General features: G+C 42.6%; 1 long non-coding RNA gene across 1 annotated transcript; it reads left to right on the top strand.

Annotated features, from left to right (window-relative positions):
- Window positions 1-40,950: 40,950 nt before the first annotated feature.
- Window positions 40,951-66,207, top strand: LOC310657443. Its single transcript, XR_014501784.1, has 3 exons — window positions 40,951-41,055; window positions 65,473-65,566; window positions 66,071-66,207. It is a non-coding gene; the product is annotated as an uncharacterized lncRNA (long non-coding RNA).
- Window positions 66,208-72,089: the final 5,882 nt, after the last annotated feature.

Genomic DNA, 72,089 nt, shown 5'->3' with positions numbered 1-72,089 from the left:
ATATGGGGGTTAAAATCTACTTTTCTAATTCGGCCATGGCATATCAAATGCAGCCAAATTTGTCTCAACGAATCCAATGACACCAATGATTAAATGCATTGTCCCGCCCATTAGAGCTTCCCTTCCCTCAAAGTAGTGTATTAAGGCATTTTATTAATGGCTTTTCGCTGCGATTCCATTCATTAACAATAATGGGGATGCCAAAAGTTGTACAACACTTCCTCCAAAGAATTTGCGGGAGTGGAGGTTATTCAAGAACTCATTTATCAGTAATAAGTGCTCTGAAGTGAAGGCAAGCAATGCAGCCAGGGGGGAGCCCGTGAGGGGCTTATGGCACAGCTGTGTGGAGATGATTCTCTTGACTTGTGTGGCATGAGGCTTAAACAGTAGGTAGGAAGTGAGGTGGAACTGGAATTCAGAAGGAGCAGGGTCTCTGCGCACCGAGAGCTCGGTGGAGAAACAGCTGAGTACATAAAACCTCATAAAGAAAACCAAAACAGAGATATTCCCCATTGTGACTGTTTAGTCTTTCTGCAGAGACTCATGAGGTCCGGGCCATTATCTATTTTTAATATCATTTGACCTGAAACAATTTATGCTACCATCTGGAATATGTGAGGGACTCTATGCTGCCGACTTAATAGCCACAGTGAAATAAAAGGAGGCAGACAGAAAATGTTTGAACATTATTCAGCAAATGGCCCTGGGGTGGGGGGTGGGGTTCTTCCAAGAGTCTAAGCAGTGGAACGAAGTATTCAGCAACAGATGCAATGTGTGAAAATAGGGTTGTATCTGGGATAATATTGGTATTTCCTCCTCTTTCTTGTCATTTCAAGCTTCCCATCGGGAACACTTTGAGACCCGTTGCTTGTTTGCCTTTCTTTCCTTTTATAAAAATTGGAATTTAAAGGAGACTACTTCAAAACAAAGAGGGGAAAAGTGAGGGCTGAAAACAGAAACTTAAAAGGCTAGTTTATTGACTATATTACTGAATATATTAGGATGTTGAAGCCACATCTCTGTGACATTCTCCATAACACTCATAAATTTAAATATATATCTATCTCTATCTATCTATCTATCTATCTATCTATCTAATTTATTTATTTATTTAAAAGTTGTCCCACCTCTCTCCAAAGTGATACACGGTGGTTAGCAAACAACAACACACACAAAAATAAAAACAATCCTAATCCCTAACCACCTAACATAGACTCAAATTAATAACTTAATAATATCTTTAACTAATAATTTTGTCTTTGATTATCTAGAATTAGAGTATGGTAAAGTTGAGAGGGACATCAAGGGTCATCTAGTCCAGCCCCCTGCAATGAAGGAAACTCAACTAATGCATCCATGGCAGATGGCCAACACTGCCAGAAAGTTCCTCCTGATGTTTAGTGGGAATCTCCTTTCTTCTTTGACAGACTTCTAGCACAAAGCAGACCTACACACTTTCAAATGTCACCAACAAAAGAACAAAACCCGGTTGAGCTGAATGAAATTCCCCAATTTATTTCATCATGTCCTCAAGCAGAGCTTGAAGTACCCATTCAAAGTTTTACTCCACCACCATCACAACTTATTAACAGGTTCAAGTAGGTTACTAAAAAACCAAAATACACTTACCCTGCAAGTCCGAACCCACTCTGTGGTCACCAAAGGCCTGCCAAAACATATATTATATGTACTCCTTCCAGAAGATACAGAGACTTGGCCTCAAGCAAAACTCCAGGAAGGAAAAGTAGCTCATCTACCGAAGATCTTGCCGCAAGGATCAAGACGAATATTAGCAGCTATGTCAGCTACACAATCATGCCTCTCTTGTATCAGCTGTACTGATAAGCCGACCATCCCTTTGGCCCTAGTATTAAAATTGGTTGCACAATCAAGCTATTGCAGAGAGTAGTGGTGGTAGGAGAGCTGGGAAAAATTCAGGAGAGCTGGTTTCAGATAGTACATGGGTAGACGAGTACAAATAGCCCAGGGCACAAATTTTCACAGCCCTCTAGTGGCTCTGGTGGCTCATTTACCAGAAGTAATGGATTTAGCGTTAACTCTGGAAGTGTAAACTCGATTGGGACCAAACTTAGCCTCTTGGTGTATATTGTGCTCCGGGAATCTTAGTTTGGTCAGAATCGAACAAAGCCTTTTTTTCAAGACAGATGCAGATCCATAAGCTCTCCAGCGCTTCAAAACTGAGGGTGAGGGTGGCAACACGGCATTTATGATTGGTGTCCCATCTCGCTCCCTCGGGTCCTCATACCTTAAATCTTATGTCTGGTTAGTTTCATTTTGCTTGCTGGAAGCCAGTTGGCACAGAAGACACTGGGAAACACTGAAACAACAGGGGCAGGGTTCATTATTGGTTGGATGAGAAAGAGAGACACAGTTGCTGGTCAGCCAATGATGGTGCCGTTACCTATGGGGGCCATAGTGGCATTATATGCATGTTGACCAGGAAAGATGAAAGAATGAACCAAGGCAGGAGACTCAGGATAAAAGATGGCAAGTGATCACTTTTGTCAGAGAAGAGGAATTGCTAAAGGGTGGCCCTGGGATCCTGCACCACCAGCCCATGATCCCAATGATATCAATGGCTGCAGAAAGATCCAACGGGATGAGTGGGATACAGCTGGATATTACCAGACAATGGCGCAAGACGACGAGTGACTCCCTCCCACAGCTGCACCAGTCAAGCACTGCTCACGACAATGGCATTTGAGGTAGCATCCTAATATGAATGTATGTACCAACATTTCATTTCGCCCCAGCTCTTTGCTCCATGCATAAATACGTGTTTTATTTTTAAAAACACAGGGCTTTGTTTCTTTCGTTTGCACATTGAGAAAGATTTCCACAAACGGAGTGTTTATGTGTTGAGTGCAGCACTCCATGGACTTTACGGTCTAATGGAGTGTGAGAGGGGGCCTGTGGTTTTTCATCTTGTTTTCAGCTGTACAAACAAGATGTACTTCTCCTTCCCTTTCAGAGGCCTGACTAAAGCCCACTAAAATGCCAGGGTTATGGCAATAGGGTTGCTGAGGCTTTAAAAATCAAACTGGGCAAGCCTGATGCTGTTCATCTTAACACCAAACATATTGACAGTGTTTATTTTTTCTGCCCCGGCCTCAGCTCTCAGATAAACAGATCAGTGGCTGATTTTCAGGGCTTTTTAAAAAACAGGAACTTAAAAGGGTATCTAAGCCTGTTATCGAAAACAAGTGGAACCTGCCCTGAGAAGCAAGAACCAAAAGAAACTGAGAAATGGCAAAATGATGGATCTCTTTGTTGGTTTCATTCTTTTAAAGACACACGGCATAGCCTGGCTAGTTCTGCCTAAATAGCAGCCTAGATTTTCTCTTACACATTACACCTAGCTTAACAAACTCACACAATTCTTTCCTGGTTTAGGTAGCAACTGTATACCTGCCTATGTGCATTGCCTCCAAGGAAGATCTATTGGGCCCAAATGCTACCCTGGGGTGATGACATTTTTATTTCTTTTAAACATTTTTAATGCTTTCATAATCTAGGGTTGCCATACGTCCGTGATTTCCCAGACCTATCCAGAATACCTCAGTCGGCAGCAGTCTCCAGGCTGAAATCAGTTTTTTTTTTTTAAATCGGGACGTATAGCAGCCCATGGCAGCAGTGCCGTTTTTGCCAGTTTCCCATAAAAATAGCTCAAAAACGGCTCAACAACATTTCTGTCCGGATTTTCACTGTTTGAAATATGGAAACCCTATTTTAATCACAATATGCTCCTAGGATGGGTTATAGCAAACACTGAAAACCAAAAACTAGACTAACCAAAAGCTAGACTAATTGAAAGCAAGAAGAGAAGGTGGAATCCACAAATAATTGAAAAGTGGCAATTGGAGAAGGAACCTCATACAAGCTGGTTGGAATAGGAGAACTTTCAACCGATGCTGAAAACTGATCAGAACGGGCACCAGTCATATATCAAAGGGAAGGGTGCTCCAAAGATGGGCACCATTGCAGAGTAAGCCCTCTCCCTCGTTGTCACAAACAATATCCCTCAGCTGTGGGCCAGCTGGGTGGGCCTCACCTGGGCAGACGGTCTGGGGAAAAACATTCCTTCACTTATCTACATCCCAAGTTGTTTATGGCTTTGCAATAATTATTAGCACCTTGAATTTGGTTCAGTAGCCAATTGATCGCCAGTGCAATTCTCTTTGGATTGACTTCTCCAATCCCAAGGAACTGAACCGGTCAGTAGTCAAACTGCTGCATTTTGCAGAAACGGAAGTTTCCAAACCATCCTCAAGGGCAGCCACACTTAGAGCATGCAGATTTGTTATTCTGTGCATCAAAATGTTTAGTAAATGTGCCCACTATTTCATATGAATTCTCAGGCTACCCCCCAAGTTTGTTGAATGGTGTCAAAGCAGCATAGCGGGAAAGAGTTTGGAAGATACAATAAGTGCTCAAGTGGACCATTGGATAAAATCTTGAGTTTAGAGACTCCAAGTCCCCATTTTGATATTATAAATATTGTGTGGCTTTGGGGAAAACTGGGCTACTTAAGCCTTAGTTATCCACCTGTAAATGGGATTCATACTGACCTGCCTTTCATGGAAGGTAGGCAGACAAGAATGCAAATAATTTCACATAGATGAAAAACACATTATTTGTTTAGCTTGATTCATGGATCTTATTCTAGGGTAGTTTGTCTGTCTTTGGTCCCCACCCTGCACTCAGTTCTCACCTGTGGCTCCTAGAAGCTGTCAGCATGCAACAGCGGCCACATCTCAGGAAATGCCTTTGACTGGCCAGCTAAACCAGGTGAGGTAACTGATGGGTCTCAAACCCTCGGTGAGTTAGGGGCTTCCCCTGCATGTGAAAACAGGTTCTGGTGGATTGAGCAGACGCGACCAATAGCAGGTCCAAAGGTCAAGAAGGTGGTTTGTGCATGTGCCGTTGAGGGACGTTAGGGGCAGATGAGGCTCATCAACCTGGGAAAGAAGCCCATCTAGGAGAAGGAAAACTCTGGTCCTAAACCTCTGCTGCTTTGAGGGATATATTTGAGAGAAGAAAAAGAAGTCAGCCAAGAAGTGAACCCGACACAAATCTGAGCACTATGGAGCATTTTTTCAATACATGATCACAGCGGTGAAACTTTAATATGCACAAAGATGGAAAGATTCATCATTACCTACCATGGAGGAATGGTTGCTAAAATTATGGGACTTAGCTGAGATGGCAAAGTTGACATGATTAATCAGAGAAAAATCATTGTCAATATTTTCTAAGATTGGAAACCTCTTATAGAGGTGTGAAAGAGATATTGAATTCATGATTTGGGTTTGAGAATTGAAGAAAATATTGGTTTACAGAACATGGAATGTTGAGTGTTATATTGGAGTGGCTGTTTTGAATAATTTTTTATATATAGCTGGCAGATGCAGAATCAGAAGTTCTCCTTTTTTCCTCATTCCTTTTTCCTTTTCCTATTTATGGTTTGTGTTTTTTTATTTAGGTTATTTTCTTTTTTGATATATAATATTAACCTTTGTATATTTTCCTTCAAACTTTAATAAAAGCTATTAAAAACAAACACGCCCAAATGCAAAAGTATTGCAGACTTTTTTTTAATGCCAACAGGCCTATGCAGTTTTTTAATTTTTCCTTAAATGATTGTTCTGAATTCAGGGCCAGCCCAATACATTTTGCCACCTGAGGTGAACCACAAAAAGGCACTCACCTCCCCCCCCCCCAGGGAAGAAGCGGTGAGTGAAGATCTACATCAGGAACAAGGGGGCGGGGGGAGAGAAAGCTCTACACTGGAATCTGCTGCCCTGTCTATCCTGCCACCCAAGGCAGTCACATCACCTTGCCCCATGGGTGAGTCGGCCCTCTCCAAATTGCTTTTAACAGGGTTCTTTATGTTGCTATGCACCCCTGAGATTTTGTGATAGGGTGGCATTTAAATATTTTTAATCAATCAATCAATCAATCAATCAATGGTCTCTATTATGTCCTTGTCACTTCTTTATATCTTCATCTTTTTGCAGCCAATCACGTTGCACTCTAGGTCTCTCTCATTCTGCCTTCAGGGGGCTCTCTTCCAACTTGTCAGATCACTCTTTCAGTGTTTCCATGGGGAGAAGCTCTCAGGGATCTGTTCTCAGGTGGGGGACCTCATCAAAGCCCATGATTCTCAGAACATTTGGTTCTACCGCTTTACTCCTGAACTTTACTCAGACCCTCCAAGTGTTCCTATTTTCCAAGGACAGTCCCAGTTTTATGGAAACTGTCCTGGTTTCTGATTTGATCCCAGAATGTCCCTATTTTCCTTAGGCTGTCTCTATTTTCATAAGTTGGAAGCTATGGTAGGACACCCCCATTTTCATTGGAGAAATGTAGGGCATGGAGTTACCCTGAGCCAAGGAGTTAAGTAACTACACAACGCTTAGAAGACATTTGAAGGCAGCCCTGTATTGGGAAGTTTTTTTAAAAAATGTTTAATGTTTGTATATATGTTGGAAGCCGCCCAGAGTGGTTGTGGCAAATTATCCTTATTATTATTATGGAATAGGACATCCCTATTTTCATCAGAGAAATGTTAGGGAATATGCTTTACTTCTCTCTTGAGTCTCAAGCTTATTTCCAGGAACTATCCCATGAGGTTTGGAAATACACAGATGGTTTGGAACCAGGACACTAAAGTCATTTCACTGGTGTCCTCTCGTGTGTACAGGGCAAGGTCTCTGTGATTATTCTCCTTGCAGTGCAGGCAGTTTTGGGCACAGTCTTATATGAAGTTTAGCAGGCTGCAAAGGTGGGACATGACTGGTGGATTGCATTAGCATTAAGAAAGTGGCACGCCATCTTGGTGTTTGGAGACGCAACTAGCAAAATCTCATTCCAAAACCACGCTTTTTATTGCCTCTGGAGCAAACTCCATCCATTAGGCTGCACTACTCTGATTATATAATAAAACTTCTTAGCACTGCCACATTGCCGGAGGCCTGCCAATATTTCCATTACACCCACCTAGTTCCAGCAGTTGAAAATCATGTAACTAAACACAATCATTTAGTGAGAAACTTGGCACTGAAGCCTCCCTCATAAGCCATCTATTTTAATTTGTGTAATAGCTTTTAGTCATTTCTATGAGGAAGAACAATGTAGGCATAGTGAAGCACAATAGATATTGAATTTATTGACTTTTGTGCTCTTGAAATGTAGAAATGCTTTTGATTTATTTGAGATGACTTTACCAAAGAGAGGAAAAGGACTCTCATTGCCATAAAGTGAAAAAGAAAATAGCTGGTACTATATTGTGTTTGTTTGCTTTTAAGTCCCCAACTCTATACATGCCATGGTCTCCCTTTTCAAAGGGGGAAGAATGCATTTGGCTGTAATGGCGAAACCACACGCCTTGGAACTCGCAGGAGCTTCAGGGAGGCTACTCCACAGAAAGTGGTTTGAGGATCTCGGCCTGGTTACAGAGGATCAGTGATCGGCATTCCTAATGGAAATGCTGACAGAAGCTTAATTACACAGTCCCTAGCCAAGCACTTTTATATCTTGGCTTAAAACATAATGGCTTTGTTATTCTTAGCACATTGAACATTTAACGTTAATTTTTAAAGTGTGGGTTTTTCTTGGCTAGATCTTAGCTCCTAAGGGAACTGCAAAGTTGTGCGGCGGAGATTATTGCTTTGTCAGGATAAAGGGTCCTTGAGTCTCCAACCCATGACAAAAATGTGTGTCAAGAGCAATTCTAGGGAGCTGAAGAGAATCATAACAGATTGTGCCCCAGATTACTATCACATTTGCTAAAATTTCTCATTCATTTTTAAACATTGTAAGAAAAAATTAAAATGTTTTCATTCATGGAACTTACACTGTATCATACTATGTCTAATACTATATCATCTGAATGTGTTGGGGGGGCACTCTGGATCTGAATGCGTTGGGGGGGTCAGTCTGGATGATACTGTAGATGCTTTCCAGACTTAAGATCCTGGGTCTGTGAGAGTAAAGTCTATAAGAGGAAACTTGTCAGCCCAATCTCTTAAAGGTAATGGTCTTAGCTACTCAGCCAAGTATTCATCATCTACATTTTAAAGGGTGAGCTCTGTCGCCATAGATACAAATGGGTGGGTATTTTCCCTCCTCACCTAGCTGGGTACCCTATGGAGAATAATAGACTCAAGTGGGGAGTGTATAAGTTGTGTGTTAAGAGTTGGGTGGATGCTGGAAGCTGGAGAGACAGAGACACGTCTTGCTCCATGTTGGACTTTGCAGCTCTAATAATAATAATAATAATAATATTTTTATTATTATTTATACCCCACCCATCTGGCTGGAGAAACCAGCTTCCAACAAAATATTGGGCAGCTTCCAACCAAATATTAAAAATACATTAAAACACCAGTCATTAAAAACTTCCCCAAACAGGGCTGCCTTCAGATGTCTTCTAAACGTCAGATAGTTGTTTATTTCTTTGACATCTGATAAGAGGGTATTCCACAGGGTGGGCACCACTACTGAGAAGGCCCTCTGCCTGGTTCCTGTAACTTCACTTCTTGCAGTGAGGGAACCGCCAGAAGGCCCTCGGATCTGGACCTCAGTGTCCGGGTTGAACGATGGGAGTGGAGACGCTCCTTCAGGTATACTGGGCCAATGCCATTTAGGGCTTTAAAGGTCAGCACCAATACTTTGAATTGTGCTCAGAAACGTACTGGGAGCCAATGTAGATCTTTCAAGACTGGTGTTATGTGGTCTCAGTGGCCACTCCCAGTCACCAGTCTAGCTGCCGCATTCTGGATTAGTTGTAGTGTCCGGGTCGCCTTCAAAGGTAGCCCCACGTAGAGCACCATAGTCCAAGCGGGAGATAACCAGAATATGCACCACTCTGGTGAGACAGTCTGCGGGCAGGGAGGGTCTCAGCCTGCGCACCAGATGGAGCTGGTAGACAGCTGCCCTGGATACAGAATTGACCTGTGGCTCCATGGACAGTTGTGAGTCCAGAATGACTCCCAAGCTGTGCACCTGCTCCTTCAGGTAAGCAAGATTCACTGGAGTGGTGATGCTGTGAGCTCAGGTTGTATATATGTGTAGATAGAACCCAAAATCCTAAAAACACCCCAGTCTCTCCCACAACAGGCTCCCTCAGGACCTGGCCTTCAGGACCAGTGCAGCAGCGGTGCCGCCTTCTCCTAGTGGCTGGCAAAGGGATCCCCGGTCACACCCCTCCTGGGCTGGCCGAGAGGGAGGGAGGAGGAGGGAGGGAGGTGGCGCCACCCAAGAAGGAGAGGTGAGAGGCTCTGACAGCTGCCTCCTCCTTTGCAAATGGGGTGCCACAGCCCGCAGGTCTGCCCTCGTCACAGGGTGGCTTCAAGCTGCTTTCTCCTTCCCCTCGATTCACTAGCTGCCAGATCAGACCACGGCAGGTCAGTCAGTGGCGAGGGCTTGGGCTGGCGCAGCCACCCTCTGTGGACCCTCCTCTGGTGCAGACAGGCACCCCAGGCACCGAGAACCTGCACTATGCCACTGAGAGGAACAAGCCTTGCTGAAGAAGAGCCAGCATGCTTCCATGAGGAAAAGAATTGGAAATAAAAATGCCAATATGACCGTGCCATTATACAAAATCTATGGCGTGTGACTGCATTTGAAGTTCCAAATTTGAAATTCTTGTTGCCTCACCTCAGAAAGGGTATTGCAGAATAGGAAAGGTTCAGAGAAGGGCAACCAAAATAATAAAGAGGAAGAAGCACTCCCCTCTGAGGAAAGGTTAAAGGTAAAGGTACCCCTGACTGTTAGGTCTAGTTGCGGACAACTCTGGGGTTGCGGTGCTCATCTCGCTCTATAGGCTGAGGGAGCTGGCATTTGTCCGCAGACAGCTTCCGGGTCATGTGGCCAGCATGACTAAGCCGCTTCTGGCGAGCCAGAGCAGCGCACGGAAATGCCGTTTACCTTCCCACCAGACTGGTACCTATTTATCTACTTGCACTGCATGCTTTCAAACTGCTAGGTTGGCAGGAGCTGGGACTGAGCAACGGGAGCTCCCCCCATCACGGGGATTCGAACCGCCGACCTTCTGATTGGCAAGCCCTAGGCTCTGTGGTTTAGACCTGTGGTTACAGATGGGCTACTGGCCTGATCCAGAAGGCTTGTCTTTTGTTCTTATGGTGAAGTACTGCATGCGGTTTTTATATGGCCCTGCAATTCTCAAGAGACACAGGATCTCTACATCTTAAGAGAGTTGAGTCTCAGAGGTCTTCTTGTAAGGCTGCAGGGTGTCCCCTGCCACTGCGAGAATCCAGCAACCACACTGTCCATGACTGGGGGAAGGAGCAACACTGAAGCCATTTCCCTTCACCCTGCAAACTCCCCCCATCATTGCAAGAGATGGATAGGAGTGGCTACTCCTTCTCCAGGATTCACCTTTTAACTATTTGACATGTTTTTATCTGAAATGAATGCATCTAGGAAATTTCACTGGGCTTCCTTGAGTTAGGAAAGATCTACAATAGTTCTTGGGCCCAGTGATACTCTGAGAAGCAAAAGACACACTTTATGAACTCAAAGACAACAAAGCAATGAGATCCATCCAGGAAGTATGCTTAAAAAGCACTCAAGGCTACATGTGTGCAACAGATGTTACTCCATATGAGACATGTTTGTTTGTTTTTAAAATATCTATGCTTTTTGAAATTTGGGGATATCCATGACATTGATTGTTGCATTAATAAGTGGACAAGTTTCATCCAGAGCCTTGCAAATTTTCTCATTCACCTACAGTAGCACTTGAAATTAGAAATGAAATGAGTTTTCAAGGCTTCTCATTTGCTGTAACAAGTTTTATCTAGGAGTGAAATGAACACAATTACCCCTCACACACAAATGTTAATGGGGGGGGGATGGAGAAGGGTACACACAATAGCCATGCAATTAAATGACAGCTTGGCTTATATTTCCACCCCAAAAAGTTGTGATGATGAACATAACTATATTCAAGAAAAGTCACTTGATTGATAATGACCCCTCACACCTGCAGCCTAGATAAAACAGTGGCCTGGCTGTATGAGAAAAACAGTAATGACCGCGTACTGGAGGCAGGGCAGGAATTGTGCTCATCAGCTCTTTGGGTGGGCGAAGTAATGACTTTTCCCACAGCCTTCCAGGGAAGGGGTGAGATAGCAGGCCAGATGCAGAAGCCTCAGGAAAGCAGCGGAGAGAGCCAGCAGTTTATCATCACCACCATTGTCATCCTCACTGGCTTATAGGGTGATGCAGAAATCCTTCTTGTCGCCCATGATCATTTGTAGGTTTGTGGTGAAATATCATCAGCCTGCCAATGGCAGTGGCTCCAAGTGCTTTTTTCTAAAAAAAATAATGTTTAGGGGTACTCTCATTTTCCTACTCATATTGAAATATTGCCCTCAGTGAGGCCAAACTTAGATTCACAAAATGTTTAGGGGTGTGCCTACTCCTGTGTACCCCTCCCCGAGAAAGCACTGCCTATACCCTAGAAAAGCAGTGGAAGCTGTAAGTTGGTGGTGATGAAGGATTGGATTCACTGAAACAAAAAATTAACTTAAAATGGAATACTCAGTCCAGGTTCCTCTTAAGTTTCAGGTTCACAGTTAGGGGTTGCTTCTTGAGATGCTCAGAGTCAGGCCAGGGCAGCAAATTCTAGGGGTGCCTCTGGCCGGCTTAAGCTAGTGCACCAACCAGTGGAGAAGACGGACCTGGACACAGTCCTGTGTGTCTTGGTAATTTCTAGTTTGGGCTACATGTTTTCTATGAGGCTGCCTCATCTAGAGTATCTAGAAATTTTAGCTGGTATAAAATTCTAGTTTTAAAGTGTTCATTCTTCCCTTTGAACCCTGATTCAGAGTTTCAGAGGCTGCTCAATTTAGCTTGGGGTCCAAGGCCAGTTCCACTTTGGATAAAAACCGACGCTTCCCATTCAGCATTGGGGAAAACAAACAAACAGATGTTGGGTGTGTTTTTTCTGATGAAAGTGGATGAAATTTGCAAGTTCTATATATAGGGAAAATGCTAAGAAACGACAGGCAAATAGGTTTTGGTATTTTCATTCTAGGCATCCTTGAAATTTGATTCTTAACAAACAAACAAAAGAATAGAATAAATAAATAAACAAAATCAGCTTGAGAAATCTGAAGGGTTTTATCAGTCGGCTGGAATTGGAGAATCTAGGGATAATCTTTTTGTCTGATCACAAACAGGGATCTCCCTCTCCATCCTCCCCATCCCAGTTTGCTCTACACCGCTTCTTACTCCCTCACTTCATCCAAGCATTTTCCTTATATCATAAACTTAGAGACTTTAGTTTCACTTTGAGTACACACATCCAAATCCACACCTGCCAAGCGCCTCGTTTCAAGCAGGACATCTCTGCTTGTTTTGAAGGCGCCCCGGACTCTGCCTTCATCCCAGGGTGCCCAATTTCACATGGTGAGCAAGAGGCACAGTAAGTGGGGGAGGCAAGGGTGAGTGAAGGGCAAGGGTGGGCAGGGGGCAGGGGCAGGCCTCTGTGGGTGGGGCAGCAGCTGCATCGTGCAGAAGGTGTCCCTGAAGGTTAGTTAGATGGCCATCTGTCACGGATGCTTTAGCTGAGATTCCTGCATTGCAGGTGGTTGGACTAGATGACCCTCAGAAATCCCTTCCAACTCTACGATTCTATGATTTTGGTTAGAAAAAGTTGGAGGGTATGCCAAATCACTGAGCTGCAACAAAATGCTTCAAGGATTACAAACACACACACAGTTTCAGCCCAGGTTGCCTCATATAGACCCTGCTTCACCTCCTATTTGGTTCAGAATCTCTTGCAGGGGCAGCTAACCCGTGGTCCTCCATGTTTTTGGACTCCATCAAACCCAACCAGTGTGACCAATGGTCAGGGATGATAAGAACAATAGTCCAACTAGAGAGAAATTGTTAATGTTTGATGTTTTATTATGTTTTTATATATCTGTTGGAAGCCGCCCAGAGTGGAGCCGCCCAGAGTGGAGCCACCCAGACAGATGAGCAGAGTACAAAGAAAATTATTGTTATTATTTTAAAGCCATGAATGGCCTGGGCTCTGACAGGTTCCCTTCTCTTACACGTTTCTCCCCAAGCATCTTGTGTGAGGATTGTGCTCCTGCTACAACTGGTTTTATTGTCTTTCTGCTGCTTTGAGGGTTTTATTTTTACTGCTTCATTGTTGTTATTAGCATTGCTTTTGTTTAATGTTTTGATGTTGTTCATAATTATATATCAGCCACTGCAAGTTTTGTGAAAAACAGCAACTAGTCATTTTAATTCTGGCCGTTCCTTTTCAATTAAGATGCTTTTTCCAGAAGCATAACAAGAAGTTCTTGCTTTGAATCTGCTACATATAATAATTAAAAACTGCCGTAAATTAGATTCACTTCTTAGAATGCTACCTAGGTCCCCCCACACCCAAGGCCAATGTACAGAAGGCAATGTTGACATGGATTGTTGAGCAAATTGAATTATTACAAATTTTGTGGTTTTTATCTTGCATTTTATGCTGTGAACTGCCCTGAGAAGGGCAGTATACAAATTTAATAATAATAACAAGAGATGAGGTGTTTCTGTTGGTGTTCTTGTTTAAGTCAAAGGTCCCTTTTTTAAAAAAAGATCTCCCTTTTTTTTAAAAAAAAGCAAGCCAAGATTTATGCTCTCAGTGTTTTAATCATGATGGCGTTTTGCCAGTTATCTAAAATTGTGTCACACAGACAGACCTCAGCTCAGTAAAACTGGCATCCACTTGTCTGGACTGTACTAGTAAGAGAATATATAAATAAAGCACAAATGATTAATTTGGCCTTCCCCCTCTGCTCCCTGCCTACCGCTAACAGCTCAAGGACCAACAGCACACTGTTCTCCTGTGATGTACCCATGTGGTAGATTTTTCAAGACTGTGGCTAACCCCTTTTCCAAGTACAAACACCTGTGAAAACAAAATTAGCCCTGCCAATATATCTACTAAGAAATGCTTTCCAGTAGGTTATAGATATAATATCCAACCCATTCAGGGGGATCCAAACAAAACACAAAACGTCTTATTGGGGCAAGAGGATATTAAGAATAATAGACAGATTATATACGAGAGTTTATTGAAGGGAAAGGAAGAGACATTAGTCATAGTTTTGCTATAAAATGAGGCTTAATCAAAGGGGAGCAGGTTAGAGGTCAGATGTTGTATTTGTACTATTATTATTTTTAAATCATCGAGGCTTCCATGAGTGGCAAAAGAAATGATCCTGAACAGAGAATAACAAGGGAAATCTCTCAGGAGGAGGACTTCAAGATGAGCCGAGAGAAACCATCACATCAGCCTCACCTATTGTAGTCGGCGTCATGAGCCTTTTTCGAACAAAAAAAACTTTGTCCAACCATCTGAGACGTTGGTCTTTATGCAGATGGCTATAAAATATATAAGATGCCATTTTAAGAGAGAGAGAAAGTATTTCAAGCTATAAAGGCCTTTGCTTATGCAGACAACACAGTAGCATCCACACCCAAGAGGGAAGCATTAGCAGGTTGTGGGGGGACCCCAAAGTTTGCATAATTACCCCCAAAAAACCTTAAGGGGGGAAAAAACCTTAAAGGGAAGGGACCATGGAAGCACCTCAAAGATGACAGAGCATGCTCAGTGGATATGGAATGCTGGTTGTTGGGAGTGCATGGAGGAAACTGGGGCTGGGGAAAAGGAATGGCTGAAATCCTGAACAGGGAGAACTCTGTCCTGCACCACTTGCATTTTCCTGAGTTAGGTTCTCTACTTTCTTGCCCAACAGCAGCAGCAGTTGGTGTGGTGGGTCTCTGGAGCTCACTTGACCTCTGGCTGTGTCACTTTATGGGACAAGGCAGTACTGAGGCCGGTGTGTTGCAAATCCACCAACCTCATGGCCTCGACCAGAGCCAGGGCTTTCTCGGCCGTGGCCCCAATCTGGTGGAACGCTCTGTCACAAAAGACGAGGGCCCTGCGGGATTTGACATCTTTCCACAGGGCCTGCAAGATGGAGCTGTTCTAACAGGCCTTTGGCCAAGGCACAATCTGACCCCCTCTCTCCTTCTGTGATCTGCTGCTTGCCTTCTATCACTGTGCCATTGAGAGCGTGCTTACTTATGGCTTATGCGTGTGGTACGGAAGCTGTACTACCCAGGACAGGTTGGGGTTGCACAGGGTTGTGAAGGCAGCAGAGAGCATTGTTGGCTGCCCACTCTCCACCTTAGAGCGGATTTACGCCACAAGGTGCCATAGGAAGGCACTGGACATAGTAAAAGATCCATCGCATCCTGGTCACTGTCTCTTCGAGCTCTTGCCGTCGGGACGGAGATACAGGACGATGAAGACAAGAACAAGCCGTCTTAAGAACAGCTTCTTCTCCAGAGCGATCTCGGCTCTGAATGGGAAGCCCGGACCTTGAAAGTCATCAAATCTCCTTTGCTGTATTTTACTATATTTTTTTAATTGGTGTTTTATGTATTTTACTATATTTTTTTAATTAGTGTTTTTATGGAGCAGCCAAGTAATTTCGTTGTCCCCGAAGGGGGCAATGACAATAAAGATATTATTATTATTATCCTTTTTTTAAAAAAAAATTCAAAATTAAAACAAAACATATTATCCAGAAACATATCATCCTTATTTCCCCCCCATTTTTCCTCCCCCCCCACCCTCCCCCACAAAACCCACCCACCCCCACCCCCGACTTCCCTCAGTTCCATTCTTTGATTTCTCTGAGAATGCTGATTTCTGCATGTTACAAAATCGTATAGATCCTCAAACTATTTAGCTGATTATTATCAATAAAAAGTTTGTGAATGTTTATTCAAAGCCAGCCAAGGAGTCCAGTTTGCTTTGTTGTGTCTTCAAATACTTTGTAAAGGGTTCCCATTCATCTTTAAAGTCACAGTTATCCTTGTCCCATAGCTTGTATGTCAGTTTTGCCAGTTCTGCATAGTCCATCAATTTTTCTTGCCATGATTCTTTAGTTGGGGTTTCTTCAGTCTTCTATCCTTGTGCTATTAAAACTCTCATGGCCGTTGTCGCATACATGAAGATGTTTTTCAGCTTTTATGTCAGATCTTTCCCTACAATCCCTAACAAAAATGCTTCAGGTTTTTTAACAAATGTTAAATGGAACATTTTCTTCAATTCATTGTATATCATTTCCCAATTTTTTAAAATTACATTACAATCCCACCACATATGATAAAATGTCCCCTCCTGTTCCTTACACTTCCAACATATATTTGAACTAGTTTTGTACATTTTCCCTAACTCCACTGGTGTCGTGTACCATCTGTACATCATCTTCATGTAATTCTCCTTCAATAGGGAACAATCTGTAAATTTAAAATCAGTTTTCCATAATTTTTCCCAATCTTCCATCATAAAGTTGTGACCTACATCTTGTGCCCATTTAATCATAACTGATTTTACCTCTTCGTCTCTCGTCTCCTATTCTAGTAGTATGCTGTATGCGCCGTCAGTAATTTCACTTTCCCTTTGATCACTTCTGTTTGAAACCTAGATCTTGTATAACTGAATCCTTTCTTGCTGTCTTCTTTATGTGTTTCATATAATTGTCGATAATGCAAACAACTCTGAAAGTGGTCTTTGATCTCATCGTAATCTCTTAATTTCCATTTTCCATCATGGTCCTTTAAAAAATCAACATATGTGAGCCATTTTCCTTTCTTTCCAAGTGGTTTGAGCAGTAATGCTTCATGTGGTGAAAGCCACCACGGGGTCTTTTGTTCCAATAAGTCTTTGTATCTCTCCCATACTCTCATTAGTGATTTCCTGATTATTGGTTGTAAAAACTTCCAAGAACCTTCCCTTTCCCGTACCATAAGTATACGTGCCTGCCGAATTTGTTATCATGTCCTTCTAGTTCTAATGCCTCTTGCTTATCCAATCTCATCCAGTCCCTGATCCATACCAAACAAGAAGATTCATAATACAATTTAAGATCTGGGAGGGCAAACCCGCCTCTGTCTTTTATATCTGTAAGTATTTTATGCTTTATCCTTGGCCTTTTGCCCCCCCCCCCGATAAATTTTGAAATCTCTTTCTGCCATTTTTTAAAAGCTTCTGTAATCCTCATCCTCATAGAACTCTAACTCAATGGTTGCCATTAATTTGATTCTGAATTGATTTTAGAATGTATTAATTGACTGTGATTTTATGTACACTGTGCTATTTTTACTTGTTGTTAGCCGCTCTGAGCCCGGCTTTGGCTGGGGAGGGTGGGATACAAATAAAAAAATATTATTATTATTATTATTATTATTATTATTATTATTATTCCCATCTGCACTGTGCTGACCTCGTTGCAAGCAGCAGCAATGCTATGGATGGGAGGTCAAGGGAGCACCCCATTCACAACTGCTCAACAGTAAGTTCTATTCCTATGTGTTCAAGGGTACTTTTGTGATTTCCTCCAATCTGGCTTTCCACAATTATATTAAAGGCGTAATATATTACGACTAAGCTTTATTCTTGGCCCAGTGTATTTCTCAAGTGCTACATATACACAGTCTGCTACAAGAAAGTAGATATGTGGCATTCGCTGCTACAAAAATCCCAACAGAGTTATTTAAAAAGGCCCTCCGGATCGTTGAAAAAGACTGCTTATAAGTTTCGAATGCTGGAGCAAAAATTAAGCCACATTAAATGCATTTTAAGTTCCATGAATTCCAGCCAGGCAATTGTTTGACTCTCTTTCTCCGAAATCAAGCAGAGTTTAAGTCATTTCAGGCAAGATCCAGCCAAATCCAAACCCTTCTAAGTCAGGTTGATTTCTCTTGATAATGCTTCACCTTAACTTTCAAATAATAAATGTATTCATAGACCATCTTTTCCTGGTATCAGGTATCAGCATATCCTGAAATTCTACAACAAACCTGTTAGGTAGACCACTGTTATCTCTACTTACAGATGGGGCTTTTTCAAGGCCACCCAGGGAGAACAAGGAATTTTAAGTAAGGCTCCAGGGGTCAGAGCTATTTGATTCACTGCACCACACAGTGGTTCTCATTAATAAACATGTCGTAAATACACTGTGCTTACAGGCACAATTATACCCACCTGTACACAGAATTCAACCTTAAATTAATTGCATTGGATGCATTGCTGAATTGTGGTAATTGTCATTTGAATGTAGGTTTCTTGGTCAGGCTTCCGTGCCTTTCACACATGTTGACTGCCACATCAGTTTTGTCCCATTTTCATGCAGGTTTCTAATGGGAAATCCTTTTTTAAAAAAACCCCACACACTTTTAATAAAATGTATTTTTTTTAAAAGGAAAAGAGACTATTGTTTTTTAAAGAAAGAAAAACATTTTCAAGTCAGCCATGGAGCCACCTCATAAAGATGCATCTAGCGGAACCCTCAAACTGTTCATAGAAATGTAGTCTAATCCGCATATCTATTTGTTAGGAGGTACAGACCAGGAAAGCCCACTCAAATTGTGGAGTAAATAAAATCCTTAGTAGTCTTACCTTAAATAGGTTCAATGCTTTGCCATCAGCAGTTACGGAAGGTCCATTTACCAGGTTGTCTTTGCACTTGAGGGTTTGTCCTTGTACCCATATTCTCCTGTACAGTAATTTTTATAAAAGTATAAGATCCTTGTTTTTATCCTCCTATATGAAAATCAGATGAATCCTATGCCTCAATTGTATTGTCACATTTCGACCCTAAGTTTATAGAAGATATAGCCAAGTTCATTGCTGTCATCAAAACAAAATCGCAATTATTAATGGGAAGACAATAGAAGTCAAAATATCTATATTTTTAAATATTTATAGGTGTTTATAGATTTTATGACACTCTCATTTTAAAGGGCACAATTTGTGCAAACGTATACTGTTTTTATTCTCTGTTGCGGTTGTATACTACACGAGCTTTAACTTTAGTTGATGTCCTTGTATCTTTTGGCAACACATATTATCTTTTGCTTATCGGTAAGGGTCTGCTACCCAAGGCAAGCGGAGGTGAATTTCTCGACACTGGGGGGAATTGGTTCATGGACAAAACCATGGATTCCCTTAAGTAGAATGAAAATGTGGCACTGCTGTGCATGTAGCACAGGAGAAAAACAAAAGTTGAGAATGTAAAGAGCCATTTGACTGGCTGTCCACTTGAGCACAGGTTATATGGGTCACTGAGACCCCTCAGAGAGCTGTTGATACCAAATGCTGTCAGGAAGCACTTCTGCAATCCCAAAGGTATGGAGACAAATGCCCTTGGAGGTGAATTACATCTTCAAAGACCACAAAACACTGGATGACAACAACTATTTCTAAAAGCTATTTCTAAAAGCTATTTCTAGGACTGCTTCCCTGCTTACTTGTGGGCACCAAGATCCTATGGAAATAACATCCGACTTCCTTTATTTTCTCATTCTTATTTTCTGCAAACATTACATTCTTAGTAATAAAAATAAGTGAAGCAAACCAAGCAACCAAGAGAAAACAACAACACAGGCTAGCTTCTAAGCTGGTCCAATTTATGAAGTATTACTTGAACATCTAATAAAAGAACAGGTTTTTAAACAAGGGTGAACTAGAAAACATTAGAAACTGAATATATGTTTACTGATGTCATTCTGTTAAATTTTAGAACACAAGGAAGCAAAGAGCAAACATACCTCAGTTCAGAGGTTGAGTGAAGGCACCTTTTGGCTGCTATGTGATTTCCTGAGGAGCCATAGCCATAGCCAGAGATACAAGGTGTTGCACTGGGCCCCACAACTGACCTGACATGTAGGTTCACATATTTTGCATGAATGAAATCCAAGGTGCAGTTCCAAATAAGGCCCTCAGGTGACAGGGCAGCAAAATAAAAATACTCTGCCTCACATCTTAGAGAACTGCTGCCAGTAACACAAGAAAATACTCTTCTTCTTCTTCTTCTTCTTCTTCTTCTTCTTCTTCTTCTTCTTCTTCTTCTTTGGCAATCACTCGTAGCCAAGTAAGATTGTCTTCCATGAACACGGTCTTAACAGTGAGGCCGTGACTGTGGAGGCCAATTCTGGATCCACACGTCCTTCCACAGTGGGGACATAGGTTTCTGGGTGGGAGTTGATCATGGTGAGAGTTTGCCAAATGTGCCTTCCTCTTAGCATGTTTCTCCCTTGCATCCTGAGTTGGAGTGTCGTCAAAGCCCATGACACCTTTGGGAAAGGCTGTTCTCCAATTGGAGCGCTTGCAGGCCAGTGTTTCCCAGCTGTCAGTGTTTATACTACATTTTTTTAGATTTGCCTTGAGAGAGTCTTTAAACCTCTTTTGTTGACCACCGGCATTACGCTTTCCATTTTTAAGTTTAGAAAATAGTATTTGCTTTGGAAGATGATAATCAGGCATCCGCACAACATGACCAGTCCAACGAAGTTGAGGTTGAAGAATCATTGCTTCGACACTGGTGATCTTTGCTTCTTCCAGTACACTGGAAAAATACTAGAAAATACTAGATGGGTCATTGTTTCAACTCAATATATAGTAGCTTTTCATATATTTAAAATGTGAATATTCTGCATTGACAAGGGGCTTAAAAACTGAAAGAAGAGAACAGCTAGACATGTCTACTCAGGAATAAGTCTCACTGAGTTAATTGACGCAGGTAAGTATGTAATGTCTTGTAGGCGAAAAAAGGACTGAATTAAATTTGACCGACAAAATATCAGTCACGATGATGGACAAAGTACTGTGGCTATTGCTTTCTGAGGGCCACTAGAGGGAAATATTGCACTGTTAAGGAAATAATTTCCCCCATGTTTTCATATGTTATTATCACATATGAGTGAAAATAATCGTATCAATTCCACACTGTGCCTTCTTGTAATGTGCTTGGTGTTCTGTACAGGAAACCTTTCCCCGCCCCCTTCCTTACAGGAAAGTCATTTAAGGCAGCTTGTAATAAGAACAAAGCTAGGATTGTGAAGCATTTCTTAGTATCCAGTATTGTTCACTGGTTTTAAATGTTGCATATTTCATATAGTTGTTTTCTGGAAACCCCAGGACCACAGCGCATAGAGCTTCAACTACAAAAAATCTGAATCTGCTGCCACTTCATCAGTATGTAAAGTTTTCATGAAGTTCAATCCTATCAATACTGTTGAGCAAAATAATGCAGTGAAAGTTCTGATTAGCTAACGGTGGCAGAATTTTGCCCTAAATTATTATTATTGCCCTGAGTAACATTGCTATGCCCAGGAATATGGACCTTTACCACTGACAGGGTATTAGGTAACAAACACAGATATTCTTTCTTTCCTTTTCACTTTCTGTATGCTCTATTAAAGTGTGTCATGAGATGGAAAGAGGAAATGTTCCTCAAGGCCATTGGAAATACGGCTGCTTTGAAGAACAAGTCCCTGGTGTGCTGTGCTCATTATCAAACCAACGATAGTTCACATGTCACAACTGTGTTTTGCAATAAATGTTGAATACGCCGGCCACATCGTGAATGCAGTAATACATGCTTCTCTGTATATGTTTAGTAGATTGCACTTCAGAAATAAACATACATAATTTACCATAGCATGAGCAACCACCCAAATAGTTAGCTGATATTTCTTTTAAAGTTAACCAACTGGTGCATGCTAGTTAGGTTTAGCTGAGTTGTGTTGTTGAATGTGCCCCTTAAAAAAAACTACTTTATAAAATGTTCGTGTACACAGAGCTGTTCTAAGAAGCAAATGCCAGTGAGCAATGAATAAAATGCAGTGGAGGCCTACTGTAAGTTAAGTGTGCATGAAAACCAGACACGTGAGTGAATTTTCCATCTTTCTTTGCCCTGAAAATATTACTGTCATTGTTTGTCTGATAAATATTCCATATTCAAGGGCATTAACCAAACATCCAGAAGAGATGGAATGAAAAGTTAAATGTTTGCTCTGCTATTCACCCCATCAATCAGAGCAACGTTCTGGATAGCGTTTCCTCTCATACCCTCTAGGAGAGGCCCAACTATTTAAGCACCTTTTGCTGCTTCTTGGAGATTGACAGCTCTAGTGGACAGTGAGACCACACTAGCCCATTTAAAGAGATCTCATAAATCTCTTCCGCTACCTATTTGAGAAGTGTCAGTACCTCGGGCCTCTGAAGCTGACTATTCACCACCCAGAGAACTTAACTGGAGAAAATGTTAACTTAAATAGAACTTTCCATCACAGTGAGATTTGGTTCAGTCAGGAATAAAATTTTGTCAGGGCAGGCAGATTAAGCAGCAAAGAAGCCGTATCCTCTGACAGACAGGCATAATTTTAGGACCATGAGTTCTTGGGGTTGTCTTTGGTCCAAAATAAAAAAGAACTCTTGGCAAGAAATTGTTTACCTCTTTATGGTTTAGTAGTAAAATTGGCACATATATATTGCAGGCATATATCCATGTCTCTAGCTGCTACTGGAAATCCTAACTGCTCAATCACCGAGACTGAATCAAGTTTGTAAAATAGTGATATTTCCAAGCAGTCACAGTGGACAATGTCTGGAAGCAGAAACGCTACGTCCGCTCACTTCTCTTGGTGCAGCTGCGTTGCTGGATGGAAGAGGCTTCACTGGGGCCCCAACGGTGGAATTCAAACGGCAGTGCCCTTTCTAAGATCAGGAACTTCCTATCAGGAAGGCTGGATCTTAGCCTGCACCCTGCATTGGCGAATGGAGGTGCAGGCTGGGATGTGGGCGGAGCCAGGGCGGAGCCAATGGAGCCGATGGTGAGCTTTCCTCGGATCCGCCCCTGCCCATTTAAGCAGCCCACACCTGGGCACAGCCTGTTTGTTCCTGCGCCGGGTTTCCCCCCCATACCACCTACCCATGGTTTACACTGATAGGCAATGACTTTGCTGTGGTTACAGTGATCACTGTTCTTTACGGGGCCGGGTAGGAATTTGCCCACCTGGCTAATTGGCACTGACCCGGTGGTTTTGCCTACCTCATAGCAATTCGTCACAACTGGTTGAGCATTGGGGCAATCCCTTGTTTGGGATGGAGGGGAGTTTGTAGTCCCCGCCTGACCCTCCAAACGTGGGGGTATCCCATTAAAGGAATCCAGGGGGAGTGGCCATGTCCGTGTGCCCAGGGGGGCCAGGGCCAAAGGCACTCCCCCAGACACCAGTCCCTGTGGGGGGTCACCCTATTTGATGTAAGTCTTAGGAACCCTCGCCTGGATTGACCATGCATCACTTCCGGCGGGGGGGCTGGAAGTATTTAGATTGCCCCATGCCCATGCCAAACCTCTTTCATCTGTATTCAATAAAGTTGTGGCCTGTTTTTACCCCAAACCCAGTTTGATGGGTCTCTTATTTATATGGGTTGGGGTATGGGGAGCCCAATGGGAAGCCAGGACAAGTTCACACAGCTTGATCTGTATGGGATAAACATGAGGTGTGAGTGGATCTGTACAGAGTCTGACATGTGAAAGTAGTGACATTGTTTCACCAGGGGCCCAGCTCGCAACTTAACCCAGGACAAAGCTTGGATACTGATAGGGTAAGTATGCACAGACCCTCTAAGTGTCCCTATTTTCCAGGGACACCCCTGATTTAGAGAAGCCGTCCCAGTTTCTGATTTGATCCTGGAATGTCCCACTTTTCCTTAGAGAGTTCCTATTTTCATTGGAGAAATGTTGGAGGGTATGGAGTTATCCAACCCCCAAGCCATCTGGAGGCAATCCTGTTTAATGTTTTATTATGTTTTTTTATATGTTGGGAAATGCCCAGAGTGGCTGGGGCAACCCAGTAAAATGTGTGGGGTATAAATAGTAAAATTATCATTATGGAATGGGACGTCCCTATTTTCAATGGAGAAATGTTGGAGGTATGGTATAGGTTCCAAGCCTTGGTCTTTAAGTGTCCAGTCAACTCTCCTTCAATATTCTCCAAGTGAAAACCTAGTTCTGTGAACTGGTCATATGATTTGCTTTTAGCTAATCCTCTTTGCACCCTCATGATTTCCAATACCTTAATTTCCAATACACACTCTTTAAATGCATATTTTTGTGTTTTTCTATGCAGAGAGGAAGGTGAAGTGGTGCCATTGCTCAATTCTGACTCTTATGCCCTGGCATTCACACAGAAGGAAAGAGATACTATAGCTTTTAGCACTAGATTTGCACAAAGCACTGATGCAGAAGAGTGCCACAGAACAGTTTTTTGGAGCAGGTAGTTTGTTAAAGTTTTATGGCTAAAATCTATAGCAATTTTGGAAATCTATAAGAAGAAACCATTATGTCCTTCCTTTTTAATATAATTTTAAAGCTGTATGAATTTCTGAAGCCTGGATGCTGTGTTTTAACTTGCATCACAGAGCTGGTATCTCTAGCATTCATTTGAATGGGCAACTTTCTTCCCATTAAACACATTTTTGAGGACTTCTAGTTCTTGATCCTGAGCCAAAAGTTTAAAAACAATGTGCTTCAATAAACTATGCACCTGAAATCCTATGCATATGTATTGCAAGGTCAGCAGCACAATTTACGTCCTGCTTGACTGAAGCAGAAAGGTCAGGATTAGAACCCTGATAAATTGGCTTTCTCTGTTCACAATAAATTGCCCTATCACATAGCCAATGGGAAACCTCCTGATGAAGGATTGATTTACACATTATTCAGCCCCAGTGTTTGCCACTGAAAGACCCCACCCCCACCCATGTGGTGGTCTGTATGACAGAGGAAAGACTTTGGCACACAAAATTGTGGGAGCCAGTTCATGGGCAGGGAGGGGGGTGTTCAAAGACATCTCTATTTTTTGCCACCACCTATGACAGCAATAGTGCTCTCCTTGGTGGTTACTGGCCACCAGATGGTAATGCCTTCATTCCACCAAATCCTTCAAAATAAAAAAATAACCTCCTTGAAAGTATACGCAGTTTTGTGAGCACTTTTCTGTTACACCCTCAGTTGCTAACTTTCAGCTCAGACATAACACAAATGTTACTCCCGACAATGATACTCTATGATTCTATGATTCTAATGTTGATGGCTCCTATAAGGAATGGGTTTTTAGGAATGACTATTAGTTAGATAGATACATGCACAACATGTACAAGATGTACACAGCTTAGGCCATGAAGCATCAGGAAGGAGTTCAAGCCTCATCTCGCCCTTGTCCATATTGCTTTAAGAAGTTCAATTTTTCCACCTGATCAGCAGACTGTGGCCACACTGGCGGAGGAAGAGGAGTGCAGGCGGAGTGCACCGCCCCCAGGATGCACGCCAGCCCTGCCCGCGCCTACTCTCTGCCCCCGGTGCCGGAGCATGAAGCTCCACCACTGTGTGGCCGTGTAGACATTTACTCTGGCTCCAGTGTGCTCCCAATACTGGTGTTAGAAGCTGGGTACACAGGATTTTTGCCTCAATCCACATCTATTCTGTAGTTCTTGAGAAAGTCTCTGATGTGTTTCCCCTGAAACAGCTGCCACCCAGTTTGAAAATTCACAGTCAAGCAGCCAGGTTGCTCAACAGAGCAAAACAGTCAGAGCATATTAAATTGATCCTGGTGCGACTGCATTGGCTGTCAATTAGTTTCTGGGCCCAATTCAAAGTGCTGATTTTGACCTTTAAAGCCTTAAATGGCTCAGGACTGCAATACCTCAAGGACCACCTCTTTCCATATGAACGTGCCCAGATACTGAGGTCATCTTTTGAGGCCCTTCTTCGTGTGCCTCAGAAGAAGTCTGGAGGGTGGCAACACGAGAACAGGGCCTTCTCTGCAGTGGCTCCCCGTCTGTGGAATGCTCTCCCCAGGGAAGTTCGCCTGGCACCTTCACTATACACCTTTAGGCGTCAGGCAAAAATGTTCCTTTTTAATCAGGCCTTTGGTTGACCTGATCAACATCCTATACCCTTTTAAAATGTGGCTCTTTTGGGGGGTATTATTGGATTATTTATTTTTGTTTTGATTTTATATATTGTGATTTTGTTTGTGAACCACCCTGAGACCTCTGGGTATAGGGCAGTATATAAATTCGATATATAAAAGAAATAAAAACAAAGCTGAGGTGTGTACATTTGAGACCAACTGTTGTATAGGCAGTGTCCAGCTTCATAAATAGGAATTTGGGGGGGTCCAGGCATTGGGAAACCAAACAGTTAACTACTCGTTATGGAGAGGGAACTTCCTTCATGAATGTTATAATACCTTTATTCCTCTCTACCATGGTCTGTTCTCTGCAGGTTCCAGTCTGTTTCCTACTACATTTACTTCAAAGTTTGAAGCTGAAAGGACATAACTCTAGTGAGAAATAACTCTTTATCTGCATGCTTCCTGGATCATGAGTTTATCTTTGGGGAAAAATTATATCGGCTATCTGGAACCCAACTCTTCTTACAGGAGGTGATAAACAAACTTTGCTGCTAACACGAAAGTGGTGTGTTGCAAAGCTGATCTTTACATTAAGTATTAAGAGGTCTGAATATTTAAGATAAAGACTAATACCAGGGTCAAATTCAGCTCATGGGGGGGGGGGGATATAATGTTATGCCAGCTGCACTGACGCCATGATCTACAGGAATAAACCATGAAAGATATCCAGACTGGCACACATGATTACAAGCCAGCAGGCAGGAAGGCAACCTAACAAGCAAAAATGCCAGGCAAAGGCTTTTCTCCCCGAATATTCTCCCTGAACATATGAACCTGCGAATGGGGTGGGGCATGCGCACAAAACTCGCCTCCGATGTCCCTGGGCACTCAGACTACTTTTGAGATTGTTGTACTGTTAGTGTGGAAGCCGGAATGGTTTTTGTTAAGTTTCTTTGGTTGAACACACTTAGAAACCGTCTTTGCGACTTTGATGACCCAGGTGTCCTGTTTGTGGGGAGGTTTCTCAGTATCTTCAGATGAATGTCCTTAGAAGCCATTGGTGCAAACATCTGAAGAAGAAGAAGAAGAAGAGTTTGGATTTGATATCCCGCTTTTCACTCCCTTTAAGGAGTCTCAAAGCGGCTAACATTCTCCTTTCCCTTCCTCCCCCACAACAAACACTCTGTGAGGTGAGTGGGGCTGAGAGACTGTGACTGGCCCAAGGTCACCCAGCAGCTGCATGTGGAGGAGCGGAGACGCAAACCCGGTTACCCAGATTACGTGACTACCGCTCTTAACCACTACACCACACTGGCTCTCCATCTGATGCTTGAATGTACACCCCTGACCCACCCACAGCTTAACTCTTGGTGTGTTCAGGTGAAAACCTGACCACAATAATGTAGGGGGGAGAAGAGAGAGAGTTTTAAGCAGTGGCATTGCATCCTTTGTTGGTGGTACATGCGCATGCACCAGGTGGGACCAAGGGCTGGGTGTGGAGGGTGAACAAAATCCGCTGAGCAGGGCATAGAGAGTACACAGGCCATGCTGTGCCCCCTGTCTGCCCGCCTGGGCAGCGGGGAGCCTGGCTTGCCGATGCAGCCCTTGGTGGGTGCGTCCCCCCAATGCTGGCCAGGCGGCCATTCAGCAAGGGGGCCTGGAGTGTGGTGGCAGGCAGGGCGAGATCCCTGCATGGGGGCACCTGGCTCTTGCTCCCTCAAAATCATGCACCCAGCGCTACGACCCCCCAGTCCTCCCCCCACTATGCCCCCGGTTTTAAGAAAAGATGGGAGAAGCTGCTTCCATCACAGCTTATGATAAGTCCTCATCACCCTTCCAAAGATAATGAGATATTTTGTTCTTCTGGGGAAATCACCCACATGGGCCCTGCAGCACCCCGGTGAGTAAAAGCAGGAGGGATTTCTCCAGCTGGAACTCAGAAGGTGGGCTGCAAAATGCCAGAAAGCACCATCCTTAGCTGAAGTCCTGGTCACAAAACAGTACTAGATTCAGCAAAACAGCACTGGGCATGAATCTCCTTCCCCAATGTGTTTATTGAATGCTGAATTATTATGTGAACAGGGCAGACCAAAGTGCAGTGGGGAGACTGACTTGCCGCCTCATGCTAAAGATGAGGTGTTATAACTGCAAAATATTAATGGAATAAAATATTAATATTTTAGGACTTATTCATTCTGCCTTTGAAATGCTTCCATAGTGGCATATTCTGCAGTGACATTTGCTGCATACTCTGATATTTCAGGTTTTCAACTTGATCCTAACCACACTTACTTTGTGCGTATGTTCCATGGAAGTCAATGGCAGCTCCCTCCAAATGGATGTGTTTATGACTGGGCTGTTTATCTTTCTGTGGTGGAATAGAGGCCTAGTCTTTTTTGAAAGAAACACAAAAACCGTAGCCAAAGTAATTGTGGGCTGTAATATAATTAGACGGCAAACTGGCTTTTCCACAAACACTAACATAGCATCTGGGCAAGCAACAAAGCTGAATCAAAAATCTTATTCACCAAGTTGTAGGGAAATTCTCCAATCCCAAGGAGTCATAATTGGAAGCAATTCTCACAGAAATCAAGTGAAGTTTATTTGGCCCCAAACCAATTGGCCAAACACAAGCTTTGGGGATTTTTATTATTTTGTTAATACATTGGCTGAGTAATTATTTCTTCTTCCTCCTCCTCTTCCTCTCCCTCCTCCTCCTCTTCTTCTTCTAGTTTATCTTCTCTTTGCAAATTCTTATAGAAAAGGGCTGCGTAGGGGCCTTAACATTCCACTCTTCTCTCACCTATGCTGCTTAACGCCTCCAACCCAGTACATATTAAAACTAAGGGGTATACCCTAGGACTGTTTCATATTGCTGGCTACTAACTGCTGCATAAGGAGGGGTGTGTGTGCGTGAGAGAGAGAGAGAGAGAGAGAGAGAATGATCGAATACCAAGCAACATTTTTAAAAGAGGAAGGAAAAGTTCATAATTAAGTCAAAGGAGGCTTCAGAGTGGAACATCCCCTGTCTCAGGATTAGAACAGAGCAGGCAGAGCACTGTAGTGATCTGAGTGTTGGTTTTATGCTGGTGAGATTTTGCAGTGCACCTTGAAAGCCACTGGGAGTGTAGCCAGCGGAAGGAAGAGCATCTATAAAAGGAAGTTGGAGGTAGTGACAGAAGATGACTTAGGCCTAGCCAAGCTGTGCAGTCACATTTTTAAGATAAAGCATTTTCTCTCATTCCTGACTGTTGTTGGATATATCCGGAAAGTCCATGGAATCTTAGTCACTCAGTCTCAGCCTTAGAGTTAAGGAATGGCTCTGATAACCATATAGCCATATGACATTCTTTTTTAACATTAATAATGCATTATTGAAATGTGACACCAGAGGGAGCTGCAGAGCAACCCCCTTCCAGAAACCGAGTAGACCTTGTAGAAAGGAAGCGAAAGTGAAACCAAATGTCTTGGCGTTTTAGAACGCTTAAAAGGTGAGTGTAGATCCAGCCCTGGAGAGTCCTCATGGCTCAGGAAGAGACTCCCCTGGAGCCCGAAGAGACCGGAGGTGCAGCTGAGCTTTGGTTAAGCTGCTCAGCCTCCTCGCCTAACAGCTGATGTATGTGGCAGCGCAGCAGCCGCTTTTCCAAGCATCCTCCAGATGCCTGCCCACCCCAGATCTTCAATTCCAGGTGTGGATACCTTTGATTTTTGGAGAGTAGTATTTTGGAGAGAGAGGGTATTTAAATTTTCGCTTATGTGTGTGGGTCGTCGGAATGTAACCCTCATGTAAGTGGGGAGTCACCAGTATAAGATAATGAATTGTGGAAATGGTGAATTGAATTTTCTTTTTGGAATGAGTAGCCTCTAGAATTCAACAGTAACATAGAATTAATTATCTTTCATAAATTTTATGATTATGTCAAATTATGGTCTCAGCCAGTTGTGAGTGAAGCACTAATCGTTTACAGTTGCCAAAAACCAAATTTCACTGATATAGATAGAGACATATTGTCTTATGGACATTTATTTTTCCAAGGAGTAGAGAGCAGCATTTTAGCCTCACAACAATCCTATGATATAGGTTAGGTGTGATCAGAGGAGAATTCCCTCCCCATTTTACTAAGACAATTTGACATGGGCCTGACACATTGATTGATTGATTGATTGATTGATTGATTGATTGATTGACTGACTATATATACCACCATATACCCACAGGTCTCAGGGCAGTTTACAGAATAAAATCAAAATATAAAACCACAAAATACATAACCAAAATAAAAGCAACAGCAACCCAATAACCCCCTCAAAGAAAACCCCATTTAAAAAGTGCATAGGATGTCAAATCAACCAAAGGCCTGGTTAAAAAGGAATGTTTTTGCAGAGCCCAATATGCACAAGAGCCAGTTTGCACAATCTCCTCTCTTCCTTTTTTGGGGGCGGAGGGAGCAGGAGTACAAACCACATGAACAGGAAGGGTCCACATCACAAATTGCTTCAGCTCCATTAACAAAGTGAAGGCAAGCACTAATTTCCCAATGACTGACCATTTGGACAGTGTGTTAATCCCATTATACCACAGTTGCTTGTAATGATATAATGTTGCTCCAATATAATAAAAAGAGCATTGTGTCTGAAAGTATTTTATATTAATACACTCTATATGGGCTGCTAAACAGTTGAAGAAAAGTTATTGAAAGAAGTATGAGATAACTCGCAGCTTCAGAAAGAAAAGTACTTATGCTAAAAGGAAAAGGTAGCCTCTAATATACTCTTTCTATTTCCATTTACAGTAATGAGGCGAAGCAAAATAATAATAATAATAATAATAATAATAATAATAAATTTTATTTATACCCCGCCCTCCCCAGCCAAAGCCGGGCTCAGGGCGGCTAACAACAATAAAAACAATCCGACATTCTAAAAACTTTCCACCATAAAATCAATCAGAAACAAATTGATGGCAACCAGCAAGCAGGACCCTGTGCAGATTGCCAGAGGAGGGGGTCAGGCTGCGCCCTGACCAAAGGCCTGGTGGAACAGCTCTGTCTTACAGGCCCTGCGGAAAGATGTCAAGTCCCGCAGGGCCCTAGTCTCTTGTGACAGAGCGTTCCACCAGATTGGTGCCACAGCCGAGAAAGCTCTGGCTCTAGTTGAGGCCAGCCTAACCTCTCTGAGGCCTGGGACCTTCAGGATGTTTTTATTTGCAGACCGTAGGTTTCTCTGTGGGGCATACCAGGAGAGGCGGTCCCGCAGGTACGAGGGTCCTAGGCCGTATAGGGCTTTAAAGGTTAAAACCAGCACCTTAAACCTGATCCTGTACTCCACCGGGAGCCAGTGCAGCTGATATAGTACTGGATGAATGTGATCTCGCAGTGACGACCCCATAAGGAGTCTCGCTGCGGCATTCTGCACCCGTTGGAGTTTCTGGGTCAGTCTCAAGGGCAGCCCCACGTAGAGCGAGTTACAATAATCCAGTCTGGAGGTGACCGTCGCGTGGATCACAGTGGCTAGGTCAGGGCGAGAGAGATAAGGAGCCAACTGCTTGGCTTGGCGGAGATGAAAAAAAGCCGCCTTTGTTATAGCTGTAATCTGCGCCTCCATAGAGAGGGAGGTATCGAAGATTACACCCAAACTCTTAACGGACGATGCTGGCACTAGTTGCACCCCCGCAAGAGATGGGAGTTGCCCCCTCAATCCCATATCGCCCCGTCCCAGCCAGAGGACCTCTGTCTTCGAAGGATTTAACTTCAACCGGCTCCCACGAAACCATCCAGCCACAGCTTCCAGGCATCTGGTCAGTGTGTCTGGGGCCGAGTCAGGATGGCCATCCATCAACAGATAGAGTTGGGTGTCATCAGCATACTGATGGCAGCCCAGCCCAAAACTCCGGACAAGCTGGGCGAGGGGGCGCATAAAGATGTTAAAAAGCATCGGAGAGAGAATCGCACCCTGAGGCACTCCACACACCAGGGAGTGGCGCGATGACAATTCCCCCCCAAGCGCCACCCTCTGTCCCCGACCAGAGAGAAACGAGCGCAGCCATTGAAGGACTGTGCCCTGGATCCCCACGTCGGCAAGGCGGTGGTCCAGGAGTTCGTGATCGACCATGTCGAAGGCTGCTGACAGGTCTAGAAGAATCAGCAGCCCCGACCCGCCTCGATCCAGCTGCCTGCGGAGATCATCTGTTAGGGCGACCAGAGCCGTCTCGGTCCCATGACCAGCGCGGAAGCCGGACTGGAATGGATCGAGAGCCGATGTCTCATCCAGAAACCTACCAAGCTGTTCAGCAACCGCTCTCTCAATCACCTTACCCAGGAATGGAAGATTCGAAACCGGGCGGTAATTGGATAGATCTAAAGGATCTAATGATGTTTTCTTTAAGAGCGGGCGCACCACTGCCTCCTTCAGTTCCCCTGGGAATGTCCCGGTGCCAAGGGACAAATTGATGATATCACCCAGGGGGGCCCGCACCTCGTCTGGACACGCTCTAATCAGCCAAGACGGGCACGGGTCAAGAGGACAGGTGGTGGGCTTTCCAGCTCGGAGGAGTCTGTCCACATCGGCTGGGGATATCTGGTCAAAGTGGTCCAATACTGGACCCGAGGACAGTCGAGGGGCCTCCAGTTCCCTTATTGTGTCCAAATTGGCAGGGAGGTCATGGCGGAGCAACAGGACCTTCTCCGCAAAAAAGCTCGCAAATGCCTCACAGCTGTGTGTCGAATTGTTATTTAAATTTGGCTGTCCTTCAAGGGACGTTAAGGACCTAATTATACTAAATAATTGCGCCGGGCGAGAGCTAGCGGATGCAATGGAGGCCGAGAAGTAGGACTTCTTAGCGGCCTTCACTGCCATCTCATAGGTTTTCATAAAAACCCTATAAGATGTTCTTGAGGCTCCGTCACGGGCACCCCGCCATACTCGCTCTAGCCGTCTGAGGTCCCGCTTCATTTTCCGAAGCTCCTCGGTAAACCAGGGAGCCCGGTTTCTGCGGGGTCGCAGAGGGCGCTTAGGTGCGATCTCATCGATGGCTGCTAGGAGCTGGGTATTCCAGCCCTCAACAAGCTCAGTCAATGAGTCGCCAGGGGGAGCAAGGTCCCGCAAAGCCTGACGGAATCTATCAGGGTCCATCAGCCTCTGCGGGCGAGCCCAAATCGGCTCGCCACCTAAGCAGGGTGGGGGTGGAACGTCAATCCTGGCTTTCAGAGCGCAGTGATCAGACCATGGCACCTTCATTGAGGGAAACATGATCACATCTATACCGACACCAAAGATCAAATCCAGCGTGTGGCCTGCTTGATGTGTGGGGCCCGAAACAAACTGGGAGAGCCCTAGTGTCGCCATGGAAGACACCAGGTCCAGAGCCTGTGAGGAGGGAGCGGCATCAGCATGGATGTTGAAGTCCCCCAATACCAATAGGTTAGGGAACTCCAAGGCCCAGCCAGCCACAGCCTCCAGCAGGCCTGACAGGGTGGCTGCTGGTGCGCTAGGTGGCCGGTACACCAGCCAGACAGCCAAGCTCACCTCGGAGCCCCACACTAGGCCAACACATTCAATGCCGGGGATCGATGGCGATGGTAGAGCCCTGAAAGAACAATCTTCCCGGATTAATAGTGCCACCCCTCCCCCCCGGCCCACAGTCCGCGACTGGTGGAGGACGGAGAAACCTGGGGGCGCCATCTCTCGTAGGGTAACAGTATCCCCTTCGCGCACCCAGGTCTCCGTCACACAAGCCAGGTCGACTCCCTGCGAGATAAAGAAATCTTGCAGGGTGGCGGTTTTGTTGCCTATAGACCTGGCATTGCACAACACCAGTGACGGAGGTGAGTTATCCTTGCTCACCCTACCCTCGTTCCTTGGGATGGGGCGCAGATTGGAAGGGGTACGAGCATATCCATATCTCGATCCCCTTCGCCTATAACATCTGCCCCCACCGCCATACCTCCCTCGCCCCACCACGGTAGCAATCCCAAGCCTCATACCAACCTCCATTTACAAGTAAAAAGCAAGCAAAAAACAAAAACAAAAAACAAAACAAGCAGAACAAAACAAAGCAAAACAAAACAAAAACAACAAACAACAAAACCATTGTACCAAACAACACCAGTCCCCACCCCACTCAATAACCCACTCCAAACCAAAATAAAACGGAACAAAATAAACATACATCAATAAAAACCACCGTACATGGTGGAACAACAAAGTAAAAAGTAAAATAGACTCTCCCTGCCAAAAAAAGAGAGAAAAGTTTGTAGATAATCTGTTTTGTACCTTCATTCGCCTCCTCTGCAAAGATTCCTCTGCATTCAGAGCTCATACTGTACACCTGTTTGTTTGGGTAGTGCAAGTATGTATTTAGTGGGATAAGTCCTGTCAGCTTCCAAGAATGCGTTAAAAGCCGGAGCCTTCTTGAAAGCACATTCCAAAGCGCCACCTTAGCCCTTCAGAGGATTTCTCCTGGGGGCCCCTGCGTATTGTTGCAAAATATTTGTGTCATCGTCTCTCCATCACTTACAGGGCCGGGGCTGGGTGTCCAATTCATAGTCCGCACCTGAACAAGCATAAGAAGAAGGGTAAGTCTTGAATGTGCTTTGATGAGAATTGTTTTTGTAAGACACCCACAAGCTATTCATACCACAATGAAACAGCTTCTGCTGAAGGAACACCAGACCTTTGCTAAAGAATGTATGTTGCTGATCTTTTGTAGTGACAGGGCAAAGTCCTCCAAGAAGGCTTGGAACGAGGCTCAGAAAATCCAAGTGTTTTCATCTAAACTCAGAATATATGGCTGTTTATTCTGAGGCTAATTCCGATATCACCACACTCCCAATTATGGAATCAGGAGCACAACAGGGTCCCGTGCCACCGAGTCGCCTCCCTCCACCCACCTATGTATCTGCCCACCTACTGGCTTGCCAGTATTGCTGCTCTAACAGCAGCAATGGGCTTGGAGTATTTCATAGAATCATAGAATAGAAGAGTTGGAAGGACCCTGAGGCAGGAGTCTCAACTCAAGGATCAATGACAGATGGCCATCCAACCTCTGCTTAACAACCTCCAAGGAAGAAGAATCCACAGCCACCCAAGGGAGTCCGTTCCACTGTCAAGCAGCTCTTACTGTCAGAAAGTTCTTCCTGATGTTTAGTCGGAATCTCCTTTCTCATAACTTGAATCCATTGGAGTCCTACCCTCCGGAGCAGGAGAAAACAAGCTTTCTCCATCTTCCACGTAACAGCCCTTTAGATATTTGAAGACGGCTTTCATATTTTCTCTCAGTCTCCTCCATAGGGACCAACTCTAAGGGGCCCAGGTCCCTTTGCCCACCCAATAAACTATTGGGGGATGTCCCAACCAATGTTGAGGACAATCAGGCACAGATTTAGGGGTATGCAAGCAGTGTGCAGGCACCGGGCACTGAGCCGAGGGGGGCACTGGCACCAGGTTTTGGAAAGAAGAGGAGTCTGAGAGGGTCCTAGAGGCCTCCTTCCTCCTTCCCAAAGGGGAGGGGGTGCATGAGAGAGAGAGAGAGAGAGAGAGAGAGAGAGAGCGCAAGAGGGGTTTTCCTTGGTGAAGCGGAGGGAGTGTGTGTGCACACCGTGGTCCAAACCTGTCGGCTTCCTCCACTGCACACCTGCCGCCCCATTGCTTGCCTTGTATGTCAGGGACTGGGCAGCGGAGGAATGGTGGAGACTGCCTCCCCAGCCTGACCCTTCCAGGGATGAGGAAGACAGTATAGATTTACAACAGGGGTTTGAGGGAGGTGGCAGCTCAGAGGCAGATGAATGGAAAAGCTAGGAAATCATGGAAGAGCTGGAACAACACCCAGCTGACATTGTGTCTTTAGAAAGCCTTCCAGACCCCTCCTCTCCCAGAACCCGGCGAGCCTTAAAAGTAGGAGAGCAAAGAGCTCAAAGACAGATGGCATGTAGCAGCACCCACAGAAGTGACGGATGAGGAAGTAGGAGAGAAGGGGGTGGATAGTCACTCGGGACAATGCCATTTATCCAAGAGGCTGGGATCTATAGCCTCTCTCTGTAAAGACTGAAATAAAAAAGGATGGTAAGAAACTTTTCCTTGTTTTTATACTTTCCTGGACAACCAGCTGGGAGCTGCTGGGAGCATCCTGACATTACAGCAGGCCAGTGAGCATCAAATGAGCTGCAGAGTCATGTCTTGGGGTGGTTAGGTGGGCACATGAGTATTGGAAAGGGCTTGAAAATATCCTTTATGTTCTCTCCCCTCCTCACTTTTTTCCTCCACCTCTCAAAGATGAAAAGTGGTGGAGAGAGCGGGCCTCCCGCACCTGTCCTTTGTGGAAACAGGAGCCTTTGAACAATTTAAAGGACAAGTTCACAAGACGAACACTGCAGTGCTTCTTGCTTCTATGTATGTTCTGTGTGTTTGTGTGTCTTTGGATCTAGAGGACAACAGCCACACCAACCCCACTGGGTCCTGCGTGTGAGCAGAGGGTGTCTCTCTCCCTCTCCTTCGCAGGTGGATAGGGTGAAAGGAGCTGTGGAAAGAGAGTACTGCATATAGAAGGATGGAGGAACTGCCATTGAAGACCTGCGCCCTCCCACCCGCCCCCGCCCCCATGCTCGGCAACTTCCCCTGGCTCCTCCCAGCCCCTATGCATCATAACATGCATCATCACCGCTCCCCAATATTTTATTTGAGTTGGTCTGCCTGGTCTCCTCCTTTCCAGGCTAAACATCCCTCAACTCGTCTTCGTAAGGCTTTGTTTCCAGATCCTCTTGGTTGCCTTCCACCCAGAGAGAATCCCAAGCAACTGAACTTCATATTACTGAGCTGGGAAGAAAGTTTCACTATCGCTTTTGTCTGAAAAAAAAAATCTATACATAAAATCACATAATGCATGCCTAAAAGATTAGCTTCGTTGCTAAAATATATTTCACTTACATTATAGTAAGGATATGAGGTCATGGGACAGAAAGTATAAAGCCTATGTTTTAAACCATGGGTAGGCAAACTAAGGCCCGGGGGCCGGATCTGGCCCAATCACCTTCTAAATGCGGTCCATGGATGGTCCCAGAATCAGAGTGTTTTTGCATGAGTAGAATGTGTCCTTTTATTTTAAATGCATCTCTGTGTTATTTGTGGGGCCTGCCTGATGTTTTTACATGAGTAGAATGTGTGCTTTTATTTAAAATGTATCTCTGGGTTATTTGTGGGGGCATAGGCATTCGTTCATTTCCCTCCAAAAAATATAGTCCATCTCCCCCCCCCCCAAGGTCTGAGGGACAGTGGACTGGCCCCCTGCTGAAAAAGTTTGCTGACCCCTGTTTTAAACTGTGAAGACTTTGAAATGAATGATTTACTACAAGACCTTCGGTTGTGGTGGAAATCATCCAGGACCAGCATTCAGAACTTGCTACCATTCCAACCACTATGGAGTAGTTTTGGGCTTGGTGGCAATGGACATCTCTAACTGATAATGTTTGCAGGGGGTGAGCAATGACTACAGATGCTGACATCTAGAAAAGCATTTGACCCCATTTATGGGAATCAATATTATAAGCATGCACTCCTTGAAAGATTATCTCCCCCCCCCCAGTAAATAATTAAAAACTTACAAGAAGCTTGTTGTGAAGGACAGATGCTCTTCCTCTTGATAGGAGTTCAATTTGCTTCATATATATGACTCCAGTATTTGGATATTCAAGCACCCACAATGCCACTCAGGGTTTTTTTATTATTGTTAACAGGCACCCGATGTGTCGTAATGTTGTGTTGTGAGCTGTCATGTGATATTCGGATGAGGGGTGGTATAATAATAATAATAATAATAATAATGCTGCAGGATTATACCCTGTGCAAATTTAGCACTGAGCCATATTTCTTCCCTTCCCATTTCACCGCCCCATTTGTGAGCACCTGTGTATTTTCTGCCAGCAGGTAGAGATACCACACCCTCCAACATTTCTCCAGTGGAAATAGGGATGTCCTCTTGCTGGGTCCTGAACTCACTGTCTCTAAGGGCTTATCTACCACCAACCATGTAATCAGCAGAATCAGGGGGGAGATGACTATTTCTGCATTCTGTATTTCTGGACTTCATATAAATGAAGATTTGTTACATCTCATTTTCCGTAGCATGTTTGGTTGGGCTGTCAAGACCTTTGACAGATTCTGTAAGGCAATTTGTGGAAATCCGTCCCCAAAGCTCACATTATAGTGGTTGGTTGAATATAATTTACTTCATACATAGCTTTCCCTCCTCCCTCAAACTGCTGGCCTATTACTCTCGTCCATCCTACTGATAATTCCAGAAATATTTCTACTGTTGTAGTTTGCGTACAAAGACGCCAGTCCAAGCCATTTTGAGGGGATTCTTTTTTAAAAATAAAAACCATAAATGAAACTTCATGCTGGCCTAGGCAAGTGAAGTACTTGATTAATAAAGAGTTTCACTGTTTTCAAACACATATTCCATGCAGGCTCATTTCAAGAAAACCACAAGTGGAGAATGCTTTGCTCTTTCCAGTCACAAGGGGGTTGTGTATTCCAGCCCTGCTTACACAGCTAGCTTACTTTGGAACTCAGGTAGGAAAGAAACATGACCGGCAGAAATAATGGTACATTCAGTGACCCTGTCTTTTGAGTCAATTGGCCTGCTGGGGTAATTTCTCTTCGCTCCCCCGCCCCCACTTTCCCTCATCTCTTTTGCTGCTACTGTTAATATATTATAATTTATGTGGAGAAAACAAAACCATTTAAAGGAACCCCTTTGCACCTGAGGATTTCACACACCAGTCGATACGACAGTTTGAGAACAGAACCAAGAAACTGACATCTGGAGTTTCTCTGTGTGTGTGTGTTTGTGGTTTATAATTAAGAAATATAAGTGGCTATTTGTAGAATGCTTTATGTTTTGCATGCAACTGGCATGCCAGACATGCTTTGGAGTCTTCTAAGAATACAGGAGGACTGTTTGTGCAAACAAACCTTTACGGTGTGGTCCTAACCATGTTTACTTGAAGGTAAGGTTACACTGATTTCAGTTAAACTTGCTTGCAAGTAAAGAGGTTGATTCCTATGTTCTGTACACACTGTTTTGCTGCTGCAATTTGACTTCTACTTTCTCTTGTCCCCTGCATGGCTCAAAAATCTGCTCTGGAGAGTCTCCCACTCCTCTGGAGGTGGTTTTGAGAATGTGCAGGAGACAGGAGGAGACAGGGAAGGAAGTGAAAGCTTCATCTCTCACACACAGGTATCTGCTGCACCAACAAAGCCACAGCATAAGATACAGCATCACAGGCCAAGCTTATTCATGTTTATTCAGAAGAAAAGACCCACCTGCCTGCACTGCGCCAGGCAAAAACGTTCCTTTTTAACCAGGCCTTTTGTTGATTTGGTTGACAACCTATGACCTTCTAAAATGTGGTGTTTTTGAGGGTTGTTTTTGTATTTCATGGTTTTATATTTTGATTTTATTCTGTAAACCACCCTGAGACCTCTGGGTATAGGGCGGTATATAAATACAAATAACAGCAACAAAAATAACAACAACATGTTGAATGCAAGAGCATGCCTCCTTAAAAAGTCATGGGAATCCTGGAAACTGCAGTTTGTTAACAATGCTGAGAGTTGTTAGGAGACCCCCCCCTCCCCCAGCAACAAATCTCAGAGTGGTCTAACAGTCCCTCTTCACATCGAACTTCACAGCTGTTAGGGGAATAGGTGTCACTTTCAGCCTTGTTAACAAACCGCAGTTCCCAGGGGAAGCCATTATTATTTTAAATGGTATGATCCTGCTTAAAAGTGTAAGGTAAAGGTAAAGGGACCCCTGACGATTAGGTCCAGTCATGACTGACTCTGGGGTTGCAGCACTCATCTCGCTTTATTGGCCGAGGGAGCCGGCGTACAGCTTCCAGGTCATGTGGCCAGCATGACTAAGCCGCTTCTGGCGAACCAGAGCAGCACACGGAAACGCCATTTACCTTCCCGCCGGAGCGGTACCTATTTATCTACTTGCACTTTGACGTGCTTTCGAACTGCTAGGTTGGCAGGAGCAGGGACCGAGCAACGGGAGCTCACCCCGTCGCGGGGATTCGAACCGCCGACCTTCTGATCAGCAAGTCCTAGGCTCTGTGGTTTAGACCACAGCGCCACCCGAGTCCCTCTTTTAAAAGTATAGTTAGATTCAGTTCAATAAGAATTACTTCCAAACATGATTGCAGCTTTAGGGCCGTTTCCCACATTACACAGAGAGTTGCTACCAAGTACACTCAGCAAAGAGGTGCAGCCCTTTTCGTGCAACCTGACAAAAGTATCTATATGATCAACATGCCAGGAAACACACATTGTCACATTTACACAAAAAAGGTGCATGCCTAAAAGAGGGAGAGAGAAAAGGCAATTAGTGTCAGAAGGGGACATTGGGGTGCAATGAGGTGAATAGCTGAACAGCAAGAAGAAAATATGTCCTAGTGGTGAGATCTATTAGGCTGTGGAAAAGCCACCCACAGGGTTTGTTTCTCTGGTTGAAGCCCTATCTCAGGGAGTGATTTAAAACTGGATTGGACAAAGCACTCAAACACATTCTGCGGTTAGAGTGAAAAGCAAAGTAAAGATCATTATTTATACTCCTTCCGTCCCACTAGCCGTCATTGGCAGGCTCCAAAGGAACAAGGCTGTGCCTGCCCAATTGTGGGTGTTACCTACTGACCGTCTGGCATTTAAAAATCTGCTCAGGATTAGCCAATGCTCTGAAAACATTTGCTGCTCTGGCAATAACTGCAGTATGCATTTGAAATGGCATTTTGGTATCTAATAGTTTATCAACATCTCCTAACAGGATTAACACCAGTGTAGAGTCCAGTCCTATCATGTTTCTTATCAGAGATTTAGGCAGATAATCTAGTTAGATCTTCAGCTAGTTTGTGGCACTGGGAACGTCATAATTGCCAAAGTCTCTTCCTCCCACCCCCCACCACAATTTAAATATATAGCTCACAGGACACAATTAAATATTAAACATAAAGCTCTCAGGGCAAAATGTGGCCAAGCAACTTCCTTACGAAAATGCTACAGGGTTCTGTCTTCTGTGTTGCTATTCACCCAGTCTGATTGGTGGAACTTCTTCTTGGTAGGTAACCAGTTTCAGAGTCTGCAAAGCCAGTTTGCTTCCAAATGCGGAAAGCCAATCACTGACATATCACAAATGAGGCTTTTTGACTTATCAGATTTCCCCCAGAAAAGGTAAATATAAATTAAATGGGGGGAGGGTACTATAGGCTGGCATTTTGATGACAACAACTTTGTTTTGATGTTGCTGCAAAGAACTTGTAGGCATAAGAAGTACCCATTCCACAATAAGCACATATCTGGTAGCACCCCCAGTCTAACAGAGCAAACAAATAGGAATCCTAGTATTTGCTTCATAATGAGACAAGATGAACCCATCAAAATTCTTCACTGAAGTTGTGCTTGGGTAACGTTTGTGTGAAAAATTGAAGTAAAACATAACTATGCATGAGCTCTAGTTAGTGCGTGAAGGGGTTAAGACCAGAGAGGTCTATTCCTTGACTCAGGTGGGTCACTCCCCTCTCCTCCATGAGGGAGGAAGTGAAGATTCTTCTGTTTCCTTTCCTCGCCATGTAATCCACCAGGATGAACTTGGATCAAGTTCAGACCACATGTTTAAAACTATATGCTGTATTCTGCACCCAAAACACCCAAAACATATCTACCTGTGTTCTTCTTGCTGCTGGATGGAATAACGCATGTGGTCTGTTCATTGCAAGAAGGGGGGGGGGGGAGAGCTTTAAAGATGGGTAAACAGTATAAGAGTTTAACACCCTATATTCCATGCCTTCCTTCTGCTCAATTCTGAGAATGTTTTCAACTCTGCTGGGGGCTCTCTCCCACTGGAGAGTGTGCAAAGCCCCATGTTTTGACTCTAGGTGCCCATCCAATTCTTTTCTCAATTACCCACACGTGGGTCAGATATATTTCCCACCACCTACAGTTTGAACTATCCCTATTAGGCTCTGCCCCAGTTCTTCAGCTTGCTCTCTTGACTCCAACCCTGACCCATAATACTGGCTCCACCCAGTCTCCAGCTTATCCCTTTGGGAATGGGGGCAGTATATTTAATTCAATGCTAGCAAACCTATTATTTATTAGGCGGGCCCTTGCTAACCCTGAAAATTGCTGCATCATCCTACCATCAAATGATTGTCATACAAATTCTTATTAACAATTATTGCACTAAATCATCCTCTCCCTCCCACCTGCAGCTTGCAGTTGTGGTGGATTTGCCATAGTTACTGCCCAGAAGCAGAAGGAGACTAGCAAGGGGCTGGTGGTGCCTGACAGGGATATTAGCAAAATAGTGCTGGCCAAAATAACCCCCAATCTAGTAGTGGGGGCAGAGGTGCTTTTCAGGGAAGTCATCATGACTGGTTTTGTTTTTAAATTGGAGAATCCCTACCAAAGGACGCACTAATTCCATGGAACACAGGTAAAAAGCATAGACCTAGAGAATAGCTGCATAAGAAAAGTAAAAGTCACAACTACAATCCCAAGCAGAATTTATTTAAAAATTCATAACTAATGGGATATCAGACATGATTTTGCTAAGCTCTTTCTTCACACGTGCAGTTTTTTTGCACACAAAAAACAGAACTTACTTCTTAGCTTGTAAATCTCCTGACTAACATTCTAGGCTTCTCCTGTTCAGATTAGCTGCCTTGCATATGAAAAGGGCGGGTTTCACAGATTCCTTAAAGTGCACACTTTTACACAAGAAAATGTGAGTTTACATTTCCTGGGAAATGGTATCCAAATGACTCAAAACCAGGACAAAATTATATATAGCTTTTACAGCACAGGCTCATGGAGCCTTATATAAAAACAAATCCTTTTTATAGGATTGGCAACAAAAATACAGAATAATATTTTGGTTGTTTTCCTTTTTCTTTTCTTATTTCTCTTCCCCCCTGCCCCAGATTAGGAAATATCCTGCTTTGGGAATCCAAAAAGCTAGTGACTCACATTTTTAGTGTTTTCAGAAAAATAAAAATGAAATTAAAAGGTCTATATTTTCAAAGGCATAGAGAAACATAATCTTTATAGAAGATCATAAACAAGTACTCTGTTAATTACTGGTGAACTTTGTCTAAAGAAAAACTAACATTTCTAAAGTGCTGCTTGCAGATCTTGTGCAGGTTTTTATACAAAGTGTTGTGGTGACTAATGAAAAACAAATGATTTTTCGAGAGAAGTTTTGCTACTGAAGCATGTGGAGGCCATATTGGTGTCTTGCATTTGCAGCTGTCGTTGTTCTGCAACTGACTCTCAAGGCCAAGGGAGATGTTTCACTAAACACATGTCATTCACTGCAAAAAGCAGCTCTGCCAGTTCACCTCATTTTCTGATGCCGCTGTGTTCAGAATGCTGCCTTTAAAGATAAGTTTGAAGCTTCAGCGCAAGCAAACTGTGGCTGCTCAGGTATGGGGGGGGGGAGATCAGAAAATGTGACACCTGTGTAGTACCAGTGCCGGATATATGTTTAAACTAAGCAATCTATAGCTTCGGGCCCCACTCTCTTGGGGGCTCCCCAAAAAATTTAAAGGAAAAAAACCTGGATGTACATTTCCAAAATATAAGATAAAAAACAAATAAAATGAAAGCTACATACAGCAACATTGTTTTGTGTTGTGTAGGCTCCTATGATGTAAATCATGGGCCCCGCCTGCTCCCTGAAATATCACTGGTTTGCTCATTTCTATATATAGGGTGCCTCCATTCTGCATGGACTGGCTGCATGACAACATGTGCCAATGGCTTTAGATACCTACCGGTATTAGGTCCATAAATTAACATATAGCATATATTCAACACAAAAAAACAGTGACAATTTGTTGTTGACAAAGGACAGCTGGACATATAAAGGGCCCCATTGCTTTCAGTATCTTAGGGCCTCATCAAACCTAAATCCGGCCCTGGTAGTACCACTTGCCTTGGCAGCCAGAGTATACTTGGGACCAGTTTAAAGTGATGGTGTTGATCTTTAAAGCCCTAAACAGTTTGGGGCAGAGTTAGCTTCACCTTCACCTATAGCAGATGGCTCACCTGTGAGATTTACTTCTGAGGTCTTTCTTCTTTGTCCATGTCTGAGAGCTAACAGCCACCAGGGAGAAGAATTTTTGTTTGCCAGTGCCACACTTACTTACTGGCAGCTTGCTATATCTGAGTCTGAATTATTGTTTCGGTTTTCAAAACTATGTGATTTGATATATTAGTATTATATTTATTTTGGCCCCTTTAAAAGTTTCTAATAGGTTTTGTATTGTTTCTATTTGCTTTGGGACATTTTCTCTGGAAAAGCAGTTCATAAATTTATTAAATAATAGATAAAAATCTATGCATTTGTCCCATACATTGTTGCATGGGACAACATTCTTCTGAAAAAAATCTTTTTAAGAGGCGGTATATAAATTTATTAAATAAATAGATAAATTATGAGGCACACAGATGGTGTTTTGTGGAAAAATCAAGGAGATGAACCTTATAGCACATGTAATTTGTAGAGTAAAGAAAATAAAAATTAAGCTGCTATTCAAATCAAGCCTCCTTCCAATTACTGCTTTCCTGTCTGTCAGGTACAATTATTCTCACCTTTGACATGACCAGAGCTTCTAAGAGCAATATTAGTTTTTCCCTGTCTGCAGTCTATGAAGTGCTGCAAAGCCACTTTGAAATGAGTGCAAAATAAATGAATGCATGCAGGAAGAGAAAACTTACTCAGCTTGAAAGTATCTTCTTATGTTGTCATTTTGAGGCAACTCAAAGTTCAGGAGCACTTGACAAGTGGTAAAATGTATTAGACACACCATGCATGTTGCTTCCTTTGTGAAGAGTGAAAAATTATGTGGAATACAAGGAAGCTGCTGAGCTGGCTTTTTCACCATATGAGAAAGCAAAACCTGGGCAAAATTATACAGGTTGTGAAGGAAAGTTTGACATCCTGCCATCAAAGCTATAGGTATCCGTTGATGCTTCTGCAGTGCTGTCCATTCAGTTTTGTCAGGCAATCAAATGGGAACAATTTATCAGAAGTTCTTTTACACAATCCCTATTGAAGTCAATGTGCCCTGCATCTAGATTTCAGATTTACACATCAATTAATTTAAATAAGGAGAATTATATCCAATATCTATCATTATGGATAAAATATAACTTTTTAAGATTGTTAAATATATCATTTTTGGCTGAAAAATTGATTGGTCAAGTGACACGAGGACTTTGGTTTAACTAGTCTTTTGGACATTCCATGTTTTATTCGCAACATACCATATTTTTCCATGTATAAGACGGGTTTTTTTTACCAAAAAATTTAGGTTTAAAAAATGGGATTCGTCTTATACACGGGTAGTGCTTTCTTAATTTGGAGTCCCCCAAAATAGGGGGCATCTTATACCAGGGGGTGTCTTATACATGGGAAAATACGGTAATTCTCCTGAACAGCTACCTATAATAATACAACTTGGTACACATACTTGGAGCACAATCTTACATTTCAGGTGCAGATACAGGTTTGATCCTCACACCTCCTTTCAAAACTGGGGAGAAAAATTAACATACATTGAAATGCAATGTCTGTCTTGCAGTTTGAAAAAAGAGACTGAAAGCTGGCAAGCACTTTTCAAGACACAACTCCATATGTTAGGTTTGAGTCACAGCTTAGCCATCACACCTACTGTTAAGAGAGCTGGAAAAGATGTAATAAGATTCACTGCAATATCCAATATCTTAATACACAACAGCAAATATTATTATATTATATTATTTCACAAATAATACCGTATTTAGAACAAATCAACAAAGCCTAAGTCCAATGTTTACTGAGAAAATGAAGTGCATTCTGAAATTTCTCCCACTGAAATTGATAGGTGTTAAAGAAAACTTGTTGAAGTATTAACATCCAAGAAAGGTTTTTAAATATTCTGTATATGAAATAATCACACAATGTTGAACAAAGCCTTGGGGTTTTCTTTGTGTGTGAGAGAGTGAGTGTAAACGTAATATTGAATAGTCAGAATGCATAATAGGAAGAGTACGTGAGCAAAATCCTGACCAGTAAGTCATGTTATCTTCCGGAAGTCAAAATGCAAAGCTCAGGCTAATTTTTATTGTAAGAGGAATAGTTTCCATTTCTGCCAATATATTCTGCTGATAAATTCTGAACTGCTCAAAGTCAATAACCTGAAGATTTAGAGATTGGACCTTAAGTGGGAATATATAGAGAAACAAGTGCTGGCATAAATTAATAAATGAACATGATATCCCTTTCACTGATGTCTCGATTGCGCTGGTCTGTGTGAGGTTGCAAAGTTCCAGTGTGTGAGGCTCAGGATATAGAGAGGGACATTAGCAAGTCATTAAGGAAATGACTGGAGAGCAGTCTATGACAAACAGCCAACATCAGCTCATTTGCATTGCTGAGGGCTTCAAGCAGGATGCTACCTGGAGTCAGGGCTGACTTGGATCACAAGGCAATCATTTGTACATATACAGACTAGAGAATTCCTCATGCTACTGTTGTTATTCGAATGATAATGCTGTATAAAGGGCAGGGGAACATCTGTGATAATGGTTCTGAGAATGTAATGAAGAAGGACCAGGGAGCTGTTTTGGTGCAGAACAGGAAAACTGCTAATGTAAATGAGAAGCCAGCCGAGGCTCTTGGAGTGATTTTCAAACTGTGTGCTGAGAAGCCCCAGGGTTTCTTGGAAGCGACTCAGGAGTTCCTCTACGTATTTTTCCTTTAAAAAATAATGTTATGTATCACATTTGCATATGATCCTCTTTCCAAACATCTGTGTATCACTCTGATCTTCGTCCTGGCCATCTTCTAAGGAACTCACGGCAACAACAATCCTCTGAGGTAGATTAGGTAAAGACAGCGACTGAGCCAAGGTCAGAGAGTTTCATAACTGAGAGCCTAATGGTGTGATTGAGTTTCAAAAAATAATAATTAAATACAAGATGTGAGGGGTGACTGGAGCTTTTTCCTATCACTAGTTGTGCGATTATTGTTGACAACCCCTGACTCCAGCCTGCAACGGGTATTTAACTGTGTGTGTGCGCATGTGTGCGCACATATACTATGAATGCTAATCACACTATTAACATAACAGGTACATCAGCCCTGAGTGGGGATTCCAAGGGAAGTTTCCCAGTCCATAGATGTGATCATTCTACACATCTGGGGAGCTCAGAGCTGAAACTGGTCCCACAAGAAATCCTGGATTCTGGCACTGAGTACTTCAGCTAGAGCTGCAAAAAGCGCAGAGTCAAGAGCAGGGGTCAGCAACCTAAGGCCCATGGGCCGGAAGCGTCCCGTAGAGGTCGTTTGACTGGCCCACAAGTCGCCCCCAAACCAAGCCACCTGCTCATGTGCTGCGCTAAACCGGCGCAGCGAGGCGTGGGGACTCGCTTCCGCGGCCCCAGAAATCATGTCTACACACGCGCAGAAGCCAGAAATCGCAGGCACGCACACTATCCGGTCCATGGAGCGATATCCGCATGACTGATCTGGCCCAGGCAAGATAAACCTTGCTGACCCCTGGTCAAGAGCATCCCAAAGTCGAGAGGCTTTATCCATGAAACTTGTAGCCAGATGGTCACAGCAGGTCTTCAAATGCTCCTGAATTATCTCCCCCACAGGGGAAGATGATGAGCTCTAAACCATCCAAAATAACTCTTCTGGCTGGCTACTGGAGGGTGCCATGAAAGCTGCAAAATGAGCTTTCTTTGCAGCCTGCAGTGCCAATGGTAGGTATGCTCAGAGCAAGACTTGTGGCCCTTGCGCTGCAGTCTTTGCCTGGCTTCCTTCATAGCCCAAAGCTCCCCAGAATACCAAGCACCATGAGGAGCTGTGCAGGCCTTCTGCTTTATGCATATGTGGATATATTTCTATCCTGCCTCTCTGTTGCAGAAAGTGACCTCCAACCACCAACCTTCCACAGCTCCAAGGCTCTGGCCTCAACCTTCTTGCCCCATTTCTCTCCCGCTTCTAGTGTAATTGTGTGCACTGCTCAGGAATCTTCTAGTGGCAGCAGGTAGCAGGGCTAGTGACTGGCCACTGTGGGCAGTCCTCTAAATCATAACTAGCTAGTCGCACCAGACTCTTGGACTTAGCTCACAGCCATATGTGTAGTAGACCTTCAGACCTTCACCACAGAATTCTCCTTACTGTATTTCTATGATTTGCCATTAAGAGGGGGTGGGGAACAAGAGTGGCCTTGGGGTAATTTGCAAATTAGGAACACACAATGTTCTGCTGTAATCTCACAGATGGTTTTTCTGTTACATTGTAAATGGATACTCCCCTGTCTCCCAATTTATAATCATGTATTCCAACCAGTTCCACAGGCCTTCCTTATCTGTTTTCTGATTTCCTTTTGTCATCATCCTCTGGAGGCCAGTAAGCATCTCGTAACTGTTTCACAGGTTCCTTCCCTGTGCGATCAGTTGCCTTTCCTGTAGCAGTTCGATAGCCCTGTCTCTCCTCTCGCTGGGATTAACGTGCTTCCTCGCCCATATAGCACTGTATCCCCTGGTGTCCTTTTGAACCTCTATTTTCCATAAACTGTGTCCCAGAATTTTAATGTCCGACTCTGTTTCCTGATGTAGGTAAATCAACCAATTATATCATATTTCATGTCTTGCAGTTTTATGTTTTGTTAACCTGTATTTAGGATGTCTGCCTGGGAAATGAAGTTTGCTTTCTTTCTTTCTTCTTTCTTTTCATCAATGCAACATCCCTACTCCTAAATATTGTTCTTGCTCTTTTTACAGAGCAAATGCTTGGCCTTGAGAAATTACGTGTTAATCAATTGTAGAAGCTTTTGGACAACAGGAGCCACAGCAGAAATCGTCAAGAAACAGTCTTTACTGTCCCTAACAACACAGTTTGGAATATGAGGAGTTTCAGTGTGCCACAGCTAAATCACACACACACACACACACACACACACACACACCCCTCAAAGCCAGCTAACTCAGGCTGGTCTAAAGAACACCCCTTTCATCCTACCCTTGATGCCTCAAGGCATTTGCCCATCTTTTCCTGATCTTTCCTTACTGGCACCTCCCTGGGATGCAGTTACTATTCTGTAATTTGGCAGAATTCATCCACCCAAGAAGCTAAATCAGCCCTACAAAGTTCATCCACTTCTGCTAAAAATGGAAATGTTATAGGTGGTTCCTTTTAAAAACAAAACCAAGCAAACAAGGTGCCCAGCAAATCCCCCTGTAATGTGCCAGGCCTTATCTACTCTGAGGGAGCTACTGTGCCTGCAAATTTTAACTACTTCTGTTACAACAAAAAAGAAGTTATAGGTGTTTTGCTTTTCCCATTATGAAGTGGGGGTGGGAGGAGGAACAAAGCTTCATTATTCTGAAACAGGCTCAGACCTGGAGCTGAACTGGAGAGCCTTTTGCGTCGGCTGTTTTCTGAAGCAGCTAAGTGGGATCTGAACGGAATCTTGCAGCCAGTGCAGACCCCTCTAGTATCCATCCAAGGCAATTCTTTCCTCATCTTAATTTGTAATTTCTTACCTGTGCTGAATTATTGTGAACTAATAACTTACTGATTTAAACATGTTGTTGAATTATTGCAATTTATGACATTCACACCTCTGTTTCGTATACAAAATGACAGAATGGCCTCCTGAGGCAATTCATTGTCATATTGTGCAGAAAGGACTTTTTCAAATCCAGACATTTCTAGCTCACTTAAAGAGAAAGTTGTTAAGTGTTGAAATTCCAAAGAGAAAACCCAGGTACCCAGCCATTATTAAAGTGGTTGACTACATCATTCTTTCTAGTAATTGCTGTTATTTAAAAGAGCCTTGGAGCTGCCTCTCAATGTCAAACCATTTTTCCAAGATATTGACAAATGGGAGTAATATTATTTGAGGTCATAGCTCCTGTCAAAATGAGTACCACATGTCCAAGGTTAAAATAGTAATTCAGAATTTGTTCTGCATGCACCCATTTTACTTGTCATATTTTAATGCCAGGGTAAACCAGGGACTAATCCTGCAATTATAATTAGCCAAGTGCGTAAATCTACTTCAAAGAAATATGTGCTCCCAGTCTACCCATTATAAGCCAGATTTGAAATAGTATCAGTAAAGAGAACCACATCTTATTTACAAACCATTGCCTCGGGGGGGCAAAACTCTTCCCGCAAGAGCTGATATTCTTTCTTGTGTACTATCTCTTTCTTATGCATTTTGTGTACAAGTACTCAGCCATTTTCTGTTGACTAGTCTTGACATCTGAACCTCAGGTTGGCAACTATTTTCTAACTATATTTTCAACTGAGGGAGAAATTAACAACGAAGCAGCAGCACTGAAGAGCCAACTGACTCCCATATATCCTATGGAAGAGAAAAAGGGAAATCTTCCCAGTGTATATATTCAGAGAAACTTTGGCAAAAGCCCCCCCACACACACACACATGCGCCTTTGTTATAGGAGTACATGATTGCTCCTGTAGTTAAGGTGAGTAGCAAAAATATGCTTTCATCAATATATGACTCAAACTTCTTTAGCTTTTAAAAATAGCATCCGTTGGGCTAATAACTTGAATTTTAGCAACATAATATACCTACAAAAGTGCCAAATTTCAAGCTGCCACAGATAAGGTCACAGATACCACAAGTTAAAGGTTCTGAAAATTGTCACTTTGGTCCCCTTTTTCCAGTTTTTATGAAAGCATATCATATATCTCTTTCCAGTCTTGGTAAAAACCACTGGCATAATTTATTCAGGCTTGTTGGTTTGGCGAAGTTCTGGTCAGTGGTTCAAAAGTTGTTAAAGTCTCCTGCCCCCTTTGAGGGCTCATCCAGACTTCCTTTTGCAATGAAGCAGTGGGAAAGCTCTTTAATTCTTCCCCCACCCCCATCATCAACACCTCCCCCATCCATACACTTTTAATTTTTTAAAGGCTACAACGTATCTTGCTTGAAAACCTCCCACATGAAAATTACTGAGCTGAAATAAATGCAATATGCCACCGGCCCCTTCTCTTCTGAATGTGCTTTGTATTCTCATCCTGGAACACTCCGTCCCTGTAATTTCTGAGAGATTATAAATCTATATTCCACATTAAAAGTGCCTGCATTCCTCCAGACGATCCTGCCTCACAGCTCTCAATGGCTTGGCTTTTGCTGAAGAGAATCAGGCCCTATCAGCAGAGTCAAAGGCGATTACATAGCCTCACAGACATTTTGAATTTCTGTGGCTCAATTAAGCATGTACAGCACGCCACAGCCACTGAGGCTCTGTTTATTCAGTGAAAGTGCCCTGTAATTTATTTTAAATAATCCATATTTAACAAATAAAGAGGTCTTTGATGGCCCATTGCTGCAGGCATCCATTTAAATGCTCCATCTTGACGGTCTGTTTTGCTGGTTTAAGTTAAATACCTGACAAAAGCGATTCAGTTTTTTGTGGGGGGACTCAGACCTTGTATGTGTGGTATTTATTTTCCTTTACACCAGTAATCAGTTAGTATTTCTTTTTCTTCCAGCCGATTAGCCATTAGAATGATTAATGTTTTTTGGTTATGATAATAACAAATTGTGACAGCCTGCTATTTCTTTGGGGCATGAAATGCGTAGGAATTGTATTCCTTTTTGTGTGGCGCTAATGAGGAATCGTGTTAGACCTGTTGCATGTGCACTGAAAATTAAATTTAGATGCTTATGCCTGAAACAAAAAATCTTTTCTTCCCAAAGTGCCATAGATTTAAAGACCTCCCTCCCTCTTTTTCTCTGTTTCTCTTGAACAGCTCAGAATACATTTGTTCCTCAAAGGACCCGGTGCAGTTAGTTTATCGGCCATTATCAAATACTGCAGTCTAAGTCCCTAGTGAGCGGCATTACTTTTGTTAAACTGGAAAATTCCCAAGATGGGTTTTCTCTCCTTATGACGAACAACAGTCATTAAACCACGCCTGGGGGAATAGAAGGGGGAGAGAAAACCAGCACAAGGCTACGTTTTCACAAGAGAGGCAATGGATTTCCTTTGGTTAGACAATTGACTTTTCAGAGCTTCAGGAGGAATACAATTCTGACCATCGTAATTGTCTTGCCTGTCTGTCAGCCAAATCATTTAGCTCTATCTTCTCTTCTCCAAATAATAAGATTTGCAAACGACAGCAAACTGGGAGGGGTAGCTAACAGAAGACAAAACTGGGATACAAAATGACCTTAACGTATTGGGCTAAAACTAACAAAATGAATTCCAATAGGGACAACTGTAAGGTTCTTCACTTTGGCAGGAAGAACCAGCTGCACAAATATAAGATGGGGGACCAGGGACCCGGCTTGAAAAGGATCTAGGGGTCTTAGTAGACCACAAGCTTCACGTGAGTCAACAGTGTGATACAGCAGCAAAAAAAGTGAATGCTATTCTAGGCTGCATCAACAGAAGTCTAGTGTTCGAATCAAGGGAGGTAAGAATAAAGGAGATTAATACTAAACATCAAGAAGAACTTCCTGGCGGCATGAGCTGTTTGACAGTGGAACAGACTCCCTCAGGAGCTTGTAGACTCTCCTTCCTTGCAGTTTGGAACTGGAGGTTGGATGGCCATCTGTCATGGATGCTTGAGCTGAGATTCCTGCTTAACAGGGGGTTGGACTAGATGACCCTCAAGGTCCCTTCCAACTCTACAATTCTATGATTCTATAATTCTATGAAACAAGTGAGTAAAACAAACCTACTTGCAGCTTCCTGCAAGGCCCAGCAGAGATCGAACCAGTTCTGTATTCCCCACTTTACCATGACAAATGTTCAAGTTCTGGACCAGAATCCTTCTGGTCTGTGAATCTGGTAATTCCATCTGCAAAACTCTAAGGTTTACTGCACTCCCTCAGTCTAGGTTACTTGATTTTGAAAGCATTCAGTTCTGCCTATCACCTGCTCTGTCCCATATACTTGCTACCAATATCATAGTCTGAGTATTTGACTCTTCCAAAAGTCTTTGCAGCTACATCCAGAACATAATTGCATTCTTGTACTTGGGTGGAAGTTGAATTATAACAGAAATATTATAATGAAGCTGCTTTACTTTTGGTGGTTATTTTCAGCTCCATGCTCACTGAAAAGCCACTTTCTAAATCATTCAATGTGAGCAAAACTGGATTATTTTTTGCATCACAAACATGCCAGATGATGAGTGGATGGTGACAAGCAAAATGGCAGCTTCTGCTTGTGGTAAACTGAGAGTTACCACAAACTTGGCTTTACCACAAGCAGGTTTAAAGCCAGTTGTCTTAAGCAGAGCCACCAAATGCCTCAATCCTTTCTTCCATTGAAATAAATGGGAATTATTAGGTTACGGATTTATTTATTGCCATTCTATCATCACAGACCACTCTGCACAATGGCATCAGAGTGTGAGAGCTAGCTCCTTTCAGGGAGGTTGGAAGGGAAGAGTGGAAAGAAAGTAAGTTAGAGGTGAAGCCAATGGTGCTGGTTGACTAGCACAAGGAACGAAGCAGCAGAGTTTCCTTCTTGTTTCCTCTATTTCAGCTTCAAAGCCCTTTCCCCACACGGGTTGAACTGGGGGTGGCGGCTGTGTAGAGCCATAATAATAATAATATCATAATTATTACACTTCTTCCACTGCACACAGGTACACTACATTTGTTGTGTCTATTTCTAATACAATTTTATATAGTTGTGAAACTTCATGTCAGGATTGAGGGCAGCTCAGTATTCTGTGTACAGCATGCAACAAACAGATTTAAAATCACAAAACGTGCAGCAAAGTGAAGTGTGGAAGCATAGGCTGTTATACCTTTAATATATGCCCTTCTAATCTCCTTCCAAAGTCCCCCCCTTCCCCTAACATAGAAAGAGACCACACATTTGGGAAGTTTAGAATGGTTTACTTACAAACTCTCCAAAAGTCAGATTCATGTGCTTTCTCATACAGCAGCCAGAAGACACAGGCAGTAAAATATGGCTTCTTCACAGTGATGAAAGTTCCCAAATTATTGGTATAGGATCACAAGAAAGACTTGAAGGGCCATGTAGTCTCAGACTGGAGAGAATCGAAGGATTGTCCTTCCTAAGGTGAACTAAGCCTGGCAGGACAGCTTACCCTATGGCATTAACCCCTTCATGCATTAGATTTAAGCATGTTGGTTATCCCACAACTTCACCTAACACTGCTATGACTGCATGTCCCAGGAGATCGGTTGTGGTGAAAGTAATCATGTCAGGGAAGCTGGTCTTACATGACTGATCTTTAGAGGAATTCCATCCAAGCTTGAAATAATAACCCATTGAAAGATGACTTGGAAAAACCATTGTTGTTTACTGAATATAAAACCACAAAATACATAATCAAAATAAAAACAACAACCCAATAATGCCTCCCCTCCCCCCGCCCAGCCACAGTTCAAAAGGACATAGGACAGGATGTCAATCAAATCAAATAAAGTCCTGATTAAAAAGGAGCATTTTTTCCTGACACCTAAAGGCGAACTTCCCCGGAGAGAGCATTCCACAGATGGGGAGCCACTGCAGAAAAGGGCCATCCTGATGTTGCCACCCTCCAGACTTCTTGAGGAGGCAGCACACAAAGACGGGCCTCAGAAGGTGATCTCGGGGTCCGAGTAACAGGTTGGGCAACTGGGCCCAAACTAACAAAATGAATTTCAGTAGGGACTACACATAGGCAGAAAGAACCAGCAGAGGTTGGATGGCCATCTGTCTCGGATGCTTTAGTTCAGAGTCATATGAGCTATGAAATATGCAGTTTGCTTGCTTGTTTGTTTTTATTTATTACAGCATTTATATGCCACCTGCCTGAGTGGTTTACAGTAAAGGTAAAAGTTCTGAAATGTAACTGACAAGACAAAAACAAGAAATGTAATGCCGCCTAAAACTCAAGCAGCAGAGAATGAAAATCAATAAAACAAAACTCTGAAGCAGAACCCGAAGCTGAGCAAATTCTAAAAGATTTTAGAAGCCACGCAAAATGGAAAGCACTGAAATGACCGCAGAGCGCTTCAAATTTCATCTCAGCCATTACCCTGAGGCTGTTTCCTTTCCCCGCTGCATTATGGAGATATTAAAACTAACCTACTTTGCAGGACTGTTGTGCTGATTACTGAAATACCGTGGTACCTCAGGTTAAGTACTTAATTCGTTCCGGAGGTCCGTTCTTAACCTGAAACTGTTCTTAACCTGAAACACCACTTTAGCTGCCGCCGTGCCACCGGAGCACGATTTCTGTTCTCATCCTGAAGCAAAGTTCTTAACCCGAAGTACTATTTCTGGGTTAGCGGAGTCTGTAACCTGAAGCGTCTGTAACCTGAAGCATATGTAACCCGAGGTACCACTGTACTGCATGCAGCTTAAGGACTTGCAGTGCTCAGAAGGCACTATATTAATACAGCATGCATATGGGATACACATACAGTGTGTATATTTGTATATTTATATTTATCCCACTGTCTAGGGCTTGTCTTGTAACTTCTATCCATTATTAAAAATAATAAGAAGAAGAAGAATGGAATTGTATTGTTCTAGAAGTTAGGTTTTGGGTTTCTCCAGTAATACAGCACTACTTTTTTTTTTTTACTTAATCTCAAAATAAAGACTTGTAAATTCAAAGACATAGTGGAGCAGTTAACTTGACTCTTGACTTAGCCAGATGAGTAGCCAGTGCGTCCGTGAGGGAGAAGGCCTCTCTCCTCCACCCTCCATCTCCCTTGCTCTGTTGCTGCTAGCCATCTGTTGATAATTACTGTCCAGTCTCTGCTGAGAACTTGTGATATTTAATATTTCCTCACCACTTGAACAAATAAGCGATAATAACTGCAAGGTAGTTGACCACAGGAGTAGAAAGATGTATAGCATGAAAGAGTCAGTGTACACCTTGGTTTATGAAAACAACTTCGTTTTCTATTAAGGATTAGGCTAAATCCAGGCCCTTGAGATCTGGGAGAATAGATGCATTGAGTTATACAATATCTCAGGGAAACAAGAGAGAAAGAGTTAAGCTTTTAAAACCACAACTATCAAAGGGATTTCAGAAAAGAGAATAAATATCCCTGTGTTTTTCCTCATGTCAATTTTTCATTTGTGCTGTCTTCAGTTCAGACTAAAAAGAATCTGCCAAATGTTTTGCCATTCAGGTTTAAGAATCTTCCCATTAGATAACCATTATTCCTTTATCAGTTTAAAATCTTCCTATAAAAGAAAACTGGAGTATATGGCAGTGTAAGCATAGGAGGTCAGCAACATCGCAAACGTGCTTTAAATATAAATGATATTAGATCACAAGAGTAAGACTCAGAGCTGTTCATTTTAGATAGTTTGGTGCACCTGAATATTGCTTATATTCTAGGGTTGCGATATGTCTGTATTTCCCCAGATACGTCCTCTTTTTAAGGTTTAAAGTTTTGTCTGGGTGGATTTTTTAAATGCAAAAATGTCCAGGTTTTTTGTTGTTGTTGTTGCTGTCCAAGTACGTCTGGTCCACAGTCTCCACGAGCAAGTGAGCAACCATGGTGGGATGGTGCTTTTGAGATTGAGCGTGAGACGTCCAAGGCCTTGATCGCTGGGAAACTACCTTTACTGGAGGAAAAGAAAAGAAGGGGGGGAGCATGTCTCTCCTGCATGCTCCCCCCTTTTTCATGTGCATGCTCAGGGAATCGGGCTTTTCCTGCGAAGTGAATAAATCTTACATTAGGCCAGGTTGCTTACCGAAGCAAGACGGTATGACTATATTTCACCAATCCTGGTCCAACTGCGCTGGCTACCGATTAGTTTCCAGGCCCAATTCAAAGTGCTGGTTTTGACCTATAAAGCCTTAAACGGCTCAGGACCGCAATACATCAAGGACCGCCTCTTTCCATATGAACCTACCCGGACCCTGAGATCATCTTCTGAGGCCCTTCTTCGTGTGCTGCCTCCTCAAGAGGTCTGGAGGCTGCAGCACGAGAACAGGGCCTTCTCTGCAGTGGCTCCCCATCTGTGGAATGCTCTCCTCAGGGAGACTCACCAGGCGCCTTCATTACACACCTTTAGGCGCCAGGGAAAATGTTCTTTTTTATTCATGCCTTTGGCTGATTTGATTGACATCCTACACGGTTTTGAAATGTGTTTTGTTGCGTGAGGGGGAGTGTTATTGGGTTGTTGTTTTTATTTTGATTATATATTTTGTGGTTTTATATTTTGATTTTGTTCTGTGAACCACCCCGAGACCTCCGGGTATAGGGTGGTACATACATACATACATACATACATACATACATAAAATAAATTAAAATAAAATAAATAAATAACCCCGCCACCCCCAAATATGCACAGGCACTAAATGCACCCTCCCATTGCAGCATTGATCAGATCGTGAATGCTTAATCAGCAATTTCCCCATGCCACTTCCTCTCCCCAAGTAGCCTCGCTTTTTAAAGGGAGTGGTGGTTGTCTGGAAGGCTGAGGTGGGAAGGCTTAGACGTAACCCTGGTCGAAAGTCGGCAGGCAAGCCTGGCATTTTTTTTTGGGGGGGGGGTCTGACTTTCAAAGCAATTCCTTCCAAAGTGGTCAGAGAGAATTTAAAATGCAGGTTGGCTGTTGTTGTTTAAGTTTCTCGTGCCATGAACAGGTCGGGTTTAGACCAAATCGTGCTTCTATTACATCTTGCCTATCTACTCCAGGACATTGACTCTCATAGAACGTTACAGGTCGCCAGATTCCTGAATTCAGTTCTTTCATATAAAAGACTTCATGGAATGCTGCATGACTATTAAAAATCTAGTAAACTTTATCCACAATCCTTATATTCAAGGCCACAATATGGTATATCTAGAGATGGTACGTAACGTGAAGGAGATTATGCGTTGAAATATTTTAGTTGATATTTTAGAATGTAAAATGCTATTTTATTTATTGACTGGTTTTACCTTGTGGGCTTATAGCCGAATAAAGTATATGATGATGATGATGATCCCTTTTTTTTGCTTTTCAAAATATGGCAACCCTATTATATTCTAACTAAGAACTACCGATAATCTTTTTGCCTAGACATTCCCAAATTAACTGACTTTTAATCTGGGTGTTGTTGTACTGTGTTGCTTCACTGTAAAACCCCCTGAGATTTTCTTTTTTAATGAAAATTTGCAGATGACACCAAACTGGGAGGGGTGGCTAACACCCCAGAGGACAGGATCACACTTCAAAATGGCCTTGACAGATTAGAGAACTGGGCCAAAACAAACAAGATGAATTTTAACAGGGAGAAATGTAAAGTATTGCACTTGGGCAAAAAAAATGAGAGGCACAAATACAAGATGGGTGACACCTGGCTTGAGAGCAGTACATGTGAAAAGGATCTAGGAGTCTTGGTTGACCACAAACTTGACATGAGCCAACAGTGTGACGCGGCAGCTAAAAAAGCCAATGCAATTCTGGGCTGCATCAATAGGAGTATAGCATCTAGATCAAGGGAAGTAATAGTGGCACTGTATTCTGCTCTGGTCAGACCTCACCTGGAGTACTGTGTCCAGTTCTGGGCACCACAGTTCAAGAAGGACACTGACAAACTGGAACGTGTCCAGAGGAGGGCAACCAAAATGGTCAAAGGCCTGGAAACAATGCCTTATGAGGAACGGCTAAGGGAGCTGGGCATGTTTAGCCTGGAGAAGAGGAGGTTAAGGGGTGATATGATAGCCATGTTCAAATATATAAAAGGATGTCACATAGAGGAGGGAGAAAGGTTGTTTTCTGCTGCTCCAGAGAAGCGGACACGGAGCAATGGATCCAAACTACAAGAAAGAAGATTCCACCTACACATTAGGAAGAACTTCCTGACAGTAAGAGCTGTTCGACAGTGGAATTTGCTGCCAAGGAGTGTGGTGGAGTCTCCTTCTTTGGAGGTCTTTAAGCAGAGGCTTGACAACCATATGTCAGGAGTGCTCTGATGGTGTTTCCTGCTTGGCAGGGGGTTGGACTCGATGGCCCTTGTGGTCTCTTCCAACTCTATGATTCTATGATTCTATGATTCTATGAAAAATTGTCTGGAAATATTCTAGATAAATAATATTTTTACAACCCTTTGGTTTACAGAAGAGTTAAAGCACTTACAAATTCTCCCATGGGATCTAGGTGTGGCTAAATAGCTGCACCATGTACAATATTAAGCAAGTTCTATAGTCTCACATAGGGAGATTTAAAAAACTGATGCAAGGCAGGTGTGCGTGCGCACACACACATATAAACAACAGCAGCAGAAATTGAAATAGGCAGGACTCATTTTGACAAATTGTGGGGTTATGGTGAAAATTATTTATTTATTTATTTATTTATTCATTCATATCTTTATTGGGATCACAGGCAGGCAGGGAAAGTTTTCTTTCCTGATACAAAACATAATTCCAAAGCTGCTGTTTGTGTTGGAGAGAAACTCTTCCCTTAACACCACAGTCCTCTGGTCCATTAACAAGAGCTAGGCAAATAAGGAAAAATGCATGCACAGAATTGCACAATGAATTCTGGAGCAAAATGGATATTAATTAGGCAGTTAGGTTTTGTGATGCAGAATATAACGGCATGCTGATGACTTCCAAGAGCACACAAAGAACATGGTTTGTTAATTTGAAGCTGGCATTGAAACAATGCAAAAGATATGGGACATTTGTTAAAGCAGGTATTAAGGGTTTTATGGTGACTAGTCTATATTGTGCCAAACACCAGAGAATATTTTAAGCAGCTGTCTCTAATTTTCCAATTTGCTCAAGCATCAGTTTGTTCGTCAGGCTGCAGTCACATCTTAGTAGTTCCCAAAGGCTTGTACTAGCTTTAGATACCCACGTTATCACTTGGGTGGGCATTAAACCAGGCTTACATCAATGCCCAGTGATGAAGTTTGCAGAGCCTCAGTTTCAGATATAATCAGCGTTCAAGCAGACTTTTACTGTAATTCAGGCCGATAGGGAAGGACATATCATGCTGCTTCTGGTCTGTGGCAATTTTGCATGTGTATTCATAAATCCATTTAAAAAGAGAGAGACCCACAAATATTGTATTTATACACATACCTAATACTTACCTAATGCATTTTTTGTGTAATTTATCTCAGTGTATACATTTCTAAAATATTTTATCCTTTTTTACACTGAAAAAGAAAAATCAAGATCTTTATTCCATAATTTAGAGAAATGCAAAATCTGAAGGATACTTACTTCCAATCCAGGAGATGCAGATTAGGTGAGTTCATTTAAAAATGAGGATCAAGTGAAATCCCCCTCATCCCTTCCCTTTAGCTGCAGCATAAGGTAAGACATATAATATATTCATATTTTTTTTTATTGAGGATCCTGAAAATACAATGCATAGTCAAAGGATATGGGAGAGAGGCCCTGTCCAACGGGCTTACAGTCTAGTTTACAGAATCAAGCAGTAAGAATCAAACTAAATACGGGGTGGAGTATCCAATTTCACTGCCTGAGGCAAAATGGTAATATGCCATCCCACTACCATTGAATCGCCCCTTACCTGGGTCGCGCAGTGGTACTTGCAAAGAGGCAGCAGTGGTTTCTGGTGAGATCTTGTGCACTCTGCAAGATCTTATAAGAATTTGGCAAGATCTCCCTGGCGGCGGGAGGCGCCACACAATGGGGCGTCACCACTTGGGCTTCTGCTGCCCAAGGTGGCTGCCTCATCCCACCCACAGGTGGGCTGGTCCTGACTAAACAGAGCACTTGAAGGAGAAGGCGGCCATAACTGGTTAGCAGGAGCCAGTCAGGAGACGATGGGTGCAGGGTGGCAGGAAGGTCAAGGCTGCCCAGGTGCAGCATAGGATTCACTCTGGTACTCCACTGGTGCACCCGAACAGTCTGTGTCCCTCTGTTACCCTACTCTAGCATCAGTTTAGAAAAAGTTCCCCCCGCATGTGACACAGTCGCCAAAGGCTACTTTTCATGCTACTTGTTCTGGGCACAATTCTAGGCAAGCTGGATGCTTATTTCTGAACTGTAGCATTAGAAACTTGACAGGTAGTGACTATATTCATGTTCCTCCTGGTAGCAATGCCCTTTCATTAGGGTGTACACCCAGGGAATTTTTATTCACATTTTCCCCAGCTCCTTTTAAAATGGACAGACAGATTGCAATGGGGTTTCAAACAGGATTCATAGAATGATGCCCTAAATGAATGATGCACATCCACTTTTGATATCTCGAGCTTCAGGGGAGATCTTACAATACAGTGTGTTTTACACAACTCCTTCCCCTACACTGAAATATATACCAGGGGACTAATCTGGTGTTCAAACTGGAAATATTGAAAACGCAAATTGGCTTTCATTCTAATGTGTCAACATTCGTATCCCCTCACTTTCGAAATCCAGACATGCTCTGCTCTGTGTACCAAATTTCATTGCAATACCTCGTTTTCAACTAAGGTGTTGCACGGCAAGAAAACAAACTTAAAACTAAATAGGATGACCACCAATTCCTCACTTCAATTGTCCAGTACTCAAAGCCCAGTGAAAATAAGAATTTAGTACCCTAGACTTTATATTATTTTAACCTTTTATTGGCTACCATTATTGAATATTACATTAAAATGTTCTTTGAATATACAGTGTGGGGGTCTTTGTAGAAGTGTGCTTTTGTTGTTCCTGATTCCTCCTTTTTTTACATAGACGTAAGAAACCTGCCATGGGCTTCAGAGTTCTCAGTTTCTGTCCTTGTCAATGGGGAACCTTAAAATGGAGGTTGTTAGAGGCAAAAGGTTTGCTCGCGTTGCCGGAGGTGTTGGTTTTCATCCCTGCTTCCTCCGCCCGCTTGGAGAGCAACAAATATTAACTGCTACTGCAATACTTCATTAAACAAATATTTGTGCAAATCACAGTGTGAATATGCGAAGTGCTTTGATGGGCAAAGAGAAGGTCGTTCCCCATGTCCTTGTTTCTTGTTTTAAACACAGAGCTGAAGTGCTCTATACACTGACCTGAGCTTTGCACTCCTGCTGCTCCAGATCAGCTTGAGTCCCCCGTTCTTCCTTTTATTCATAATTGGTTTACAGCTGAATTACTGAGCAAAATGCAGACTTTCTGTTACAATGCAGCACTTCTTCTCATGTGCAAGCATTTAGGGTTGACACCTGGGGTTTTCATCCTGGGGTTCTGAAAGTGGCCTCTGACACGGAGGGCAGGCTTTGCCCCACCTTCATGAGATCAGTCACTTACCGACTACATTCTACTGAATGGAAGGACACTGCTGGAGTTAAAGTGTATACTGAGGCATGCCAAAAAAATATATGTCTCAACCAAACTCCTGTTAACAGGCTTTTGGTGGTGCTACATCATTGTTTTATGTGACTTCTCTAGGTTTCAACACACTGACGTTTCTGACTGGCTTTATATGTGTGCATTTGCTATACAGTTTTTTGAGGTATGGCTAAACATCTGTACAGGAAATACAGATAATGTCATATCATGCGTTGCTGCTTAGCTACAATTGTTTATATGGTGAGCTTCCAAGTCATTTTATAGCTTTCATGGTGCCTCCCCCCCCCCCCCCCAGTGTTGCTGCATAGATTGGTGGAGTTTTTCACTTTCCTTTGAAGATGAAGAATATTCTGTTGTTGTCTTGGAGATCAGACTAAGCCTGCAGACACAGGACAGTTTATTCTAGAATCAAGGGAGACTGAGTTATTCTTTCTACCTGGTTCACACACATTCTAGAACTACCTCATATTTTTTGCCCCTGAAAAGTGCTTCTTAACACACTGGTTTCGTTCCAAAAATAAAGTCACATTGCAATTTGCTTCTGCATTACCCTGTAGAGAACAGATGTAGGCATTCCCAGCAATGTCCATTATGTTGTGAGTGGGCAAATATCAAAACCAAGAGAAGGTCTAACAATCTAATCAAAGGGAGGGTTTTCAAATACATGTCAATAAACCACAGCCACCCACCTGAAGACTGAAAGCAGTGTGATGAGGAAGAGCACAAATGATGCCATGTTGCAAAAAACCCCTGCATTTTTGTGCTACAAATGGCTTAGGGTGTGCAGCGTTAATACTGAACTGTGGCACTCAGAGGTTTCCTATGGGAAATGTTAAAGGAAGCTGCAGCCTGTAAAACCCAGAAGAAATTCCCAAAAGTCATAGGACTCTGGCGGCTGGTGTGGTGAGTGAGATAGCATACTTTCAGTCACTGTGACAAGCAAGGACCTGCATTCTTTATTGAAAGAAGGGGGCTTGATATGTATCTGAGTCTCCTCAAGAGTGTTGGCAGAGTAGCTAAATTGGAAGCCAAATCAAGTGCAATAGTGGCTCTTGAAATTAAAACAAAGTCCAAACACTTGTTAAAATATTCAGAAGCTTTTACTTGCTTTTTTATAGTTAAAGAAGTATATGTGCAACGTATTTACATTCACATGCTTATCCAAGCATGGGCTTAGTTTTTTCTTACTTGAAGATTTCAGCTTCTTCCTTCAGCATTCAAACAAACAGAGTCTTTCTCTCTTCCCAGTCCTTGCACTCATAATAATAATAATAATAATAATAATAATAATAATAATAATTTATTATTTATACCCTGCCCATCTGGCTGGGTTTCCCCAGCCACTCTGGGCGGCTTCCAAAAGAATATTAAAATACTGTGATACATCAAACATTAAAAGCTCCCCTAAACAGGGCTGCCTTCAGATGTCTTCTAAAAGTCTGGTAGTTGTTGTTCTCTTTGACATAAGCCTTCTGCATATTACTCAGCTTGGCCATGCAGTTCCCTCTGAGAAGTTTCCACTTTCCCCTTCCAGCAGACTCCTCCTTACTGCTTCTTCGGGAGAACATCAACTTCTGGACTTCTTTCCCACACATACATTCACACAGAAACGTTAGCACTCCCCTTGCCTATTGCGTATAGAGAGAGAGAGAGAGAGAACTTGCAAATAGCAGCTCCTGCAATAATCCTACTACCTATCCACACAAACATCCACTCTCTCAGGTTATGCCATGAGAGAATAGAATTTGTGAGAGAAGGATAAATACCAGAGGGGAAGGCTGCATTGTGATAAGTTAGGAGAGTTCTCAAACAACGGCAGCAAGAATGCTGCTAGCCCAGAGATGGAAGGAAGGAGAAATACCAACAAAAGAAGAATGGCAGATGAAACTGACGGAGTAAGCAGAGATGGCGAAACTGATGGAGAAGATCCGAAACAGGAAGATCAAGTATTTTCTAAAGATTGGAGTAAATTTGTAATTTATTTAAAAGACCGCTGTAAACAGTTAAAATCTCTGGCAGGGATGTAATGGCACTTGTAATGTGGAATTATTTATGGTAATTATGGCTATATAATAGATGGATAATGGTAAAAGATGCAGCAAATAAAAGATGCAGGAAATACAAACTTAAATATGGAACCCATGGAGGGAAGGAGGGAGGTCCAAAGGTTCAAAAGAACCTTGTATTTTAGACCAGGGGAGAAGAGTCGGTGGAAGAAGATTGGAAAAAGTTTAAAGACTATTTACAGAAATACTATAAAATTAATGAATGTTAGAAAAGTGTTGGAATGAAGTTATATGGCTTTAGTAGAAATGTTATAAGGAATTAAGTACAAATAGATTATTAGAGTATTAAAGGGAAAAATAAGGTTAGAATGTGTTAAGACAATTATAGGATAGAAAACAGAGGAAGATGGAAAGGAATTGCTGAAACAAGTAGCGAAGTGGAATACAAAAAGGGAGGTGTGAGGAGGCCGTGGAAATTAGTAAAAGAAAGATAAGATATTGAAATGGTTTTTGTTTTGTTTAGTTAGTTGTATGTTAGTGTTGTTAGTTTGTATGTTAGGTTTTTTTCTGTTTTTTTTCTTTCTCTTTTTGTATTGTATTGTGTTATTGTATGTTTTTTCTTTTTTCGTTTTTGGTGGTGTTATGTTTAATTTGCTGGAAAACTAATAAATATTATTATATAAAAAACAAAAGAACCTTGTATTTTAATGTTTGAAATGGTTGTTTTATATGTATAAAATTATCAAAAACCCAATAAAAATTATTTTTAAAAGGAGAGTTCTCAAACAATTATCTTAACACAAATATATTTGCTATTGCTCTGAAGATCCATTAAAGATGTCGGAAATGTATATACGGTATGTATCAAGAGAAAAATTCCACCTTGTATTGTGTTGATTTTATTGGCAAACTCAATAAAATAGGAAAGGCCTGCTGATAATAATTAACATCTTCATCAGTACATGGTAAAAAAAAATGTCTGTACATCCATATCAGACTATTTCTGCACTATTCCAGCATTATAAATAATTATTAAGATGTCATCCTAGATGCTGAAACTACATTTTAAGTGACGCTATTGCTATGGATTGCTTTTATTATTTTAATTACTAGTTAGTTGTTAGGAACTTAAATTTTCCAAATATGCAACCCACTTGGAAGTTCTCCTGCACAAAGCCCATTAAAATGAATGAGACCTCTGCAAGAGCATTTTAACTAATATGGAAATTCCTTATGGACATGATAGCTCCAAAGCTCACACAGGCTTGCTGGAACATCTGCTCTCTGCAGAGGTGCATGATCTCATGGCCGCTCTCTTTCCCAAAATGGTTTTGCAGGTTGCACTCTGCTTACCATCTGGTTCTGCTTCTCCATGTGCTGTTTTTTCAGAATGCCAAAGAAAACGCAGAAGTTAGCAGCTTAATAACAATGGTAAGTTGTGTTTTAGGCAGTTTGCCTAGTCCTAACACGACAGGGATGACAGAATATATCTACAAGCAATAAAAAATAAATAGCAACCTTTGTGACATATTAACTTTTCTTTTGATGGAACAGTCATAAAACCACAGTAAAGCACACTCAGCAACAATAACAGTGAACGTTCAGCAGAACCCTTTTGTAAAAGGAACAATTGTTGCAACAATTCAAACTGCAAAGACTCCATAGTGACTACTCTGAAATATAAGTTACATGGGCAGGATTGTTTGAAGTGTAGTTGTGGTCTCCAGCTAAGAGCTACTCTGAGTAGACCCACTGAAATGCATGGACCCAAGCTATTCTTGTCTATTAATTTCTATGGATCTGTTCTCAGTATGACTAGCATTGAATACAACTCGTGTGTGTGTGTGTGTGTGTGTGTGTGTATGATGGGATATCAGATGTGGAGGGGGGGAAATGGACTTGTTTGAAAAATAACTGTTTATTTTCTAGGGGCAGTAGAAAGATCTCCTGTGAGAACTCCTTTAAAATAAATGGGAAACACAAAGAAGAACATAATGCTCTTGTGCCAATCCTACTTTCCGGAGTGCCATACTGCCCAGCAAATGAAAATGAAGCTTACATTATTTCACCCATTTTCTGTGTGTTGGCTTTTAATGTTCTCATGAGTGCCCAGAACCTGCTTTTAAAATGTTTCCTTTGATCACCCCTATGAACAGTCCACCCCCAGTTTTTACTTCTTGCTGAGGGGGAGGGACAGCCAGGAGACTCAAGCAGCATTCTGTCTGGGTTCAATGAATGTACATACTCGGGGGGGGGGGGGTAGGATTACAAGAGCTGGCCCTGCTCTGCTCTACATGTGTTCGGTTGGCTGTGGCAACAGGCCCTATATATGTCCAGAAAGTGTTCGCACACACTGGCTTGTTAACATCGTCATGAGAAGCAGGAAGCCCAGAGCACAGGCATGCAGACCGCCCTGTGCATGTACGGTCCGGTTATGCCAACTACATGGTAAATCAGTGGTGGGTCTCCTGCCCCCTCCTCACCCTCCTGCGAATTCCTTGTATCCGCAGTGACCATTTGAATCGCATGGCACCTGGATCATGAAATTCCCCAGCACTTTTCTTTCACTACTCGTGAAAGCAAGGAGCATTATTCACACGGAATGCATGTGAAATTGTGCCAGGAGAATACGATGCCGTGCCCAGTGCCCTCCTAAAGATAACCTGGCTCACGGTCTCCCAAAAACCACCAAGCCCTGCTGTTTTGTGGCATAGCAGGCTTGCCAAATATTGCCCATAAGGCTTCTGTGACTTCAAAAGCTTTTAGAAAAAGAGCTGCCATCTCCCATAATAGTTTTGGGCTACAGGCAACCCCCTATTTATGTGAGGGTTAAATTCCAGGTCATTGCACACATCAGTGGAGGGTGCATAAGGCCGCCCCATTCCGCCCCTGTTTCACCCTCTTCCAGTGCCAAAGAGGGTCACATGTGCATTGAAAGTGCGGAAATTGAGAGTTGCCTGTATTAACATTTTTGTGCCCTATCCGTTTTAAGTGTAAACATAGCTAGGAACAGCTTCCACACATTTTATTATTATCACCATGAGTTATTTCCCATAAGAAACAAGTTCTAAGTGGTTGACAGTATATGTGCTCTTGCACATGGGATTCATGTACCCTGTGCATGAATAACAAATTACAGATGAGATATTCACTGCTTGTGGATTGCATTAAGCTATTGGTCTTTATTTGTGCAGTCTGCAATCTACACCTCCATCAATTATACAACAGCGTGATTCTATTTCTCCCAGACAGAACACTTCCTTTGCGACACATAGAAATTTGAACAAAGCGTGGCAGGAGGGAGGTAAAATGAGGGAGCAGGGAAATTATTGAAGTCCTGTGTGCGCACAACACACATGAAAATACAAGGAAAGCCTCTGGGTGATGTTTCACCTTTTGTCCCATGGATACTGTGGACTTCCCATAATTTTCCAGAACAAGGACTGGAGTCCTATCCAAAAAGAGCTTGTCTGGTGACAAATGGATCTTCTTGCCAAATATTCTGTGTCCCCCTCTTTCCTTCCAGCTCCTGCTCTGTCTCCTTTAGCTCTTTATGAACTGAGTGGTTTATTGTTCTTCAGTTTCTGTCAGACTTTCTGGATTCAGTAGTAATAATGTTTGGCTTTCCCCATTTGCCTATCTTTATGTTTTTAGTATGATTTCTCTAGAGGCATCTCAAAATCCCCTCTGTACATCTGGGAAAATCTATGGGATAGAATTCTTTTATTAAAACAGTGCAGATTAACCCAGCAGATACACAGCAAGACAGTGCAGCAATATTTGAAGGAAAGTGTCTGTAATGCTTTCTCCCTCTTTTTGTTTACAACACAGGCACATTTGCCAGCAATTTTACTGCGAGGCCCACATAGCTCCAGAACAGATTGTATCTGGAAAAGATAATAAGTAAGACGTAACTGTGTCAGGAAGATACTTTTAAGCCTTAACAATTTTACTGTTGCTGTTAAAGCAGGAGGGGGTCTTGTGGCAGTTTTACATTCTTTATATTTAATAAAGACTGTCTTTTAAACTGAATTAACGTTCCTTCATCTCTGCACATTGGGAACACACTCTTGGTTTTGTGGAATGCGCAGGTAATTGGAAATGGGCAGCATGTTTTTCAACTGTGCCACATACTTTACACAGTTAAATGTACCCAGCCTAGCATACCTTGCTCAAAATAGTTCCCTCTTCACAGCCACAGTGCTAAGGAGAGCAAATATATAAAGAGGGGCTCTGGTTTTCATAGCTGGAATGCTTCAGGGAATAGGTGGTTCTTCAGAAATGTTTTGAAGGAAAAGGAGGTTGATGCAGTGTTTGTAGATACACTTCGTCAAATTTCCCTGCACATGCACAAGCGTTGCAAAGTCCAAAATGTGTGGGGGGGGCACATTTGTCCATTTGTCCATCCTCACAAGTCACTGTTCCACTACTCTCTTCCGCCTGCGGCAAAGGGCAATACAGTATAGTGTTGTTCCATGTTTTTTAAAAGAAAAAAATGTGCTACTACTCACCATGAAGTTGTTGCAGTAAGTGCTACATGTTTAACATTTGGAAAGAAAAGGTGCCGGTGCTGCGTACCTTGAGTACCCCCAGAAAAAAGCACTGGTTGTTGGATATTGGATTTATGGGATCTGCCTTCCAGATCCATTTTGGATCAGGCACTGATCTCTCATCAGAGTCTGGGCTGATCAGAAATGGATCTCTTTTGGTTCATCGCTGCTCAATCCAGAGTAGAATGGAAAGGAGCTTACAGCACACACATGTCCAAATTACACCTCCCTCTACAGCACGTGCAGAAATCGCCTTCTTGACTGTTGGACCCACTATTGCTCTCTTTGTATGCAGGCGAAGCCCCTAACTCAGTGAGGGTTTGAGACCTATCGGCTACCCTCACCTGGTTTAGTTGGCCAATCAAAGCTGTTTCCCAGAGTGTGGCCGCTGTTGCATATTGACAGCTTCTAGGAGAGCTGAGTCCAGGGTAGTGACCAAAGGTAGACAAACTACCCCAGAAGGAGCACAATGTGCCCCCCACCCAGAGGTACTACCCCTCTCATAACACCCCATGTACCATGAGACGTACTGTATATGCATTTAAATTACAGTGGTACCTCAGGTTACATACGCTTCAGGTTACAGACTCCGCTAACCCAGAAATAGTGCTTCAGGTTAAGAACTTTGTTTCAGGATGAGAACAGAAATTGTGCTCCAGCAGCGCAGCAGCAGCAGGAGGCCCCATTAGCTAAAGTGGTGCTTAAGGTTAAGAACAGTTTCAGGTTAAGATCGGACCTCCGGAGCGAATTAAGTACTTAACCCGAGGTACCACTGTATAGTGATTGTTTCTAAATTCAGATCTGTACATATAAGTTAGCACCTGCCAATCTGTGTCATCTTTTGACCTCATTTTGGTGATGAATTTCTTCTCTTTTCCCCCTTCTTTTTTTGATATTTATCCTTTTTTGTGGTCTCCCTACCTGTGGGTCAGGATAGCATGAAGGCAATCTGAAGCACATACAACACCATTCTAGTTTTATATATGGTGTCAATGTGCTACTGGCAGACAGCGCAGTGAATTCAACAAAAATAAACAAATGGTGTTTTTTAAGCCATGAAATGTAAGTAAACTTCACCCCACACAACTTTAGGCGAAAGCAAAAATGAAATCAACAGTGTGAGAGGAGCTCGGCACAAATTATGATAAACAGAAAATATTCGTGTATTTCGTAACTTTTTGGAAACTGTATGTCTGTAAATACAAGTGCATTGCTCTGACACCAGTTAAAAATCTTGCAACAGCCATTTCTCCTACAGCATCTTAGAAAGATTGCTTTTTTTGACTCTCTAACATTCTAGCTAGCACTAAACATAGAACTTCATTCATCATCACCTAAGCCAAGACTGCCAAGGGAAGCCTACCCTTCCTGAGCTAAAAGTGGCAACACTCCAGTATTGGCAGAAATCAAATGAATCATTTCCTGCTTTTAGCTTTAAATAAATAATCAAAAAAGATTGTCTAGCTTCTGGTCCAAAGGTAATTTTTCACAGTAAGGCACAGGAGCCCATTTACAGTGAACATGAGTGTGGAGAATTATTCTGGTAACTATCACTGCTAGAATCTAGTGGACTTGTGGACTAGATGAAAACAAATAGCCAAAAAGCATTTTATCATGATAAAACAGGTCACACAGAGAGACACAAAGAAGAAAGCTGCCAAGTAGATGCACATGTTCTGGAGCCCCATGCTTTGTTAAACTGGGAAGCAAAGGGCACACCCCGTGGGTTAACTTTTTGAATAGAAGAGCCTTATTTGACATTTCTGCAGTCTGCTACACATTCATGTCATTCATCATTGTATCATATTATATGTACTGACCACAAGACAGGCAAGAAATGTCTAAATAAATAAACTAAATTCATGTATTGTAAAAAATATCTAAAAATACATCTGGATCACAACCTTTACTATCATCTCCAAAACAAAACACAAAAATGGCTGGACGTCTGCTACAAGGAGCAAGGACTGTTCTAGTTAGGCATGGAAAGAACTTTCTGGTGTTAATCAGTAAAACTGGTACAAACTAGAATGGGAAATTGCATTATTAGAAAAATTAACAAATAAATTGAGCATTGCACAAAGTCAGACTAGGAAAGCTAGACTTACTATGGTGTGGTCTGATTTTATAATATTTACTAATATTGAAGAGCATGAACAACCCCCTTTTCCAGGTTTGATTGATATAGGCTTTTTCTTTCCTTCTCACATGATGTATTGAAAATAGCAAAAAAGGTTCGAATTTTTATGTATAAACTTTCTAATTTATTTTGAACTCATCCATTCAAAGAGAAATGAATACCAAACTTACCTGCACGGTGGCTATGTTTTGGATAAGGCATACATTACAGAGCTCTTGATTTATTGATTTTGGTTTTAAATAATTATCTACTGTTGTTTTAGTTACCTTTTCTCCCTTTCTTTAGTACTTTATTATCTGCCAATCTTATGTTGTGTCAGTTTGTTTCTTTGACATGTATAATGCTGTTTCATTTTTATGTGTTTTAAAATGTGATAAATATTAATTTTAAAAATCAAAATAATCTGGAATATATCAAGCTCAAGTCACCATGAGTTCCAAAAGAGTCTGATAATGAACAAAGAACAGCCCAGCTCTTCCAATAGCATACCACAAACTGATTTTGAAATTCCCATCAACTTTTCAGCATTTGGGGGCGGGGGGGGGTAAAATTCTAGTGGGTGTGGGGGACTGGTTGTATTGTTCTTGACATCCAGGGCCAGGTTTCTACAATGTTCCCAACATCCATGGGGAATACCTAATGTTGGTGACTTGTTCCTTCAGGACCTGCTGAGGCTCAGCATCCCATGGAACTTGGTTATGTAGCTATGGTGTTCAAGCTGGCAGTGGACTGGTCTACCGAGGAAATATAGATCAATTTTATACTACTTTATCTGTAGACCGCCATAATGTAGGCACATCCATCTCTACTACATTTCCTTGATAATAAAAGCAGAGCTTCCAAATTCTGTTTTGAACTCACCCATGTCTTCATGCGCCTGTGGTTGGGAAGTACAAACCAGCCCTCAGGAAAAGAACTCCAAGAAAAATAAATATTGTCTCTAACCATCATGATATGATACACACAAACATGTGCACTCTCTCTATGAAACCAACAGTTCTTAAGACATGTTGTGCCTACAGGTAGCAATACATGTGGCATCTTTTGAAGATCAAGTTCTCAACTGAACAAAGAGCCACTGGGGGACTGTGAGAAGCAGGAACAGAGGGTGCTCCCTCATAAAAGCCTGGCAGGTTTTTAACACAACTTGCATTTTGGAGGCTGGCATACCCTAATACATCATTTATTTTATACATTATTAATACATTAAAAAAATTCACAGTTTGGAACCATGTCCAAAAATAGTACGTTATTTGTTTATCAA

Source organism: Podarcis tiliguerta, assembly GCF_965153285.1.
Source record: "Podarcis tiliguerta genome assembly, chromosome: 9".
Classification (NCBI taxonomy): Eukaryota; Metazoa; Chordata; class Lepidosauria; order Squamata; family Lacertidae; genus Podarcis; species Podarcis tiliguerta.
The sequence above is the reverse complement of the archived record's forward strand: the minus strand, read 5'-3'. Positions and strand labels throughout refer to the sequence as shown.